This window comes from Dasypus novemcinctus, chromosome 16, assembly GCF_030445035.2.
Source record: "Dasypus novemcinctus isolate mDasNov1 chromosome 16, mDasNov1.1.hap2, whole genome shotgun sequence".
In the NCBI taxonomy this organism is placed as follows: Eukaryota; Metazoa; Chordata; class Mammalia; order Cingulata; family Dasypodidae; genus Dasypus; species Dasypus novemcinctus.
In genome coordinates this window covers 34,441,416-34,513,504 of record NC_080688.1, presented here as the reverse complement: position 1 = coordinate 34,513,504, position 72,089 = coordinate 34,441,416, and positions in this window count along the sequence as shown.

Here is a 72,089-nt window from a genome sequence, read left to right as displayed (position 1 = left end):
TTTGATTCAATCAAAGGACAAACCAATAAAAATCTATTTATCAAGTGGCTGAGGGAGGGCTGCTAATTTCCCATCAACTCTGTTATGATATAGGATCTTCCAAGCAAGATAGAATATCTCCTCAAAGAGAGGGAAAGAATCAGTTCATTAGAGTAAAAGTGGGCAATATTGATTAATTAATGAAGTTACACTTAAAAAGACATTTTCTTAAATACCTCATTCTTTTTTAGAGGACTTTTATACTGTATTTAACAGTTAGGAGGAATTTTTGTTACCAAGAGAATGCTCCCTATTGTTTCATGGAAAAGTAAGTAATGAACAGATAAGATGAAAGATCTTTTAGGAAAAGAGCAGTTCACTATACCGTGTCTATACCTAGAGTGTTTTTATTTATCTATCTGGTCTATGGTAAATCATAACCTTGTGAAATAAAGATGGTTAGCTTCAGTCAACATGACAAAGAAAAATATCCATTTTTAATCAGTGAAACTGAATGAAGCTGCTTCATTGAAGTGATCTGGGCAGGTTGCTTTTAATATTCAGGGTATTATCATCCAGCTGCAGTTTTAGTCACAATCCGAATAGGAAGTGGGATCTCAAAAGCTTTCCACCAGATGGGAGATTTTATTTATTCCTGGCAACCAGATGCCACCAACTTCTCTGTCTGACTAGCCTGTTTATTTGCTTTACAATGAGAGATGGTAGTTGCTCTAGAGCATGTTTATTGAGAATTTCGGCTCACTACTGAATGAAGGGATCCTCACTTAATAACAGCTAATGAACACAAAATCAGCATTCTTTGCAATTTGAAACCACTATTCCACTGACTCTTTTTTACCTGCTTTAGCAGCAAACTACCCTGACTATGGTTTTAACATGTTGGTGGTGAATGTGCAGAGATGTTGGATGTGCCACTGGTAGTCATTACCTGCCTGCCTCTGGACCCAGCATAAGGGGGAGCTGGTGCTCCTGCAGCAGCACCAAACCTAGTGAGGAAGGATAGAATAGGGATCTAAGGAAGAGGGGCAGAAAACCCAATGAGCTCCACAAACACCACCTAATAAGAGATGCTGACTTGTACAAGCAAGTTATCAAGGGGCAGCCTGCAGCAATCATCCAGCAGTTGCAATTATCAGAAGGCAGCTTGGGGCAGGAGGGGCACCAGCACCACCAGCCACCCCCTTTCCAACCACTGCAGGCAGTAAACTGTATTGGTATTTAGTTCAAATTAATGAGCCCATGAAATATTTGTCCTTTTGTGTCTGGCTTACTTCGCTAAGTATAATGTCTTCAAGACCCATCCATGTTATCACATATGTCTCAATTTCAATTCTTCTTATTGCAGCTTAGTACTCCATCATACATATATACCACATTTTGTTTATCCATTCACTGCTGGATGGACACTTGGGTTGTTTCCATCTTTTGGCAACTGTGAACAACGCCACTATGAATATTGGTGTGCAGATGTCTGTTCATATCATAGTTTTTACTTCTTCTGGATATATTCCTAGTAGAGGAATTGCTGGATCATATGGCAGTTCTCTATTTAGCTTCCTGAGGAACCGCCAAACTGTCTTTCATAGAGGCTGCACCATTTTATACTCCCACCAACAGTGAAGGAGTGTTCCTGTTTCTCCACATCCTCTCCAGCACTTATTTTTGTCTGTTTTTTAAATAATGCCATTTTAAGTGGCATTAACAATGATTAACAATGATATCTCATTGTTTTAATTTGCATTTCCCTAATAGCTAGTGATATGGAACATTTTTTTCATGTGCTTTTTGGTCATTTGTATTTCCACTTTGGAGAAATATCTATTTAAATCTTTTGCCCATCTTTTAATTGATTGCTTACTCTTTTATTGTTGCGTTGTACGATCTCGTTATATAGAATGGAAATCAGCCCTTATCGGGTAAGTGGTTTCCAAATATTTTCTCCCATTGACTGGCATGCCTTTTCACCTTCTTGATGAAGTCCTTTGAATCACAGAAATGTTTACGTTTGAGGAGGTCCCATTTATCCATGTGTTCTTTTATTGCTCATGCTTTTGATATAAGTTTAAGAATCCACCACCTACCACCAGGTGTTGAAGATATTTCCCTACATTTTCTTTTAGGAGCTTTATTGTGCTTCTTTTTATATTTAGGTCTTTGATCCATTTTGAGTTAATTTTTATATAAGGTGTGAGGTAGGAGTCTTCTTTTTTTCTTTTGGTTATGGATATCCAGTTTCCCCAACACAATTTGTTAAAAACAGTTCTGCCCCAACTGGGAGGACTTGACAGGCTTGTCAAAAATCACTTGGTTGTAAATGTGAGGGTCTGTTTGTGAACCATCAATTCAGTTTCATTGCTTCTATGTATCTATCTTTATGCCAATGCCATGGTGCTTTTACCACTGTAACTAGGTAATATGATTTAAATTCTGGAAGTGGAGTCTTCCAACTTAACTTTTCCTTTTTAAGATATTTGTGGATATTTGGGGCCTCTTACCTTCCAGATAAATTTGATAATTGTGTTTTCCATTTGTTTAAAATATGCTGGTGGAACTTATATTGGAATTGCATTGAATCAGTATATCAATTTAGGTAGACATCCTAATGATATTTAGTCTTCCAATCCATGAGCATGGAATGTTCTTCCAATTATTTAGGTCTTTTTGCAATGCATTATAGTTTTCTGAATACAAGTGCTTTGCATCCTTGGTTGAGTTTATTCCTAAATATTTGATTCTTTTAGTTGCTATTGTAAATGGAATTTTTTTCCTGAATTCCTTCTCAGATTGTGCATTATTAGTGTATAGAAACACCACTGATCTTTGCATATTGATCTTGTATCTTGACACCCTACTGAAATCAGTTATTAGCTCTAGAAGCTTTTTTTGTAGATTTTTTGGGATTTTCTAGATATACAATCATATCATCTGCGAATAGTGAAAGTTTTAATCTTCCTTTCCAATATGGATGAATTTTATATCTTTTTCTTGCCTGATTGCTCTAGCTAGAAACTCTAGCACTATTTTGTTTTTGGGTTTTTTTTGTTTTTTGTTTTTATTTTTATTTTTATTTTTTAAAGATTTATTTTTATTTATTTAATTCCCCTCCCCCGGTTGTCTGTTTTTCTGTGTCTTTTTTGCTGCGTCTTGTTTCTTTGTCCGCTTCTGTTGTCGTCAGTGGTACGGGAAGTGTGGGTGGCGCCATTCCTCGGCAGGCTGCTCCCTCCTTCGCGCTGGGCGGCTCTCACTATGGGTGCGCTCCTTGCGCGTGGGGCTCCCCTAAGCGGGGGACACACCTGTGTGGCACGGCACTCCTTGCACGCATCAGCACTGCGCATGGGCCAGCTCCACACGGGTCAAGGAGACCCGGGGCTTGAACCGTGGGCCTCCCATGTGGTAGACGGACGCCCTAACCACTGGGCCAAAGTCCGTTTCCCTGTTTTTGTTTTTTTAATTAATTAATTTATTGATTTATTGATTTTGTAAAAATATTACATTAAAAAAAATATGAGGTCCATTTCAACCCCACCACCACCACCCCACCACTCCCCCCCAGCAACACTCACTCCCATCATCATGACACATCCATTGCATTTGGTAAGTACATCTCTGGGCATCTCTGCACCTCATGGTCAATGGTCCACATCATGGCCCATACTCTTCCACATTCCATCCAGTGGGCCCTGGGAGGATTTACAATGTCCGGTGATTGCCCCTGAAGCACCATCCAGGGCAATTCTAAGTCCCAAAGGCACCTCAACATCTCATCTCTTCCTGCCATTCCCCATACCCATCAGCCACCATGTCCACTTTTCCCACTCCAATGCCACCTTTTCCCTGTGGACCTTGGATTGGTTGTGTCCGTTGCACCTCTATGTCAAGAGGAGGCTCAGATTCCACATGGATACTGGATGTAATCCTCCTGCTTTCAGTTGTAGGCACTCTAGGCTCCATGGTGTGGTGGTTGTCCTTCTTCAACTCCATCTTAGATGAGTGAGGTGAGTCCAATAAATCAGATTGTAGGAGCTGAAGTCTGTTGAGGCTCAGGGCCTGGCTACTATTTTGAACAACAGTGATGACAGTGGGCATACTCATCTTGTCCCCAATCTCAACAGGAAAGCTTTTAGTCTTTCACCATTGAGTACAATGTTAGCTGTGAGTTTTTCATATATGGCCTTTATCATGTTGAGAAAATTTCTTTCAATTCCTATTTTTTGTAGTATTTTTATCAAGAAAGGATGCTGTATTTTGCCAAATGCCTTTTCTGCATCAATTGATAAGATCATGTGATTTTTCTTCTTTGATTTATTAATGTGATGTATTATGCTGATTGATTTTCTTGTATTGAACCAGACTTGCATGCCTAGTACAAAACCCACTTGATAGTGATGGATAATTCTTTCAATGTGTCCTTGGATTCAATTGGCAAGTATTTTATTGAGGATTTTTGCATCTGTATTCATTAGAGAAATGGGTCTGTAACTTTCTTTTTTATAATTTCTTTATCTGGCTTTGGTATTAGGGTGATATTGGCTTCATAGAATGTATTTGGTAGCATTCCTTCTTGTTGAATTTTTTGGAAGAGCTTGAGTATGATTGGTATTAAATCTTCTTTGAAGGCTTGGTAGAACTCACCTGTGAAGCCGTCTGGTCCTGGGCTTTTCATTTTGGGGAGTTGTTTGATGACTTTCAATTTCTTTACCTGTGATTGGCTTGTTGAGGTCTTCTATTTCTACTAGTGTCATTGTAGGTTGTTTGTACATTCCTAGGAGTTTTTCTATTTCATCTACATTGTCTAGTTTTTTAGCATAAAGTTGTTCATAATATCCTCTTATAATCATCCTTATTTCTGTGGGGTCAGTAGTAAGGCTCCCTTTTTCATTTCATTTGCGTCTTCTCTCTTTTTTTCTTAGTCAGACTAGCTAAGGGTTTGCCGATTTTGTTAATCTTCTTGAAGAACCAACTTTTGGTTTTGTTCATTTTCTCTATTGTTTTTTTTCTCAATTTCATTTATTTTTGCTCTGATCTTTGTTATTTCATGCCTTCTACTTGCTTTAGGATTAGATTGCTGTTCTTTTTCTAGTTCCTCCAGCTGTGTAGTTATGTCATTGCTTTTAGCTCTTTCTTCTTTTTTAATGTATGCATTGAGCAGTATAAATGTTCCTCTCAACACTGCCTTTGCAGCATCCCATAGGTTCTGATATGTTGTATTCTCATTGTCATTTGTCTCAAAATATTTATTTCTCTTGACATTTCTTCTTTGAGCCACTAATTATTTAGAAGTGTGTTGTTTAATATCCATATATTTGTGATTTTCCTCTTTATATGCTCCTTGTTGATTTCCAGCATTACTCCATTTTGATGAGAGAAAGTGCTTTGTATAATTTCAATTTTGTTGACTTTATTGAGATCTGCTTTGTGTCCCAACATATGGTCTATCCTGGAGAAAGATCCATGAGCACTTGAAAAGAATGTATATCCTGCTGTTTTGGGGTGCAATGTTCTGTATATGTCTATTAGGTTTAGTCCATGTATCATATTATTTAAGCTCTCTGTTTCTTTATTAATCTTCTGCTCAGATGTTCTATCCAATGCTGGTATATTGAAGTCTCCAACTGTTATTGTAGAAATGTCTATTACTTCCTTAAGATTTGCCAGGGTTTGCCTCATGTATCTTGGGGCATCCTTGTTAGGTGCATATATATTTATGATTGTTATTTCGTCCTGGTGAATCATCCCTTTTATTAATATGTAATGTCCTTCCTTGTCTCTAATAACAGTTTTGCTTTTAAAGTCTGTATCACCTGATATAAGTATAGCTACTCCACCTTTTTTTTTTTTTTTGGTTACTGCATGTATGGACTATCTTTTTCCAATCTTTCACTTTCAATTTATTGGTATCCTTGTGTCTAAGGTGAGCCTCTTGAGACAACATATATAAGGTGAGTCTCTTGTGACAACATATAGATGGCTTATATTTTCTTATCCATTCTACCAGTCTGTGTCTTTTGATTAGGGAGTTTAATCCATTAACAATCAATGTTATTACTGTAAAGACATTTCATCCATTTTGATCTTTGCATTTTTTTGGTCATTTTATATATCACACTTTTTGTTACTGTTACTGATATAGTTGTCATTTCTGGGCTCTCTTTCAGGCCTCTCTTTCTGTCTTTTACTTTTCAGGCTGTAACACTCACTTTAGTATTTCTTGCAAAACACTGGTCTTTTTGTTATAAACTCTCTCAGTTTCTGTTTATCAGTAAATATTCTAATCTCACCCTCATTTTTAGAAGATAATCTTGCTGGGTATAAATCCTTGCCTGGAAGTTTTTCTCCTGCAGTACCTTAAATATATCATACCACTGCCTTCTTGCCTCCATGGTTTCTGATGAGAAATTGGCACTTAATCTTATTGGGTATCCCTTATATGTTATGCACTGCTTTTCTCTTGCTGCTCTCAGAATTCTCTGTCTCTGGCATTTGACATTCTGATTAGTATATGTCTCAGAGTTGGTCTATTTGGATTTATTCAGATGAGAGTACATTGTGCTTCTTGGACATGAATATCCATGTCCTTCAATATGGTTAGGAAATGTTCCACCATTATTTCTTCAAATATTCTTTCTGCCCCTTTTCCCTTCTCTTCCCCTTCTGGAACACCCACGGCATGTATGTTTGCATGTCTCTTGCTCTCATTTAGTTCCCTGAGACCCTCTTCAATTTTTTTCCATTCTTTTCTTCATCTGTTCTTTGTTTGTTCACTTTCAAAGGCCGTGTCTTCCAGTTCACTCATGTTTTCTTCTACTTCCTCAAATCTGCTGTTATATGCCTCCAGTGTATTTTTAATGTCATTTATTGTACCTTTCATTCCCATAAGTTCTGCTATTTTTCTATGTATGCTTTCAAATTTTTCTTTGTGCTCATCCAATATCTTCTTACTATCCTTTATCTCTTTAACCATCTCATTGAATTTATTAAGGAGATTTGTTTGAATGTCTAAGATTAGTTGTCTCAATTCCTTTATGTCATCTGCAGGGTTATCTTTTTCCCTTAATCAGGCCATCCCTTTTGTTTCTTGATATGGATTGTAATTTTTTGTTGGTGCTTACACATCTGGCTTGCTAGGTATATTTATTCTGGGTGCAGTTTCTCCCTTAAGTTTAGGGATTTCTTATCTTTTCTCCCTGATGTTTGTGTAGTAGCAGCCAAGGATATAGTTGGTCCTGTAAGCTATGGAGGCTGAAGCTGCTCACATTGCCCCAGGAATTGATGAAGTTTATCCAACTTTCTCCTCTGTCAGGGGTAGGGACAGAGCTTCAGCTATATATAATAATCCCAGTTGTGCACAAAACTGTCTGTAGTCACCCAGAGACATTGATGAAGTTTTACACCCCTTCCTCCCCTACCTTAGGCAGGAATGGAGCTATAGTTTTGGTCAACAAGCTATGCTGTGTGGGTCCAAAATGACCACAGTTGCTCAAGTAAACTTATGTATCACCAGACCCTCTCCCTACTGGGAGGGTTAATGGATGCTCTGGAGTGCCCAACAATCTAATCTCTGTGGGCCAAATATGCCTGCAGTTGCCCTGAGAGGCTTAGGGAGTCCTGTCCCTTCTGCCCTGTAGAGAGTGGGAACAGAACCAATGCCCAACAGTTCTTTCCTGTAGGATGAAAGTACCCAACATTGCCTGGAGATGCTGAGGAAGTAACAGCTTCCTCCTATCCTGTTGGGTGTTGCCTGGAGAGCCTGGTGCAGGTCCAACCAGCTACCTCTCTTCTGGAGGTGGGGCTGGAGCCTAGGCTAGGGCTGCACAAGTCTGACTATTGAGCACTTGTGTTTTTTTAAAGGGAGTACAAGATTCCATTGAGTGGATATAGATATTTTCTTTCATCCCTTGGGTATTTCTACTCCAACTTTGTACTTTCACTGTGGCACTGTGATGAATGAATGTCATCAGGCATTTGTGAATATATTTGTAGTAGTAGATTTTAAAGGGGAATGGATATGTGTTTATGTTTTTTCTTAATGTTTTAATTCTAAAGTTCTAAAAGTCGTCAGCAATTTACAATCCCACTAATATTGTATGCAAATTCTCATATCACCATGTTTTCGATTATACTTGATGTTATATTTTGTCTATTTGATAGTAGGAACTTATACTTAAAATGACTTTAGTGTGCATTCTCTTGATTAGTAACATTGAAGTTTTTTTATGTTTCTTTAAAAGGATGATACAAGTGTAGATGAACAAGGTATTCAATGAAACTCTTCTACCCTAACTGTCCAAATAATAGGCCACATGGCACTCCCCTCTGGCCTAATGCCACATTATATACTGCTTACTTAGGATTCTTCCAGGATAGTCAATCTCTTTATTGAGTATTATTAGGGGTCTATTTATTATATAGAATTATTTTGCTCACCATTTTAACTTTGTTAAACAGATTTGGGATATCTGAGTTCATTTTTCCATCATAACTGTTGTCACTGTTGTTCTTATTTTCCCATTTATTTTCATACTGGCTTGAATGTCTTGCTGATAATTTAAAGTTAATTAAGCTGGTCTACAACACTATGAAAAATCTATGATGCCTAAGGTCTTACAAATTAGTCTGTTTATATAAAAAATAACATTAGGGTGAAACAAATTTATCAATCTACTTTGGTACTTCAGGTGATCAATGATCACTTTTAACACCTTTGGAACCAAGCTGCTCAAAAGAATGATTAAAAGACATCTAATTTGCACTTGCTTAATGTTGGTCGAAATGCAACAGAACTTTGTGTCCTATTTCATCAGTATCTACCTAATGTGGTCATCTGAAAGCTCAGTTGCATCAATTATGTGAACTTGTGTGAACTCTTTGATTACGATCATGTCATCACGATTCAATTATGTTTCACCGGTAAAGCAAGAAATGGCAATTATAATTTGAATTATTTTAGAGCTCAAGTTCTCAACTACTTGAGCAAGTTTCAACTTATGCTATGTTGTATACAGAAGTTTATATTACAAGCTGGTAAATGAGCTTTCCATTATGCCAGGAAAAGCAAATGATGAATTATATCTTGAACTCTTGTCTACTCTGAGGATTCAAACTGAAGCAGCTTAGAAGATCATGGAATACTTCTTGAAGGGGTTGATATTTGAGTTGCATATGAATGACAAAAACAAACCAGCCATGTTAGAATTTGGGGTAAAGAATTACAGGCAGAGTGGACATCAAGGCCAAAGTCCCTAAGGCCAAAGTGAGTATAGTTTTCAAGAAAGGGACAAAATTCCAGATATGGCCAGAGAATAAGGACCATACCTACAACTAACATAAGATGAGGATGGCAAAATTAGCCAGACAAGAGTATGTATGGGCCCCTCATGCCATGGCAAGGAGTCTCAAACTATAAGCAGTTTTCAGTGGAGAAGCAGCAGGACTCCATCAGCCTTTTGAAAGGATGACTGTGGCTATCCTATAGAGAATGGACCGCTGGAATCAGAGCAGAAGCAGGAAGTCAAGAAGCTGTGGGCAGCATGCAGGAAAGAGCTGATGATAGCTGGACTCAGGTGACAACAGTGGGGATGGGAGGACATGGGGAGAGTACAGATATGTACTGAAGGTAAAGTTGATAGGACTTGATTGGGTATAGTGGGTAAGAAAAGTATAGATTTAAAGATGACTCCTTACACAACTGATCTTAAATGTTGCCATTTAAGAAATATCATTTATGAGAGCATTAACAGAGAGCATGTTAACAGCATTAACATGTTTTAAACATGCTAATTTTGAGATGTCTATCAGTTGGCACTATGAAATAAGTAGTCAATAGTTAAGACCAGTGCTTCTTGGAGAGATCTGGGCTAGAAATATAAAGGTACTTAAAGTCATAAAATATACAGTACTTAAAGTCATAGTAAGAAATGATATTGAAATTAAGGCGAGAAATGAAGGAGAAATTGTAGAGATGGAGGTATAGGATGCATTCTTGAAAAATTCCAACACTTAGAATTCTAGTAATAGGAGAGGAGCTAGTGAAAGAACAGATCAAAAGACTGAAAAGAGTTAGCCAGGTTAAGTAAAAAAACAAGAAAAGAGAGTTTCACAGAATTCAGGAGAAAAGAGTGACATATGAGAGGACAAGAGTGTTGAAACAAGATGAATACTGAAAACCACTTCTTTGAATTAGCAATAGAGAGGTATTTGTGCTCTTCAGAAGAGCAATTTTAATTGATTGATAAGGACTAATTTCTAATTGGATTGAGTGGGAGAATAACTGGGAGGTGAGGAAGTAAAAAAAGATTATGTAGAAAATACTCCAAAAATTTCCATCAGGAAAGGATGTAGAGAATTAGTGTATTAACGAGAGAAGGATACAGGGTAAAGGAAGTTGTTTTGAAATGTGGGAAGTTCTGGAGTGTGTTTATACTCTTGGCAATGATCCAATAGAAAGAGGGTGGTCATACAGAAGAGGAGATAATGAAAGAAGAAAAATCCTTGAAAAGCTAAAATAAGGTGGGATACAGAGAGCAAATGAAAGAATGGGCATTTGCTAGGGCATTTTCTCCTTTGAAATAGGGGAAAAGAAAAGATGAGTGCAGAGATATGTAGGTTTGTAGATTTGGCCATGAAAATATATGGCATATACCTTTATGATAACCTCAATATTTCAGTAGAGTATGATGAAAAGTTATTAAATAAAAGTGGAAAGGAAAAGAAGGACATGAAATATGAGAGGTATGAAATGTATTTTTGCTGAGAGTAGGTGTAGCAGATTGAGTTATGTGCCCTGGCAGGAAGGGAGGGAAAAATACATATTCTTAATCATAATCCCATTCCCACTGTAAAGAGGAAATTTTAAAGATGTAATTTTTAGTTATAATGTGGCCAATTGAATCAGAATAGGTCATAATCCTATTACTGAAGGCCTGATAAGGAGAAAACTAAAGAAATGAGCCAGAAGCCAGAAGTCACAAGTCAAAGGAACCCAGAAGAGAAAGAGAAGACAACACCGTAAAACAGGAAAGCCAAGGAATCCAAGGATTGCTGGCCAGCTAGGATGCTACCAACCCTGAGAGGAAGGCAGCTTGATAAAACCATGAGCCAATATATTCCTGAAATCACATGCCGGTAAATTCCTGCTACTTAAGCCAAAACCAGTTTGTGGTATTTACCACAGCAGCTGGGAAACCAAGGCAGTAGGTAAGTACTCTTGCCTGCAGCCACACTGTAGGGTTTCAGGCAGTATTGAGACTCCATTCACAGTTCAAGATCATGATTCATAGGTTTCATGACTTTTCTCACAAAGCTTCACTCCGTGGATGCATCCACAAAGAAGGTAACAGTTTAGATTTGGTTTGTGAATTTTTCTTGGTGAGTGTAACGGAAGCATGAAAGGTTTGCAACTTGATGCAAAGGACAGATCTTTATACTGAAGCAGGATTAAGAGGAAGTGAGGTCTAGAATAATTGGTGGGATTAAAGAATTGGCGAACTTAAAGATATTGAAGTATTTCTTCTATGAGACTTTTAAAGAAGACAAGCATTGGCAGTGCCTAATAGAGGAAGACAGACCAGTATGCCAAGCCCTCAATGTCACAAGTAACTATAAATCTTGTTCTGCAAGGTGTGAAGCCTGGTGGTTGCCATGGAAAGTATATGGCCCAAAATGCAAACTATAATGTAAACCATTGAGGATGGATTGTAGCTATGTTTCAAATTTGTACAAAAATTGTAACATATAAAGTGTTATTAATAGGGAAAAAGAAAAGGGGGAGGATTTGGGGTATATGGAAATCTCCTATATTCTGTACATGACTTTTCTATAACCTAAAACTTCTTTGAAGACAAAACAATAAAAGTAAGAAAGTGGGGGAATAAATAGAAGAAAATGTCACTGTACATACAAGACAACAGATCTTACAGTGATGAAAGACATAATGTCCAAAATTTTTAAAAAATATTTTTCATTATTTTTATTCTAAATTTTAAAAAATTTTTATTTATTCTTATTTTGAAACTATCATTATTTCATTTTCTTATTAATTGAATTTGGATATTTTGTTGACTTCATTTTTGAAGAAGGTTTGGATCACAGAAGGGTTACAACTGTGGCAGGGGAGGGTCATTGGTGTGAGGTGTCAGTGATGGTGGATAAATGGGAGGAGGTTCACCTGGTCATACATATAAGGCATATAAATGTGTTCAAGTGTTCATGGGGCATTGTCACAGTGAGTGGAGATTCACGCAATAACCAAAAGAATATCAGATTCCCATCTTGGGGAGCTCTGTCACATTCTCTAATGGAACAGCAAGAAGAATCCCCTAAGTACAGGGGCAATGATTAATAAAAGAGAATGGTCCATTGATGGGCCCTTGATATTGATGACTGTACTTATAAACCTTTACTTTTGAAATTGAAACTTGGCCTAGTATTATAGGGTGCCTAAGAGTTACCTCCTGAGAACCTCCTTGTTGTTCAAATGTGTCCTCTCTCTAAGCCAAACCCTGCATATAAATGTATTACCTTCCTTCGAGCTTGGGACATAACTCTGGAGATGAGCTTCCCTGGCACTGAGGGATTACAACCAAGCACCAACTAGCAATGCAACTGGAGAAAGACCTTGAACAAAAGAGAGAAAAGGTAAAGACAAATGAGTTTATATGGCTAAGAGACTTCAAAGTGAGTCAGGAGGTCATTCCAGAGGTTACAATTATGCACGACTCAGCAGGATCTCATTGACTGCCAAAGTAAATAGTGCCTCAAATAGTGGGGACCCTGAGGGCTCTGGATGTATGCAGACACAATAGTCAGGGCAGACAGCTCAGGAGTTTGGCTCCTTGACAGTGGGCCCTACTTTGGAATTTATGAATTTATGCTCCCCAGTATGACAAAGTTGGATTTAGTTGTGGTTTCCCTACACATGGCTCTCCTGACCCTTCTATTTGAACTTATAGTACTAGAGTTGCTCAATGTATGTCCAAGAGTCTTAAGTCTTTGGGCTGTCTATGTACAAGACCCTGAATTTCAATGGAGTTGCAACACTTACTCTCCAGTTCATTGGACTCACCCACGACAACTAACAAGGAGAAGATGATGGACAATGACCATCCCAAGGAACTGAGAGAGTCTATAACTGTAAGGAAGAGAATCCCATCCATTTGCGCTATGGGTCCAAATTCCCCTCTCAATTAGAGGTGGAGTGGGCATCACCATCCCAGAATCATTGGGATTGGAGAAGGAACTATGGACTAGAGTAGACTTACTGGTGTTCTACCATAGATTTATTGAGATTCCAGCAATGGAAGAAATTATATCATTGATGTGAAGGCAGTGGTCACTGGAGGTTCTGAGAATACAGGCCATTATATATCTTGCCATAACCTACAAAAATATGTGGGAGAAAGTGTAAAGTACAATGTAAACTATAATATATCCTTAGTGGCAAAGCTCCAAAATGTATTCATCAATTGTAATGAATGTAACACACTAATAAAGGATGTCATCAACATTGGAAAATGTGGGCGGTATAGGGTGCGGGGCATGTAGGAATCCCCTATATTTTTCATATAACATTTATATAATCTAAGTATCTTTAAATATATATTTTTAAAAAAGACAAGCAGTATAGTAGAGTATTTGTGTTTTGAGGTTAAACAGTTTGTGGTGATAACCAGACCCTGGGATAACTGTGAGAGAATGGCTGAGGTACAGTGGAAGAAATGGACACAGGAGACATCCGTTAATTCCACAAATAATTGTTGAGTGCTTCCATTTGCCAGGAACTATGGATTTACAGTGTACAAAACAGACAAGAAAGCCCTATCCTGATGGATTCTACATTCTACTGGATAAGAAATATAACAATCTAAAATGTATAGAATAAAGTGTCAGGTATGATGACTGGCAGGGAAGGGGGATGGAGAGGTGGCCAGTGGTCTGATGGGGTAGGAAGTCTCATCAGTCTTGATAAAGAGTTTGACTTTTTTCCTTAGTGTGGTAGGAGGCCACCTATTGTTTAAAATTAATTAATTAATTATTTTATTTAAAAACCTGAAAAACATGAGAAGTTCCCATATACCCCACTCCCCAAACCCCACCCCATCATTTTTGTAAATTGTATTTTTTGAAGATATGTACACTACAAGAAAAATGTTACATTAAAATTATAAGATGTCTCTGTATACCGCCCACTCCCCTACCCCACTGCTCCCACTCCAACAACCTCCTCCATCATTGTGGCACACTCATCACACTTGGTGAACACATTTTGGAGCACTGCTGCACCACATAGATAGTAGTTCACCCTGTAGTTCACTCTCTCCCCCAGTACATTCAGTGGGTTATGACAGGATATATAAAGTCCAGCATCTGACCCTGCTACATCATTTAGAACAACCCAAAGTCCCCAAAATGCCCCCACATCACATTTCTTCTTCCCTCTCTCTGCCCTCAGCAACTACTGTGGTCACTTTCTCCATCTCAATGCTACAATTTCTTCTATTACTAACCACAATAGTTTTATAGCAGAATATCAGTAAGTCCACTCTAATCCATATTTTGTTCCTCCATTCTGTGGACCCTGGTATGGTGATGTCCACTCCACCTCTAGATCAAGAGGGGGCTTAGATTCCACATGGATGATGGATGCAATTCCTTTGATTGCAGATTTTGGCACTCTTGATTCCCTGGTGTGGTGGTTGACCATCTTCACCTCCCTGTTAGCTGACCTGGGTAAGTCCAATGAACCAGAGAACAGGAATCACAACTCTGCTGAGACTCAGGGTCCAGCTGTCACATGGGAAGTCCAGAGATTCAAGTCTCCTGAGTATGCACCATCCCTAGCACCAACCACCGGTTCAATAAAAGTGACAAAAGAGGCATGTGTAGAAAGGTCACATCTGAGTCCAGTTCCATCACACTAAGGAGCATAAATTCCAATGTAGGGCTCTCTGATATGGCACAGAACTCAAAGTCCATCTGCCATGACCATATACCCTGTGGATCTCCATAGCCTTCAGGTGAACCAGCACCTAGAGTTGTATCTACTTTGTCTCTCTCTGGGGTCCTGCTGAGTTGTGCATAAGCATGACCCCTCTGATGACCTCCCGACTCTTTTTGGAAGACTCTTAGCCATATAAACTCATTTGTTTTTGCCATTTCCCCCTTTCATTCAAGGTCAAAAAGCAATTTTTAACACTTGATCCAACATGTAGGCTGAGATATTCTGCTGGCCTGAGTTGACCCTTTTATTCAAGATCTCTTTCTAGTTGCATCACCAGTTAGTGATTGGTAGTAATCCCTAAGTGCCAGGGAGGCTCATCCCCAGGAGCCATGTCCCACCCTGGGCGGGGGGCGGGGGGGGGGGCGGGCAGAGGTAATGCATTTACATGCTAAGTTTGATTTAGAGACTGGCCACATGTAGGAACATGGAGGTTTTCAGGAGGTAATTCTTAGGCACCCTGCAGCTCTAGGCCTAGTTCATATTTCAGGCTCACAGGCTCATAGCATAGTCATTAGTATGAAGAACTTATTATTGGACCATCCTTCCTTGTTGGTCTTTGCTGTTGCACTTGGGGGATTATTGTTGTTCCATTGAGGAATGTGACAGAGCTCTACTGGGTAAGAACTCCGCACTTCTCGGTTGACATTTGTAACTGTAACTACTGTAAAAATATCCAACATACATCAGAACATTTTTATGTCCCCTATATACATGCCTTAGAGAACTGCCCCCTACTCAGGTGCCCCCCCATCAATAACACCCTACACCAGTGTTCCTCTCCTGCCATAGTTGTACCTCTCTGTGGTTCAAAACTTCTTCAACAATGAAGCCTAATATATTGCCAAATTCAGTTAATAGGAAATTGAAATATAGTGGTGGGGTTAAAGTTTAGAAATAGAATACATAATAATTTAGATATACTAAAATAAAGTAAAAATAAATTGGTGTATTAATAAAATAAAAATATTATAAAGCTTTGTTTCAAACATTTTGCTTTTCATCACTGTAATTGTTGTTGCCCTGTATGTACAGTGGCAAGGCACTTTCTTTCATTTCTTCCTCAGTGTCTACGTCTTTTTTTTTCTTCTAATTTTTAAATTTTGTCTTCAAAAAAGTTTTAGATCACAGTAATTCACATACACAATATAGGGGACTCCCATATATCCAACATCAAACCCTTTTCCCCTTTCCCCAGCAATGATCTTTTTACATGTTCATGCTACATTTGCTGCAGCTGATGTACAGATTTTGAAATATAGCTATCAAACATTTTTCCATTTTGGTTTACATTATGGTTTATATTTTAGACTGTACAAATTTCTGAGTTTTTCACTTCCTTATGTTTTACATTATGGGTTACATTTTAGCTTATAAACTTTTATACACTTCTGGTGTAAATTAATATGTCCTATATCCATCATTGCATGATCTTGTGGAGCACTTCCATTGCCCCCAGTTGCCCTGCTTCCATCTATTCTATACTTCTCTCCCCCTGCCCTCAGGGCCCACATTGACAATCTATCTTCACTACTTGAGGGACCAGATTTACAGATACTGTAATGATCCTGTGGGCTTGATATACTAGACTGTCCTAACTAATTGGGAGAGGTCTTCCCAGGATGTGGGTACACCTTCACACTCATTGTATGGTTCTCCACCCGATAATATAACACACTATGACAAAATGAGCACTCACAGACTCCCTAGAAACTTGCCCCTGTACCAGATGTGCCTCCCCCCTTAAGCACCTTAAACACGTAATCCTTCCTGATTCTATTTTCTAAAGAGTTTTCTCAACATGATAGCTTCAAACATATACCTGACATTCTCCCCTATTCAACTGTCCCCTCCAGCCCTCCCCCCAATTCCTTGGGCCATCTGACCCATCCTCCTAACCCTAGCCCCCCTCAAGCCCACAAAGCCCCACCCAAATGTGTCGCTATGCTCCCATCTTATCCCTTCCCTGTACAAATACTTACCTCCAACTTATCATAGACTTCACCCATGTAAGCATCAGTTCACAACCTTCCTCTTCCCCCAAATTCCTTTAAGTCTATCTTCCAGTCTCAAGCTTTCTGAGACAGCTTGGTTTGCTTGCTTCATATTGGAGAGGTCATGTAGTATTTGTCCTTCAATGCCTGACTTGCTTCACTCAACATAAGGTCCTTAAGATTCATCTATGTTATCACATGTGCTTGGACTGTATTCCTTCTTATAGCTGAGTAGTAGTCCAATGTATGTATATTCCATATTTTATTTATGCATTCATCTGTTGATGGGCATTTGAGTTGATTCCAACTTTTGGCAATAGTGAATAGTGCTGCTATGAACATTGGTGAGCATATATCAGTTTGTGTCCTTATCTTCAGTTCTTCTGGATATACCCAGCAGTGGAATTGCTGGGTCATATGGCAAATCTATAGCTAACTTTTTGAGAAACTGCTAAACTGTCCTCCAGGATGGCTAGACCCTTCTGCATTCCCACTAACAGTATATGTGTGTTCTCATTCCTTCACATCCTCTCCAGCACTTGTAGTCTTCTGTTTTTTTGATAGCTGGGGAGGTCACCTATTTTGAGAAATTAGTGGGGTGGAAGAAGGAGGGTGGCATTATCAGATTTACACTTTTAAAATGATGACTCAGGCCATTGTCTGGAGAAAAAACCTTTTGTGGACAAAAGAAGAGACCTTTTAAGAAGGCTCTGCAGAGATCCAGGTGAGAAGTAAAGGTCCTTAGACTAGGGCAATTGCGGTGGAGGTGAGGAAAAGGAGTTGAATTCAAGATACAGTTTGAAGGTAGGATGTATAATTTCTCAGGTTCTTGGATGGCAGTATTTGAGAGGTACTTATTGGTGATTTGTTCAGTTCATTCAACCCTAGGAGAACCCTCCGCACACCAGCCTGGCAAGTTCAAAATTCAGGCATTGCAACTCTCTTCACCTTCATGATCTTACTTAATCATGAGATCAGCTCTATGAAGTAGGCTTCATTAACCATTTTCCTGATCACTACACACCACAGGCCTTGTAGCTTGTTTGAGAAGAGCTAAAACAAGAAGAATTAAATTTACCAATGGAATACTGTATTTATTTACTATTATTTATCTTTGATTATTGATTTATTTGCAGCCTAGAGTTGAATTCTGTATATTCTGAGAAATTCACAGGAGAGTGTACACCTTTTTGATTCCGTCAGAGCCATGTATATAGCCTTAATTTAATAAATTTGGCTCTCTATAAAACCTCACAAAATGTTTTCTACCCACATAAAGATGCTGCTTGTGTTTCACAGTTAAATAGTTTTTGTGCACACAGTTCCTGAACTTGTGCCTGGACTGTAAAAGACTTACTAAAATAAGAGGAGTTGTAGTTGAGCTAAGTGATCTTGATTGGAATTTCGTTTTACTTTCGGGATATTCTTCGGCATGTAACGGATTAAGTCATTAAATTTTGGCACAAAGTAGCACCTGTCATTGGCTTTCATCCTTGCTTTCCCAAGAATTAACCTTTCTTCTCATTAGAACAATTAAGAGCATCCTGAGAGATTAATCAAAATGGTGTTGAGCAAGATCAGGGGATTAAGGAACTGAGAAATGAAAGTATTGAAAGGCCGTTATTGCAAATATTAAAGTTATTTAAAATCCTGTCAGGAAAAGTGTGAGGAAATAAAGGTGGAAATTAACAAGGAAGTCTGCAAAAGCCAGTGATAAAGAGAAAGTGTTCAATCCATGGCACAGATCTCAGAGTAGTCAGCCTTTTTATGAGAGTAAAGGGGGATGAAGGTAATGCCATGGAAGTGCCTGTACCCCATCGCCCAGGTATGAGGCTTGAGAGCAGATTGCCTCAGGGGGTTTGCAGCATTCAATTGAGGCCTTGAGATAGGGGAACATTCAGATAAAACACAGAGGAGATTGACAAGCATTCTGATCAAGGAAAAGGAAAAAGAGTTTCAGAGGACAAAATGCAAAGTTTTTAGTATCCTGGTTTACCATGGGCAGGTAAACTGAAGCTCAGAAATGTCCCTTTGTCCACACTCATGGGGCCTTCAAGTGGTATCAGAATTTGGATCTTTACCCAAGTTTATGAGTCCAAAGCCAAAGTCCTCTACAGGGGTATAAAACTAGCTCTCTGTAATATTAGAGAAATGCTGTTATTTAATTTGCTTTAACCAGGAAAGCACAGCAACAGGCCCTTAACAATGCTTTTGATGGAATATAGAGATGAATTCTCTACCCCTTGTAAGTGTCTTCAGTATTCTGTAGATATATTAACTGGTTCTTTAAGAAATATATCCAAACGCTGCTTAGGGCTCTCAGTACTTTGATAATCTTTAGTGCCTACATTAGAAGAGGTTTGGAAAAAAACAGGGAAAAATCTCCTTGGCTGGTGAATGATGCTTATTCTCAATATTGTTAAGGGCAAACTATGCACCCAGCTATGAAAAGAGTCTCTGTAAAGCTATAAAAAATACAGCCTTATATCAATGCTGTCTTTCTTATACCAGGCTCCATTTTTTTCACTTTTGCACATATTCAACCTTAAAATTATTGAATATTATCACCAGAGTATAAAATAGAAATTTTGCTTTAATTTTTAAAAAGTTTTTCTGATCAAATTGTGGTTGAGAGAGTGGGTGGGGTTGCCTTAGCAACTGTTATCCACAACTATAAGTAGAAATCTCACTGAACTTTGGGGCAAAGGTTTTTCAATGGTTCAGAATATAAATTATTTTTGAAAACATGACGTTGGCCTCTTTCTCCAACTATTTGAAGAGAATAAATAATTTATGTAGTAGTTCCATTTTTAAAATAAAAAAATTCTATTAAAGAAATAGTGACTAGCTAAGGAGAGAAAGCTAGCTAAAACCTAAGTACCTGCAGAGAGGTAAAATGATAAAACCTCATTTATTCCAAAGGTTCCAGAACATTTTGAGATTTGAATGCATATGGTGTCATGTGAGGTGGGGTGAATCTTGGATCCAAACTCTGGGTTGGAACTAATTGTCTATGGTGAAGATGGAAACTGGATGTCCCCCACTGAGCAAGCAGCCAAGCCAAGTGTCTTTTCTTTCCTAACCCAGAAAGGGACAAAGGTTTCCTCCTTAGAGAAACTGAAACCAAGGTTCTTAGAGGGTGGAAGTGAGGTTTATTGAAAATATAAATCATAAGGTTCCAGACCCATCTCTTATTTCTACTCTAAGAACATTTAGACAATCAAGAAAATAACTTTCCACTCATCAAAGCAAGAAAATGGAAGGTAATTTGCTGGAGACATTGATAGCTCTAGAAAAAGAAATTTCTCATATTTGTGATCCTCTGGCATTCGAGATCTCCTGAGGAAAAGGACAATGCTGCAAGAAGATTTGAACTGCAAAGAAATTTTAATTCCTCACTACAGAGGTGGATTTGAAGGCAAGAGCCACAAGAAATTTTGAAACACCTCTAAAATCAAAGCTGAGGCCCAAATCAAACAGGGAGGGGGGGATGACCTGGAGTAAGAAAATAACACAAGACAACAAAAAGGAATTGTTTTAAAGAGTATTAACATGCTTAGTTTGATAAGAAAGAAGAGTGAATTTATGAAATGAGAATAGGAGGTGGTTAAAAATTTCAAAGCTCTCATGGAAATTAAAATGATGTAATAGCTAAATTTTAAAAAGCAACAGTAGAATAGGCACTAGAAGACATTAGAAGGAATGTCAATATAATCCTCCTGAAATTGGAACAAAAACACAAAGAAATGGATAATAGGGTAAAGTAAAGATAAAAAGAAATTAAACCCTTCTCCAGAAGGTCCAGTGTCCTCATAATAGGAGTTCAGTTAAGAGAGAAAAAGAAGAAATGGAGGGGATTTAATTTTTAATGAAGTAATAAAACAAAATATTCCATGATTGAAGGAAGGGTGTTTCCAAGTTTAAAATGTCCACTCTGTGCTCAGATAAGGAATGAAAAAGTATTTACCAAGTCCCATCATCTTGAGGTTGTAGAAAAAAAAATACAGAATTGTTTAAAAAATCTTCCAGGAAGAACGATAGCTCACAACTAAAGAAATGGGAATAAGAATGGCAAATAGCAATATATCATACTGTAGTCAAAATTGGAGTCACACTGCAAGGGTCTAAGATTGGGGTAAGTATGTGGAACTGAGCCAAATTTTTAACCTCTCTGTGCTCATTTTTATCATCTTTCCATGCAAGTAATATCACCTACTTCATAAGGTTGTTGAGAAAATTAAATGAGATAATGCACAAGGTTAGCATCCAACTAATATTAGCAATCTTATATTGATGATATGACTCCCATACTTTTTAACACATCCACTGGATTCTAGAGAGAATTATGTGTGGGAAACTGTAAGTATGGAATATCATCATTTTGTAAGGACTACCTATAAGAACTATCCCCATCCAAGTTCTCTCTTCCTCTGGTGGGCACTGTTAAGTTAATCTTAGCCTTGGAGCAATAGCTAACCAGCCAAAAATAGAGTACAGTGAGTAGCTGCCGTCAGAAGCTAACCACAAAATCTAGACACTCACAAACTAGGACTTTGAAGTTTCAAGCCAATTCTGTAGAGTAGTAGAATGCACTTAGCAGAAATTTAACCAATTATAAAAGCAAACTCCCCACCTCTGGACAGGATTTAGATACCATTTTCTGTACGGTAGTGTGTGACCAAGCATGTTAAAGCATGTAGTACAAGAGAGCATGCACAAGATGCAATCCCTCTCCACCTGTCAATCTTGTAACCCAACCCTTTGAACTTCTTATCCATACAAGTCAATATAAAGCTGCCACTTCTGATGTTCGGGGAGGGAGATTTGAGATTTGCTCTCCTGACCTCTGTTGGCTTAAGATGGTTCTTTCCCTTACATGATCAAACCTTGGTGAGGACCTCAATTCTCTGTGCTGGCAAAAGAACCCAGGGAACTCATGTGGGGCCTGTTCAATTTAAGTTATTATAAAATGAATAAGGACTTACCAAGCATGGGATAATAATGAAGCAAAGATGGAAATATTAAGTTAGATATTTGAATAAATTAAAACCAGAGTATAATTGTAAAAGCAATAACCAAAAGATAAATTAGCAACCTAAAAATGTAATTGAAAGAGTCATGAAACAAAGGATAAGGTCATAACTAATAAAGAATATTTTTCGTCAATAAAAAAGCTGCATGTTAATAGAAAGTTGTTCAAAAGACCAATAAATATGTGAAAAAAATTTAGTCATAAAAGTAATAAAAGATACCAAACTTAAAAAATAATAATTGTTTGACATTTTTTGACTAGGGAATTGGCAAAATTAAAAACAACAACACTAACTTCCCAATTATATCCTCATTATACCTTGTTTTATTTTTGTTTAACCTGTACCTTCCCAACTAGACTTCAAGCTCTGTTAGGGCAGAGACCCCATCTCTCTTGCTCATGTGACTTTCCCAGTGTAGATATGTCTGGAGCCAAGCTGGCCAGCTAGCCCTGGCCTTAGGCCAGGAGTGTGAAGGACTGTGCCTCAGGGCTGCTGGGCCCACCCCCCAGGAGAGGCAGGGCAGCAAGCCTGGGAACCCACCAATCCAGAGCTGAGCTGTGTGCAACAAGGGGGATGAAGACTGAGACAGGAGCTGTGGTGGACTGAACTCCCAGGACTAGGCAGGAGGTGGCATGGCTCTCAGCCAGATGCTTCTCAGAAGGTCAAGGGCTGTTGGGGGGGTCCTGGGCCGCTCCAATGGCAAACAGTGGTGACACATAGGTACACATCAGATTCAGTATTTGCAGACCGTCTGGCTGTGCAGAGGCTACTGTGGGATCCAAAGCAGGCACACAGGTATTGCCCTAGCATGCTGATTCTTAAGGCCTTTTGAAAATCTTTAAGTCTGTATTACCAAGACCCTTAAGGTTTCACATCCTTTTTCTTTATTGGAAACTATCTTAAAAACATCATTAAACAAATATTTGTATGTGTTCATTTCATATTTTTAATAATAATAAAACATGGAAATCAGTTAATGCCTAACAACAGGGGAAGGGTTAAAGAAATTATGTTAGGATGGAATATTAGGTAGCCCTTACAATCAACAATTTCAAAAGCTATTGAATGATATTAAAAAAGTGACAGTGACATAGTCAATAAAAGTGTAAAATCTGAAATTATACAGTGAGACAAATGTTAAAAGATGCACACATTTAGTAAAGACACTGCACTAAATTGCTTGTAGTAATTGTCCTGAGGTGTTGGGATTATGGTAGATAGTCTAAAATGATAAAGCATGACTTCTATAATTAGAGCCATACAGTAAATATTCTTGAATCTACAGGAGGCAGATAAAGATAGTAAATATCCATGTTTTCTTCCAAATATGATTCTCCCCTATGGAGATCATTGGCCTTAGATTTATGAAATTGTTTATGCCACACACAAGACAAAATTTTTCCTAAAATTGACAGTAACTTGCCTCCTCAGGAACGCAGTGACTGGGCACCTCCACGTGGACTTCTCTGGGAGAGAAAAGAAAGACTGGCTGGTTGCAAATCCAGACAAGCCAGCTTCTGGGGCTGCTTGCAGACAGAGCAAAGCCTTCCTGTTGTATAAGGCAGAATGGCATCTCTGCAGCAGAGAGCAAGCTCAGCCCACTGCTCCCAAGCAAGAGGGTGTCATAGACAACTAGGTAGTCTAGACCAGAAATTAATATATCCAACCATTAAAAAATCCTGAGATCAATACTCCATTTAATTCATTATTGAGTTGTCAAGTGCCCAACAGTCAATAAATATTTTAAAATGTAGTGTTCCAACACCGGGTTCTATTACTATGGGGCTCTTGGAGCTCTTCATATGCTAAAAGGTTCTGTACATCCCAGACAGAAATATGGTTAGTAGTTTTTCTCAAAATTAATTGGTCCTTTTTTGTGCTGCATTTATATTCCACTAAAGATATTTAGGTGAGTGATGAACTTGGATTCTCATAGTACATTCTACAAATGATATTCTCTTTGTAACTCTAAACGGAGCACTCTATCAGGAAGAGAAAAGAGCTCGTCCTAAAATTTCTCTACCAGCTCTTTCTGAAGTGGCTGGCAGACAGTTCCACCCGAAGGAAGCTGCCTGATCATGAGGGTTGTCCTTGATAAAAACTTGGAGAGTGGGGGAAGATTGAGATGGGTGAGTTCAGTCTGCAAAAGGGAACAATGACCAGCTCTGGACAATTCATGAAATTCTAACAAAGAAAGCAAGGAAGAAATCCTAAGAAACAAGGCTAGATGGAAGTGTATTGGTAGGTACAGAAATCTGTGGAATTATCCTTGGCAAGGTCTTGGAAGATTTAATAAATAACTAACTTTTGTTTTCCTTGGAAACTACTCGGTGCAATGAGATTATCAACTCACCAGCTCCATATCATATATGACTAGCTCTTTTGCTGGGAAAAACAGTAAGTTCTTATTAAATGTTTGATTAAATTAAATGTATTTTCACCTATACTCATCTCTCACATGGAAAGGATACCAAGAATACACTCTGGTCTTATATAATAGTGAACTTTTATATTCTATTTAATATTGGACTTCGGTTTTCTGTCTTATAAATTTAATTTTCACCAATTCTGATTTTTATTTGGAGAGTTTTAAGTTTTAACAAATTTATATATTTCCCCATGAAAAATTAAAACTGTTTTGGCATCTAGTTTGAAATATTATGCCCCTATGGCGATAAGCATTCTCTTTGTTTTCAAGCTCTATGTGTGATATTAGGGCAGGAAAAGAAAGAGCTTGCTTCATAGAAGTGCTCCCTTCCCTGTTTCTTTAACATACAGTTGTCTTAGAAACATTGTTTCATTCAGAATGCAGTTTTAATATATGACCTTGTGTGAACAATAAAGAGTCAGGACTTTATTCAGAGATAAGTTATATTCAGTGGGAATTCATGTGGCCTTACCAAGGAGCTAGTTATTGCAGATTCACTTTATACCTGAAGAAGCACCTTTGACTATATCTTGGGATATCACATCACCAGAAGGGTGCACATGAGCCAGATAGCATGCTGATGTTCTACCTGCACGATCTACCCAAACTCCATCATGTCCAATTCAAAATTGCCACTCAAAACCACCAGTAGTGGGAGGGAAGGATGGGACTTTGAAGCATATTAATAGTAGATGAAATGAATTATGGTTTACGGTCAAACATTTGAGGTAATTTTATAATAGTGGCTATGTGCAAGGAAAGTGATGCTCACACCCAGAAAAGTACCATATCAACGTATCCAATGGAATTTAGCAGGTGCTCTCTTAGCTCTGTTGACTCACTGCCACCTAGTGGTTAATCACAAGTTCAAGGCCGCAATTGAATCCCATTCTGACTACATCCCCAGCTTCATCAAGAACTATTTTATTCTATAAGGCAGATCATAAAGAACATTTTTATTCAGTTTTTAATTTGAAGGATATTGTTTGATCAGTTAAATTTCTGCAGCCTCTCTACTGGGCCACTCAGCCTCAGGCCATGTTGTTTACAAGAATCTGCTTCTGGGTATACCTGTCTCCATCACTTTGGCAGGCATGTTTTATCATACGTTGAGCCTCATAGTGCCAATGTATACTTATAGAAGGTTCCTAGACCCCTCTTTACAGCAAAGAGTCTCCTCTTGGTTTAGAAAAACCAACTCTGCAGATGACTACAAACTCCAGCTCTCCCACTGACTAATTACATGACTTTGAACCAGTTATTTAGCTCTCTGAACTTTATTTTCCCAAATCTTAAAAAAAAAAGAGCTAGGAAATAGCCATCTCAATACTATCATATTTGTATAAATAAATTTATCCATTAAATTAGTATACATACAATTAGTATTCGATAAACAGCAGCTATTTTATTCAAATCTTCTAAAAAGGACAAGATACCTTAGCTGAGACACAAATCTTACCTCATTAAATATTTTGTAATTTCCAAAATAAAGAAATCCAAGTCTTGACTGTGTCCCACTGTGCCCTGTAAAGTTGCCTACAAATTAGATATCCATGATATATATAGAGAGAGAGTGACTAGAGGAAGTGTCAAAGTTTCAGGACCAGGTCACCCCTTCCTCACTCACTCTTTTTGTTTTCATGGCATTTTCCCAAACACTAGACTTTTTAGTAGACCATATGAAGAGATTAGATTCCACCCACAGTTATGACATTGTTTACTTAGTCACTTGTAATCACTCTGTTGCTATTTCAGAACTGCCTTCACTGAACTGTCTCATAAATTCAGAAGGCAAATAATCACACATCTGAGCAAAGTGAGATCTTCCCTTGACCCTCTCATCGAAGTATTCCATTTGGCATAAATCACCTTAAAAGTAGATTCTCAGTGGTAGTAAAAACTAAATTTTATACAGTGATTGTACTTTGAGCAAATGTCTTCAACAGATTGGTTTTCTATTGAGTGCCTATGTCTTTAGGAATTCACCTAATTTTACCTCTTCCTTAAAGTGACTACCACAAAATTTAGCCTTGGATTTCTTACCACCAGCATATCGACAAAGACGGCCGTTCACAGGGCAAGCTTAGCCAGTCAGAAATGGGCTCCTGTCTTAGCTGAGGAAACTCACCCCATGTACTTGCGGGTTAACAAGATTTAAACAAACTATTGATAATCACCTACTCCTGACGGTTTAGGTGAGAAAAATTGGCTGTTTCCTTCAGGCAAGCAGGACAGGCTCTCTTCTCATGCTTCTTACCACCAATGGCTGATAAAAGGTTTATGATGAAAAATATAATGATATGCTGAAGTGTGACCCAAGACTCCAAAAAGAACAGAGAGAGAGTGTATCCCTGTTTGCTTGTAGGCTAACATACCAGATAAATTTTCAACTGAAAACAGAAAAATCAGGCAGAAAAATGTCTAGGGCATCAAGAGCAGAGAATAGCAGGAGTTGATGGTGAGTATAGCAAAGGAGACAGAAAATATCTCAGTTGCCCAGACACCGAGCAGCAGCATAGCAGTGGAAGAAAGGCATATTCCAGATTTTAATAGAGTTATTAAAATTATATATGGGAGGTATTTGTAGGATCATGGAGGGGAGGCTGCAAGGATGTGTCCTACTTTACTGAATGGTTTGGGGGGTGTGGAAAGGCTCATAGTACATGGTTCCCCACAAAAGAGGAGAGGAATAGCAGTTTCATCACTGTGGAAGTTTACAGCAGAATACCTACAGGTGCACAATAGAAGACTAGCATAGATGGAGAATATAGGACTAAAGAGAGATTGCAATTGCCTAGTATGGCTCTCAGTGTCTTATTAATTTCATTAAAAACTTCATCTGATTCTATACATCACCGACTTTTCTTACATCCCTAGAGGGTAGAAGAAGCACCTTAAGGAAGTGTTATTCCAGATTTTGTTTTGCTCAAAAAAAGAATTACAAATTTACCTAGAGAAAAGTGATAAAGTCTTTTGTGATATTGATATCAGGATCAGAGACTCTAGAAATTGTCTCAGATTAAATGAAACCATTTAAAATGCTCAAAGAATTTATGAGCTTTATCTATTTTGAAATGAAGAGCTTTAGTTGTTTTTTTTTCATTTTGAATGCTGTTTTTATTCCACTGTGTAAGTGCCAATTTATTGTTTAACCTCGTGTTCGATATCTGAGTTTGCTCCAAATTTTGTTCTTAAAATAATGTTGCTATAAAATGTTAAACATGGGTAAAGTGCAAGAGATACTCCAAACTCTAGCAGTGGAATTGCCAGACCTTTATCTATGTATGTATTTGAATTTCTAGTTATTGTCAAATTGTTCTCCAAAGTTAAAAGAATTTATAGTCCAATCAGCAAAGTACTGTCTGAGAATTTTTATTAACTTATAGACTCACCAACACATAGAATTGCCTGATATTGTAATTTTTGTTAATCTAATGGTTTAATTTTTCTTCTGTTTATTCCTAATGGGGATAGAATATCTTTACAAATGCTGATTACTTACTTACGTTCCCTTATCTGTGAATTGCTTCTTAATATCTTCTGAGTATTTTCTCTTGGTAGTTTTTATGTCTTATTGCTTTGTAGAAGTTCTTATATATTCCAGTTATTAATCCATTGAATTATTATTATGATTATTTGTAAAGATTTATTTATTTATTTAATTCTCTCCCCTCCCCCTCCTCCGCCCACTCAGGTGGTCTGTTCTCTGTGTCTATTTGCTGCATCTTCTTTTTGTCCGCTTCTGTTGTCAGAGGCATGGGAATCTGTGTTTCTTTTTGTTGCATCATCTTGTGTCAGCTCTCCTTAGTGGGCGGCATTATTCTTAAGTAGGTTGCACTTTCTTTCTCGCTGGGTGATGCTCCTTACGGGGAGCACTCCTTGCGCGTGGGGCTCCCCTACACGGGGGACACCCCTGCATGGCAGGGCACTCCTTGAGCGCATCAGCGCTGTGCATGGGCCAGCTCCACATGGGTCAAGGAGGCCCGGGGTTTGAACTGCGGACCTCCCATGTGGTACACGGACACCCTAACCACTGGGCCAAGTCCGTTTCCCATAATCCATTGAATTATAAATACCTCCTTCTAGCATGTGGTCTTTTTTTTTTAATGGAGTCTCTCTTTTTTTCCTTTATTTTTAAAGAAGTTTTAGATTACATAAAAGTTACATCAAAACTATAGGGGATTCCTACATATCCTCCCCTTCTCACACTTTCCCCTACTAACAACCTCTTTCATTAGTGTGCTAACATTTGTTACAGTTGATGAACAAATATTGAAGCATTGCTACTAATCGTCTATAGTTTATGTTATGGTATATACTTTGCACCACACAATTTTATAGGTTTTGACAAAATGTATAATGCCCTGTATCTGTCATTGCAATATCATACAGAACAATTCCAATGTCCCCCAAATGCCTCATGTTAAACCTATTTTTCCCTCTCTCTCCCCTCAGAGTCTCTGGCATGGAGTCTTTTTATAAGCAAAATTCTTAATTTAAAGTTTATCAACAAACAACATATATGTGAACTATCTAATGGCTCAGCAATATATGTAGAAATCATTAAGTATGTAGTGAAGTAATATGAGGCCAAAATAAGAGCTAGAAATAAAAAAATAATTTCAAAAGTTGTTATTTTTTGCTCTTATTTCTTTGTTCTGGAACTATTTCATTTGGCTATTATAAACATAATGCTGTGTAACAAATCAAACTTAGGCTTACAACAACAAACATTGATCCTTGCACTGGTAAATCTGCAACTTCAGATGTGATCATCTTGGCTGGGGTTGACTGGGTAACTGTACAATGGGCTGTGGACTGGTTGGTTTGACTCCAGGATAAGGTTTAGGTATGGGTTTGTCTCACATGCCTTCCATCATTCCGGGATCAACTGTTATTTGGAACATGATGTCATGGATTTGGCAGAAGCCAAGAGGCAAACCAAGTTGTTCATGCACATAATGCCTGTCCCTATTGCCTCCTACCCATATTCCTTTGGCTAAAACAGGTCACATGAGTAAGTCCAATGCAGGGTAAGAAATTTACTCTGACTCAAGGTGGAAGGAGAGGTAAGTGAATATTTACTGAACAGTTTTCCAGCTTATCAGAGGTAGTTTATATAATGGAGAATATATACTTTTTATATATAAAAATTTTCAGGAGGGACATACTTTTTTTAAAAAAAATTGTGATAACCTATACATAGCATTAGATTTGCCATTCTAACCATTTATGTGTGTGCAATTCAATGGTAAAATACCTTACTTTTCGCCAGACTTTTGGATGTGTGTGTGTTATGATAATCTCATATTTGCTTTAGAAAAAATTTTCAATGTTTGCTTTAGAATCATAAAATTACTTTATGATTTGTTATAAAGAGTTAATAAAGGACAGTGAGGGGATATAAGTGTATCTAAGTCAATCAAAGTTCTCTATTCAAGTCATAATCTGTTGGATATTTAAATTAAATAATTACTGTTCATATTGGCAACAAAATTATAAAATAAACAATGAGTAGAACAGTAATATTTTATTAAGATCCATAAGACAAGATCTTAGTAAATAGAAAAACCTGTAATATTTCTGATGGTAAATAGCAATATCATTAAAAATTCTTTCCCAAATTAATATAATAATTAATAGAATTTCAAAACACTGGAAAATTAGAGGATTTCTTTTTTAAGCTAGTTTGAGTATGAATATTTAATATACAGAGCATGCCAAAATTTTTTGAAAAAATAGTCAAGAAGTTTGGCATTATAGGATCTTGAAAATAACTATAAAGCTAGTTTGTTAAAAAGTAAGGTATTGACAAAAGCATCCACTACAAAGTTCAATGGAAGAGAACTGAGGGTTCAAAAAAAAGCCTACTTTTTAATACATGGGAATTTAATATGTGATAAATATGACATTTCAATTTCATGATGGAAATAATTTATTTCTTTAAAAAACTTATTTAGCAGATTTGGCTATCCATCTGGAAGAATATAGACTTAAAGCCTTATCTTCCATCCTACATTGAAATAAATTCCAGGTGGCATAAATATCTTATTTAAATAATGAAATTATTAAAATTTAGAAGGAAAATTAGAAAAGTGCTTGTGGTAGTTTGGAACTGCATGTATCCAAGAAAATCATATTCTTAAAGTTAATATATTCCTGTGAATATGGACCCATTGTAAGTAGGAGATTTGATGTGTGTGACCCACCTCATTCAGGATGGATCTTACATCTGTTTTTGGAGTCTGTTAAAAAAGAATGAAATTCAGACAATAAGTGAGAAAGCCACAGAAGCAAGAAGCTGAAATCAATGGAACCTGGAAGAGAAGGGAGAGACCAGCAGTAGAAGACTAATCACTCACAGCCAATCTTCAGGAAGAAAGCATCATCTTGATGATGCCTTGATTGGAACACTGTTCTCAGTCTCAAAACTGTAAGCCTGTAAGCTAACACATACTCATTATTAAAGCCAACACATATCGTGGTTTCTCTTTTCAACAGCCTAAGAAACTAAAACAATACTCGTATAATCTTTAGTTACAAGAAATCCTTTTACTCATTATAGGAAATGCAGGGACCATAAATTAAGAGACGAAAAGAAATGAAAGAAAATAATATTGAAATTATATATGGCAAAACATGCTTCCCAGGACACCACACTCTTGGTTCTTCTAACTATCCCCTTAACCTCTCAAACGTGCTCTGCTTTGTTAATTCTTACTATTCTCTGCAATGTTTTAGTATTGGCAAGACCAGGGCTCAGTACTTAGTCTGCCTCTTTGTCTCCTCCAGTCCCATAGTTTTATATAGCATTTATTTTGCTGACAATTCCAATTTTTTATCTTTGGCATAAACCTTTCTCCTGAACTCCAGTATCATGAATCCATCTATCTTCTCAACATCTCTATTTAGTAGTCAAATTGGTATTATGTGCAAACCTGCAGTCATGATAGTTGCCACCCCACAAGCAGCTTCTTTCTGTCATGTCTATCTCAGTTCACAGCAATTCCGTTCTTCTAGTTATTTGGTCCAAAACATGAGCATCTTCCTTAACTGTGATCTTTATCTCACATCTTTATCCAGTCCATCAGGAAATTCTGTTTGTGTTAACTAATATATCCAGTATCTGACTGCTTCTCACTCCTTCTGCTGCCACCTTTGTAATCCAAGCCATATTTTCATGCCGCTTGATGGCAAGCTTCCTAATTGCCGCCCCCCCGCCCAGCAGTCAGAGTGACCCTTTAAATCTAAGTCTGATTTTGTCATTCATGTTTTCAAAACCCTCCAATGCTTCACATTTTCTCTCACCTATGGAGTCCTCACAGTCCCAGAGTACTTTTGGACTATGATTAATAGAGGAGGCAAAGGCACTGACAGCTCCTGAAAGGGGCAAGAAGAAAGACTCTAGCACGTATGATCTGCAAACCCCTGATAACCTTGCATTCTAAGACACAAATTAGACAGAACAGCATTAAATGGAGGGTGAGATATTTACATTCAGTAGACTGTTACCAGGCGACCAAGACTGGCAGCTACTTGTTCTCAAAAATTAATTTCACATATACAACACTTGAGGGATATTTTAATTATGCTTTATAAGAAAAAACTTACAGTGATAAATTTCCCCAGGTAGCTCAAACAGACAAATAATATAGCGAGAGAAAAAAACGTCATCTATTTCCACATAATATGTATCAGAATGATCATACAGCCTCACAGTAATTGCATATTATTCATTGCATCCCTGGTTTTTTTTTTCTTTCATTTTATTCTATAGATGACGATGGCAAGCTTTAATATTGACTGGGAAAATCCCTATTCCATTCCAAATATCTCCTTTTTCCTCTCTCACTTTCTCTTCCTCAACATTATTTTTAGGCATTGCTGTTAGCTTGGTGTTCATACATTTTTTTCTGGACATATTATGGAGAAAATGAAAATATGATCCCTGTCCATGACATGCTCAAAGTTCCACAAGAGGCACATAGCTTAGGGCTGCACCTTCCCTGTGACTGGGGTCAGAGAGCTATTTTTACCCTGTGCCATGAAAACAGAAGAGGAATTCAAACTAAGCTGGGAGAGAGGATGTGGGAGAAAGGAAGTTACAAAAGACTTTCTGGGAAGCCTGAGCTAGATCTTGAAAGACAAGTAAATAAGCCAAAATGAAGGAGAAGTTCATTCAAAGAAGAAGGTACATAGCTAAGGGAAAAGATGACAGATTACCAAATGAATCAACAAAAATTTTAGTGGGAGCCACTATGTGCCAGGTACTGAAGAATCACTGCGGATATGGTGGTGAAAAAAGCAAACATGTCCTCCTCAAACCAGAATCCAGGTAACACTAAGCACCTGAACACAATGTGACTAATAGTGTAAAAGGAGAATATGATAGAAGGCATAATATTATATAAATGGGGTGAAATATGACAAAAACTTCCTTGAAAAAAATGATTTTAAGCTGATATCCATGATTAATAGAATTTAATTGGGGAGACTGTTGACAAAGGAAGAACACAGAAGTCTGAGGAACTATTTGGCCATGAAGTCAATATAGAATGTGTAAGCCTTGAAGGGGGAGAAAATGGCTATAGCACAATTGAGAAGCCTAAATAAGCACATGATGGCTGGAAGGTAGAGTGAGAAAGGGAAGCAATAAACTAAGGCTAGAGAAATAGGCAAGAGTCTGATTTTGCAAGGTTTTGTACATAGTAGTAAATGTCTATTTTTTCTCTTTCCCCTGCCCCTCCAGGAGCAGTCAGATGACAAAAACTGAGTCTAAATTAGAGATAAAAACAAATAAACAAATGGCTGTTATATATCCTGGATTACAGGGAGAGAGAGATACCTAGAACACAAAAGGGAAAATAGGCATGCTAACCTCAGTTGGAATAGGGTATTGGGTCATTATGGTTTCATATAAAAACTTGAAGGGGATTTTAGTCTTGAAAGATGTGTAGGTATCTTACAGGTTAAAGGAATTCATTTTTCTTACCATTTTAATTTGGTTACTCTCTCATTGTGCCTGGAGAAAAAGTACTCATTCCTCTAACCTCATCAGCTGTATGTGTCTTTGTGAGTTACTTTGCTGCTCATTTGATATTCCTTTTCCCAAAACAATGACACAAAATAATGAGACCATGTTCAGCAGGAGCTGTCAAATTAGCAACATCGCTAAGCAATAATCAAAGAAAATGGATCATGATGTTCATGCTCTAGCAATAACTATTCCTCTGTGGAGCTATTAACAAAACTGAGTAATTGCATCAGTCTGCAATTTTAATGAAAGCAGAAATAAACAAATAGAAAATTGTATGGGAAGTGTTTTGCTGCTTTTTGGAAGATACATATTTACCCTTCTTTAACAGACAGACTAGACCCATTATCATTGTGAGTGTGTGAAGTCAAGTCACAAAACCCATTCGCATAGAAATTTTGGAGTATGATATACACCAATGATCACACAGGGCCGGTCACCTAAAATTGTCAAAGATCAGCACCAGATATTGATTTTTTATTTTATGTTTAAATAAAAAAAATTAAAAAAAAAAAGAACTGCTTAGTTAACCAAAAGAAAAACATATGAATTTCCCAGATATAAATTGGGCACAATCCCCAGCATTTGCTATATGATTTTAAGAGACCTGCCTAACCTTGCTTAGTTTCAATTTTCTCACATGTAAAAAAAAAGGCGGGGTTAAATAAATTAAGTATATATTATTATTGGTTTCATTATCCTATATTTTTAAAGCAGCTACACCCACATGGGTATGCATGTTTATTCTACTTCCGCTATTTTTATTTTATTCTACTTCTGCTACATTTAATTTATTTTAATGTGAGGTCTCACACACCAGTCACACACTCTCTACCAAAAAATTATCAAACTACATATGCCCATTAAATGGAAATGGAAATACCAATTGACCAGTCTAGCAGAGTGTTTTCCAAGCATTAATCTGTCAGTTATTATTTATTTAACACTAGCAAGTGATGGACATTGTTCCAGATTCTAGAGATATTTTAAAGATTGAGATGCACTGATTCTACTCTCATGACAGAAAACACAAAAACAAAAATCAGGAATTGACTCTGAAAAAAGGCAAGAAAGGAGAAATGAGAAAGAGAAGAAATAGGACACAGTGAGAAGAACAAAAGGGGGCAATATAAGCAAGTACTTACATTCACAATAAATGTAAATGGACTAAAATGACAAGTTAAAAGACAGAGATTTTCAGAAAGGATAAAAAGACAGTCCAGCAACATAACATTTAAAACTGGAAGGCCATAGAGGGACAAGACGGTGGAATGAGACAATTTAGGGCTCTGTTCCCCTACAGAAACTGTGAACAACCAGCAAGAACTGGCAGAAACATTTTGTCACAGTTCCAGAAATACCTCCTGGGAGCCTCCATGTTGCTCAAATGTGGCCACTCTCTAAGCCAAACTCAGCATGTAAATGCATTATCTTCCCCCCAATGTGGGACATGACTTCTGGAGATGAGCCTCTCTAGTGCCAAGGAATTACTACCACACACTGGCTGGTGATATAACTAGAAAAAGACCTTGAATAAAAGGAGGAAATGGTAAAGACAAATGAGTTTATATGACTAATAAACTTCAAAAAGAGTCACAAGGTCATCAGAGGGGTCACGCTTATCCACATCTTAGCAGGATCTCAGAATAGTAGTAGATACAACCTGAGGTAGTGGTGCTCCTGAGGGCTACAGAGAAAACCAGGTCATATGGTCATGACAGATGGCTCTGGAGTCCAGTACCTTGCCAAGGGGACCTATTTTGAATTTGTGCTCCTGAGTGTGATGGAGCTGGTCTCAGATGTGACCTCTCTATGCATTCCTCATCTGTCACTTTTACTGAACCTGTGGTTGGTTCTTGGGTTGCTGTATGCTTAGGAGACTTGAATCTCTGGACCATCTATGTGCCAGCTGGGCCCCGAGCCTCAGTAGAGTTGCAACATCTACTCTCCAGTTCGTTAGACTTACCCAGGTCAGTTACCAGGGAGGTGAGGATGGTCAGCCATACCACCAGGGAACTGAGAGAGTCTAGAACTGCAACTAGGAGAATCCCATCCATCATCCATGTGGGCTATAAGCTCCCTCTCAATTGAGAGGTGGAGTGGACTTTGCCATCCCAGGGTCCTCAGGATGGAGGAATAAAATATGGATTAGAGTGGACTTACTGGTATTCTACTACAGAATTATTGTGACTCTAGCAATGAAAGAAACTGTATCACTGAGTTGCTGAGGGCAGGTAGAGGGAAGAAGAGGTGTGATATGGGGGCATTTTTGGGACTTGGAGTTGTCCTGAATGATACTGCAAGGACAGATGCAGGACATTATATATTCTACCATAACCCACTGAATGGACTGGGAGAGAGTGTAAACTATAATGTAAATTATAATCCATGCTGTGTAGCAGTGTTCCAAAACATATTAATCAGATACAATGAATGTGCCACATTGTTAAAAGAGGTTGTTGATGTGGGAGGATTGTGGAGGGGAGGGGAGTGGGCGATTTGGGAAACTCTTACATTTTTTAATGTAACATTTTGTGTGATGTATGTGTCTTTAAAAAAAGATAAAAATTTTTTTTAAATGAGAAAAAGAGTGAAGTAACAAGGCAAGCCAAAAACAAAAACAAAAAAAAGTCCACTTAAAAGCAGAAGGATCTCCTGGTGCCCTGGCTGGTCCCTCCTCCATCCACTCATAGGCTCAGTGTAGAACTGGTCTTTGCTCCCAGAGTGGGTGCCTGGTCCTGGTTCCTGGTTCCAGAGTAAGCAGATTAACCTTCATGCACATGATGCCAGAATAAATGTCTGGCCTAATCTGTCTGGTGGTGGCCTGAGAGACTTGCTATACCATAAATTACTTTGCATGTAAAAGGCAACTCACAGAGATCTCCTAGAGAACAATGAGGAAGAGTAATTAAGTGTCTGCCTGGGACAAGGGATTTCTGGCTGCAGGACATAAAGTGTAGTTCCCAGGATCATTAAGAGTATGTTTCCAAGGGAAAAGGTAGTATCCATGTTAATGAGGGAATTCGTAGGGTCAAACATGTAGGTCTAAGACAGGATGTGTGCACAGAGAGGATGAAGGAGACCCCTAGGCTTTGGCCTGGACCTATTCTCTAAACTCTTTGTATAGATTAGCTCTTAAGAGTAGCACTCATATAAGTAATTATGCAAAGACTGAGAAAGACGCTTCCTCCATTGTCATTGTCTTCGACGTCTTCTTGTTCACTCCTGACATTCAAGGGAGAGCTCTGTTATTACACTAGGTGGATTCAGTCTTAAGGATTAAATTCCTCAGAGTCTAAATTCCAGCAAAAACACATTAGAATATCAAAATATCCAAGTTTCAACATAAGATTACAATGCGTACAAAGAAACAAGAAGTGATGGCCCATGCAAAGTTGATGATAAAATCATTAAAAACCATCAATGAGGAAGAATAGACTAGACACATTCCAGACAAAGACTTTAAAAACGTATACTAAATACACTCAAAAGGCTAAAAGAAAATGTGAACAAAGAACAAAGGAAATCAGGAAAATGGTACAGTAAGAATATCAATAGAGAGATGAAAATTATGAAAAGGAATCCAAGAAAGCTGATGAACAGTAACAGAATTTGGGGGTTCAAAGATAAGGGGGGAATTAAGACATACCCACATAAACAAAAGCTGAGGATCTTCATCACCACTAAAAATACTTGCAGGTAGAAAGGAAAGGCTATTAAGCAATTGACTGAAACCCCAAGAAGAAATAAAGATCTCTGGTAATGATAATGACATAGGTAAATATAAATGCCAGCACTATTGTATTTTTGTTTTGCAACTCCATTTTTTATTTCTTATAGGATTTAAAAGCAAATGCATTAAATGTAATGATAAATCAATATGTAATCTGTGACAAGAACTATATAAATCTGGGGGGATGGAGGAGTATACAAACACAGTGTTTGCTATTAAGTTGGTATCAAAGCAATGAGATTTTCATAAACTCAGGATGTTAGATTTAAGCCCCATGATAACCACAAAGAAAATAACAGAGAATATGCAAACTCATAGAGACAGAAAGTAGAGTACAGAATACCAGGGGTACAGAGGGCATGGGGAATTAATGCATAATGGGAGTTGGATTTCTGTTTGGGGTGAAGGGAAAGATCTAGTGTGGTGTGAGTGTATTGCAACATTATGAATGTGATTAATCCCTCTGGATGGTATGCTTGGGAAGGCTTGCAATAGGAGGTTTTATGTTGTATATATGTTTTCACAAGTTTTTTTTTTTCAAGAGAAAAAAAGAGTGCCTAAGAAGATATTGACAATTAAGTGCAATACATGATACAGCATGGGATCTACTCATGGAGATGAAAAGGCTCAAAGGACATTATTGGGATATAAGAAAAAAGTTGGAATATAGAATATAAGTTTTATCTTTTTTCTTTTTTTTTCTTTTTTTTTATGTTACATTAAAAAAATATGAGGTCCTCATATACCTCCCACCCCCCTCACCCCACTCCTCTCATAACAACAACCTCCTCCATCATCATGGGACATTCATTGTGTTTGGTGAATACACCTCTGAGCACTGCTGCACCACATGGTCAATAGTCCACATTATAGTTTACACTCTCCCCCAGTCCACTCAGTGTAGAATATAAGCTTTAGGTCAGTATTAAGTTTCTTGAACCTGATAACTTCACTTAAGTTGATTATATAAGTAAATATGTTTGTTCATAGGAAATGCACATGGAAGCATTATGTGTTGAAGGAATATGATGTGTACAACCTGCTCCATAATCTCAAATATTCAGAAAATTATAGATAGATGATAGATAGAGACAGACAGACAGATAGACAGACAGACAGCAAAATGATGTGCCACTTTTGCCACAACTTCTAGAGGAGCTGAAAAGGGGGTAGTCTTTAAAAGGTTGGTGAAACAAAGAAATTCTCTGGGAATCATTGTGTGGAAATTTAACGAGGAAGCAAAAATTCTAAGTGTTTTCAAACAGGAACACATAAAACAAGATTATTGAGGAGATGTTGTAAGCAGGGATCACAGGAACCTATTTCTCCTCGGGGCAATGTTCAGGATTCACTAATTCAGCATTTGGAGCAATTTTATAAAATATAACCATAATGAATAATAAAAATTAACAGTGCTCCAAAATGTATTTTGGAAAAAATCAGCAGTGCTCCAAAATGTATTCACCAAATACAATGAATGTGCCACAATGATGAAAGAGGTTGTTGATGTGGGAGGAGTGGGGGTGGGGATGAGGTGTGTGGTATATGGGAACCTCATATATATTTTAATGTAACATTTTTTGTGATCTATGTAATACAATTTTAAAAATAAATAAATTTTTAAAAAGCCAAAAATAAATAAATCAACAGAAAGTAGATTAGTGGTTGCTTAGGGCTGGGAGAGAGATGTGGGAGTGGGAGTGATGTTTAAAGGGTGCAGGATTTGTTTTTAGGGATAATTAAAATATTCAACTTAGTGTTGATTGCCCATATCTGTAAATCCACTAAGAACCGTTGAACTGTGCTCTTTAACTGAGTGAACTGTATGGTATTTGAACTATATCTTAATAAAACTGCCTTTGAAATTACCTATATATACTTTAATCAATATATAAAGTAAAATTATATTGCTTTATGTGGTCCTTATGAGCTATTTCAATACACTTCTTCCAATTTTACACTTCTTCCAATTTTATATTAGGCTCTGGTACTAAAAATGTTTTTAACAGTGAAGATACAAAAACTTATGTAGTATCCTGCATCCAAGTATTAGAGAATAGAGATTCTTTATAGGCTTACATGGAACACTTATAAAACTGGATTATATCTTATGTGATAAAGTAAATCTCATATTTTCAAAGAATCATACATACTACATTATTCTAACCCCATGCAATTAACTTAGAAAACAGTAACTAAACTATGAAAATATTTATCAGATTTAAAAACATACTTCTAATTGACTTGTCAGTTAAACACAAATCCATAATGCAAATTAAAAGCATACTTAGATTTGAAAGATAATTCAAATGAAATTTCAATCTGAAATTCTGGAATGTAGTGAAAGTAGTATATCAAGAAACATTTATATCTTTAATCGAGAAATTAGGAAAGAGGTAAAGAAAAATGAGTTGTGTCCAATTTAACCAGTTAGGTTGAGAACAAAAATAAAACACAAAGAAAGTAGAAGAATATTATAAAGAAAGCAAAAATTTAAAAAGTAAAAAAGATCCAATAAAGAGAAAAAGAAAAGCTATAAATTTGTTACCTTGGTTCTTTGAATAAATTTGTAAAGTTGATCAACTTCTGACAAAAATGATCAAGAAAGGAAAGAAGGTACAAATAAACAATAAAAGATGTGAACAAGAAACATTACACATACATCAGACTTAAAATAATGAGGATGCATTAAACAGAATTGAATCAATATTTAAAATGCTAATATAATGATACAATTTCTAGAGAAACAGAATTTACTAAAACAGTTTCAAGAATAAACAGTCTCCGTAGCCCTGTAATAATTAAAGAACTTGAAACAGTTTCTTGAAAATATCTCTAAAAATAATACGCTAATTCTAGGAGGTTTGTAAGTGAGTGCCATCAATTCTTTCTCAAGGACAAGATCATTACAAACTTATTCAGACTTTTCCACATATAGAAAAAGAGAAAATCTGTACCCAATTTATTATATTAAACCAATCTAACTTCAGAACAATGAAAAATTCCTTAAACATACTGAAATAATAAATTCAACTGTGTGAAAATGGATAATAATCATACTGTTTTAACCCAGGCATGTAGGGTGGATGAACGTGTGAAATCTTCATAGTATTCTCCATTTTATGATTAGAAGAAAAGCACAATTATCCCAGTGAACTGAATAGATGGAGTCAAGCGAATATTTATATGTTGATGGAATGATTCAGGGCAGAAAGAAAAATAGATGATATGTGGAAGAGAGTGGCAAATTTCTGGAACAATGCCCTTACACAGGTAAGGCAGGATGAAATCTCATTGAAAAGTGGAAGAGTTGGGTTTGTGCAGCTGTCAATACTAAGAGAAAGGAATAAGATGGACACAGATGTGATAGTTCTTTTCTGATTGCTTCAGTTTTCTCCAGAAGGAAGTGTGTGTGTTAATAAAATAATACCATTTTCAGACAGTCTCGATATGAGTATCAGAAAACACCATCAAAAAGGAATGATGCCTGAATATAAAATAATGTTAGTTAGGGTTTAGCCTCTCTGCTTTGACACTGCAGACTGAAGCCATTGGTGACAATGGCACCTCTCCTGTAGTGAAATGTGGAAATACTTTGACAGGCCCAGAAATGGAGTGTGAAGAAGCACAGTGTTTGATGAGAAAAACAAAATGACCTCTTATCACATGCACTGCACTAAGCATTGCTGCCCTTTCTGTCCTTTAGATCTTAAAATTAACAAATAACAATAAAAAGGAAATACAATAATATAGTTTCAAGGAGGTTTTGCCTTGTTTCTGCCACTTATCTTTATTCTTATTGTGGGGGCTTGGAGTTACATACCCCTCCCCCACCACCATATGTTCTTAAACTTAATCTATTCCTACAGGAGTGAGCCCATTGTAAATAGGACATTTTGGTGAGATTATCTCAGTGAAGGCGTGATGCAGCTGCATCAGGGTGGGTCTTAATCCTATTACTGGAAATGTTTTAGAGAAGGCCACAGAGATAAGCCAAAGGGAGCAGCCAGAAGCCAGAAGTCAATGGAACCAGAGAGGAAACAAGATGTCACCATGTGCATCACAGTGTGGCAGAAATGCCAGGAACTCCAAGGATTGCTGGCTAGCCAGAGATAACCAACTCTGGAGAAAGCAATCTTCTAGCCTCTGAACCAACACATGCCCATTGTTAAGCCAACCCATCACATAGTATTTCATTTAGGAGCTGGGAAACTAAACTGGCTATCATACACTATTCCCTATTTTTTATCATTCTTTTGGTTTTGAAGAATCCTCTTCCATGCTCCTCTGGACTTCTCTTTCCTTTTTAAACATCTCAGTTTTGAACAGTTGTCCTTGTTTATCCATTGTCTATTTTAATTTTTCTAATAACCCAGGTGAAAAATTCCCTTACCACCTTTATTTAAAATAAATTTTCAATCCAGATTTTATTGCAAGACTCTGTTGCTGCTATCAATATTAATGCTGCCACTTAAATTCAAAATTGTCAACATCCATGTCAAAGTAAATATCAATAGAAAGGTGTTATTTATTTGCATCCAAATCAGTTGAGGAATGGTGACAAGTTGGCATATGAGAAAAAAGCATTTGAATGCCATAAGGATATGTAAATCTCATTGGTGTCAGTTTAAAACCAACTCAAATTTTAGCAGAAATCATTATTTAAAGTCCCTGAATTTATATTTGGCAATTGCAAGCAAAGTCTTAGATACACAGAAGAAACCCTAGGTGGAAATTAATTAAAAGTTCACAATCAGAAAAAAAAATTCATTCACAGTTTTTTCTATTGATTTTCAACAATGCTAGGAAATCCACTCAACCTTTCTAACATTCTAATTCTCCATCTGTGACACTGTAGTGGGGTGACCAGGTAATTTATAGCGCAGAAGCAAATGTCACACACACAAACATAGTGTAATGATATCCAAATCACTAGTTTTGAAAAAAACATCTATATTGATTACCAACAGTCAGAAATGAGAAAATAATGGTATTGGAGGATTAGCCAATACAATTAAGTATAAGCAAGTAGGGGCACAAGAATTGGGAAAGAAGAAGTACACTTATTTCTATTTGCAAATAATATAATTCCTAGCAGGGAAACACAAGAAAATTCATGAATAAATTACAAACACACACCACAATTAAACATTGATATAGCTATGCTCTGAAATCGTCTCATTTTATCTCAACTCCTCTGAAGTTAACAAAAACTTGCCATCTTCCAAGAAACTGTTGAATAAGTGGTGTATTAGTCAGCCAAGGGTGTGCTGATGCAAAATACCAAAAATTGGCTGGTTTTTATAAAGGGTATTTATTTTTTGTGGTAAGAGTTTATAAATACCAGGCCATAAAGAGTAAGTTACTTCCCTCACCAAAGTCTATTTTCACATGTTGGAGTAAGATGGCTGCTGACGGCTGCAAGGGTTCAGGCTTCCTGGATTCCTCCCTTCAAGGGTCTTGCTTCTCTCTGGGTACAAGCTTCCTTTCTTCCCAGGGCTTGCTTCTTCCTGGGTTTAGAGTTCCTCTCTTCCTGGGGCTGGCCTGTCTTTCCTCTCTGAACTTACTTCCCAGGGCTCCAGCTTAAGGCTTCAGCATCAAACTCCAGCATGAAAACTCCAACATCCAAAACCCTCATCTCTGTCCTTTGCCATGCCTTTTATCTGTGAGTCCCCATCCACCAAAGGAGTAGTCATAACTTAATCATGCCCAGGTGCAAACCAGATTACAAACATAATCCAATATCTATTTTTGGAATTCACAACCATATCTAACTGCTATAAGTGGTAAATTTGATTTATTAAAATAAATAGTTATACTTTGTTGAAAGGTACACATTGCATTTATGTTTACAGTTTGGTATGACATGCAACCTTTGGACATAAAAATATTATCCATCCATGGTTATAAGTTTGAAATTGAAAAACCTTGATGCTTTTGAAAGAATCTATGATTCTAAAGTTTTAGAACACATATAGAGTTCTCTGGATTTATATAAAAGTATACAAAAGTTTCTATAAAAGTAACCAGAGGGAAAATATTTGCTTCATATTGATACTTAGACCAATAAATTATTAAGATGTATCATATAGTACTTCATATAGTTTATTTGAGAGAGCCTTGTTATCTTGTCAAATTCTTGTCTTTAATTTACACTACCAGTAAGGACCTTAAATTTCTTCTCAGATGTATGTATAAGGGAAAAAAACATAGCTAATTTTCACCTTAAGTTTTTCCTGCCATTTATAAAAATTCAAAACAAGAGTACAGCTAGCATAAAAGAAAATTTTGTGAGATTTAGAGTCAAATACATTAGTTTAAGTTACTTCTAGTAAAGGATCTTTAAAATCTTCAATGCATCCAATTAATAGAATACACAAAAATTAAAGTGATCCTAAAATAGTAGAGAAATAACCAGGAAAAATCAGATGAAAATAACAGCTCCTAAATGGCTATCACATGCATAATATCTTCTAGTTGTCTTTAGTTACTTGATTTAGCTGAAGGTAGAAGAAAAATTATGTCTATATAATTATACTTACACTATTGATATTCTTACTTCCTAACTAAATATGATTTTGAGTTATTATAACTTCTGAATGAATCAAAATGAAATAATAAACTGAAACACAAAATCATAGGTTCTTTCTGAATCTAATTCTGGACTGATCTGAGTGGATAATTTCACAATAATTCAATGACTCATGTTCATCTTTTCAATCCTTATTTTACTATATTGTTATTTTTAATAATTTCATTTCTGTGTATTTTCACAGTATGCCATAGCATAAATTGAAAGTTTCAAGTTTTGCTGTAATATTAACAATCAAAATTATAGTTATTTCCTTTCACTTTATTATACATTAATTGAAACATTTTAGTACCTTAGATTTTGATAGTGGCGTTCTTTCATTATTTTTATCTTTGACGAAGATCACTGCTTTCAATTTAATTGCATACTTAAAATACTGTAGTAGCAATACAGAAATGTGTTTTTCCTCCATTTCCTGGTTTTTGATAATTCCCTGAATTACTTGTTTTAAAAACTTTCTGGAAACAGTTATGTAGTTTGTTACAGTAAAAATGTAAAGGTTAATTTCCTCAATTGCAGAGACTTTAATTACAACACATCAGTTATTTAGAATGTTTGACATTTCCTGTAAATTCCTCTAATTAGAAATCCCTTAGAGATTCTGTGAAAAGGATGAAACCACCAAAATGTGTTGGCAGAGAGATGTTTTTCTCTTACTGCATGAGCTCAAAACATCATACACTTTTGGAAAAACTTAGAATTATATTTTTACAGTTAGAATGTCATGTGATGTGACCTGGAATATTTTCCGGGTTTGTTGTGACTGTTTTTATTGCTTGTTTGTGTGGAAGAAGAGAATGTGCTTGCATTGATATGGGGGGAAATGTGATTAAAGAAGGGAAACTCATTAAAATGGTTTTACAGGAGAGAGTCCACAAATTGTTAGGTTAGAAATTCTGAAACTCAGAGTTTACATTGAGGGGCAAAAAATAACCTTAAATTTCAAAATTATGTAATTTAATCATATTCTAAGTTTTTTTTCCAGAATGAAAAATTGCATGCTTCAGCCTGTATATGACCACATAATGTCAAAAACAGAACAAACCACAACAAAATCTACATTAACAACAGCGTTCCTTTTAGTCTATAGGATGTGAAACATGTTTTCCTCATGCACAATAACCCCATTTTCACAAAACTCTGCTAAATCCTTAAACACTCATACCAGCTATGCCATGTGCTTTCATATATATAAAAAGAAATCATCTCAACATACCTGGCGCCCAAGAAAAACTTGCAGATTTAATCATGGATAAGACACAAATACGGGAATACTAAATTCAAAGAGATTCTCTACTTTCTCCTTTTGACCCTGTTTTGGAATCATTTCCTAAGTGAATAAGATGAAAGTCATGAAAGTGTGGCTTACTATGAATAAGGCACTTTCCTAACAAATAACTAGTTTTTAACCACAGATTCAGTGTCTTGCAAAGCTAAAAGAGAGAAATGATATTGTGAACTACTTACAACAGTATTGAGACTGAGAATGGAGGCAGGCTCTGGAGGAACTGTGGCAGCTCTTCAACTGGGCATGTGCATGCCTGTAGCTGCTGAACAAGACGACCAGGTTAAGTTTCTAAGATGTTTGTTGGTTAAAGGTAATAACATACTAATAATGGTAACTAAAACTTACTGAGATTTGCTGTGTGCCACGCAGTATGTTGACCCCTTAATCATCACTAGAATCTTGAACCTGTGGCATATATACTTGTGTCATTCTTATTACATGTGAAGAAGAGAAACATAAGGAATCTGGAAATGATGTAATGGCATATATGGCAGCCTCGTATCTGAGATTTATCTTCTCCTAACACTTTCACCTTAGGGAGGGCAACAGGAAGAGATAAGTTAGATTGTCAGTTCTGAAGCCAGTGTCCAGAAATTCTAGACACGCAGAAGTACATAGACAGAAGGTCATACTCATCAAATGCCTGCTATTCAGCAAAGGAAGTAGGACTATCAATATGACTTATCACTGCTAAGGTTGACCTTGATCACCTGCCTGAAGTAATGTCTGTCAAGTTTCTCTAGTAAAGTAACTCTTTCCATTAGCCCCACCTCTGCCCATTTCTTTACTCTACTCTTTTGAAGGAAATCATCATATACAACCCATACATAAGGAATAGGGTGTCATGCTCTTGTCCTTGAGGGCAAAGTCTTGATATACATTATTTAGAAGTATTCTGCACAGAATAATTCTCCCCTGTGTATGTTCGTATTAATCATTGAGTCATTCATTTATGCAGTATGGAATGATGGATATTTATTTTATACTTTAGGTTATATTCCTACATTACTTTACTTATTTTTTTGGTTTTTCCAGCTTTGGTTAGCAGGACCTCTTTCAGTGGGCTTGTTTCTCCTTGTCATAGCCTGTCATTGTGGTTTTCTGTTGTTCTTCTGTATTTTTTTTTTTAGGACTTCATTACGTTCTAATACCATAAGATAGTCCAAGCTCATCTTGTATTTTCCCTGTCCCAGTCCTAGATTCAGCCATTTCTTCAAAGAGTCCTTGTTTCTTTTATTGCAGAATGGAATTAGGAACCATAATCTGTGTGCAAAGTGAGCTGGCTGCTACTGATTGTCATTCCTCTAGGCCTTCTCAGCTGACGTAGTGAGAAAATATATGTATGTGCATCAACCCTTGTATATATACTTATGTATAAATATTTCTGTTCGTGACCATCTATATCTATATTAAGCTAAAAATCAGTTAATCCTGATTCTCCAACTTTAATCCATTGCCACAAGGCTTATTCTAGCCCCTTTTCCTTGCTTATCTGTGACCTCCCTCTCTAGTGAGAAACCTGGCTCCTACCAACCAACATCCATTTACTTAACTGTTCAATTCCAGCATGCCTGCTTGGTGGTTTCATAACTGTTAACTCACATACCCATTGAAATAACTTTTCTCAACCTTTTCAGACCAGTCATATTTAAAGTAACATTGATAAATGTGGAGGATTGGAGAGGCACAGGGCTGTTCCAGAAAAATAGCTGGAGGACAGGCAGAAACTGTCCAGAAACCTGTTCTAGGGCTCAGGACCCCAGGGGAAGGCTGAGAAGCAACCAGAATAGAAAGAGGTGAAGAAAAGGAAACTTGGCAGGGAAAATCTGTAAGCAAAGTTGCAATTGCAGGTGCTGGTCCTAAACCCCCACCCTCAGAGCCAAGAGCACTGGGTCCATCAGACTCTGGCTGACAGCTATAGACTGAAGGGTCACAGGGGTCCACTTGCCTAGGAAGGGGAGAGGGAGAGACTCGGTCTATGGCTAATCCAACTTTTGACCAGCAGATTTGGTCCGGCCAGCAGATTTGGTCTGCTGTGTCCCACAAGTCTTGCCCTTCCAGGCCAAGACTTTGAGAAGATTACCTGTCTCCTAAAACACCCTTCCTACTGACTTGGGCTGGTGGCTGAAGAGGCAGAGGGAGGTGGAGTGGAAATTTATTTCCGTCTTGAGAAAAGGGAGGGTGTGCCAGGAAAAGGAGGAGAGCCGCTCCTCAGCAAGTCCAGTTTTTAAGGCTTGGCTCTGAATAACCTGCCCTGAGGGGGAATTCTTTAACTCATTGCTTCTACAACACCCACCTTGGCACCCACCTGCAACATTCCCTTGGAAGGTTTGAGTGAAGAGGTCTTCTGAAAAGACCTATCTGCTGGCAGACCAAGAAAATGCATGTATGGAGGGAAAAATCAAATAAAAGAGACTTCTTGATGCCTTTACTGCCCTTTCTCCCCAAGACCTTTAGAAACTGGTTTGCACCCCATTACTGGGTCCTTGGCCTGGTTTGAGCAGCTAAACAGAGGCAATCCTAAAGACCTAGAAGTAGTTGAACCAAGAATCAAAGAATAGAAATAACATACTGCCACACAACACTAATTCTGCAGGCAAGAGAGAGAAAGTGACCATCATAATCAGATGCTTAGCCATCAGCAAAAATTTACAAGTGAAAGAAAAAATGAATATATGGCTCAGGCAAAGGAACAGATCAAACTCCAGATAAGACACAGAATTTGAAATAATTAATCAGTGATGTTCATACAAATCTCCAAAATAAAACCAAGGAGTTGAAGGACAAAATGGCTAAAGAGTAAAACGATATTAAGAAAACATTGGATAAGCACAAAGAAGATTTGAAAGCTTTAATAGAAATATTGCAGAGCTTATATGAATAGAAACACAATAAGTGAGATTAAAAATATAATAGAAAAAATACAATAGAGGACAACCAGCAAGATGGCAGCAGAGTAAGAAGCTCCAAAAGTCAGCTCATGCTACAAGGCAGCTGGTAATAACCCAGAGCTATCTAAAATATCTGTTTGGGGACCCCTGGAGACTAGAACAGCATCCTGCAACATTCTTGAAAGAATGGAAGGAGGAGACTGCTCATCTGCAGAGAAGATTCTTAAGTAGAATAATCCATGCTCTGTGGCACAAGCTGCCTTGGGAACTATTCTGCTGCTGGAATTGGAAGCTTCATTTCCCAAAAACAGGGGAGGAAGAGACGTTGGCCACCAACTTGAGCTACTGATTAGACAATTTGGCAGGATAAAGTATAACCCTAAGAAGAGTTAAAGTTTGAACCTGTCCAAGTAGGAAAGAGGCCAGTAGTCACAATTTTGTCTCTGCCACCAGCATGAAGGGAGGCCAGGCTGACTGAAAAGCATAGTGATGATAGGCTCCAGTTTCTGTCACCAAGATCAGCCTGCAGTAAAAGCCCAGGATCCAGCCCCAAATCTAACAAGAAGGAAGCTGGTGAGCCCTGCACCAGCCTTTCCAGGTAACTGCAGGTACATTTGACTGCACAGACTGGAGAGTCAGAAGTCTACTGGAGCAACTGTGGTCATTTTGGACCCACACAACACAGATTGCTGCCCACACCTGCAGCTCCATCTCCACCCCAGGTAGGGGAGAAAGGGGCATGAAGTTTCATCAGTCTCTATGGGCAACTACAGTCTAGGCTTGCACAACTTGAATTATTACAAATGGCTGTGATGCTGTCCTTACCCCTGGCAAAGGAGAAAGTTGGAAAAAGCTCCATTAATCCCTGGGGCAATGAGGTCAGTTTAAGCCTCCACAGGTTGCAGCACCAACTACATCTTGGCTCCTACTACACAACCAGCAGGGGAGACAGGGAAGAAAGCCCTAAATTAAAGAGAGAAACTGAACCCAGAACAAATACATCTAGTAAGCCAGATGCCAAGATACCAACAAAAATTTACAATCCACACAAAGAAACAAGAAGATATGACTCAATTAAAGGAACAAAATAAGCATCTAGATGTCATAAAGAGTTGAGACAGCTAATCATAAATGTTCAAAAAATCTCCTTAATATATTCAATGAGATGGCTAAAGAGATTAAGTATATCAAGAAGCAACTGGGGAAAAAAGGACTTGGCCCAGTTGTTAGGGCATCTGTCTACCACATGTGAGGTCCACGGTTCAAACTCTGGGCCTCCTTGACCCATGTGGAGCTGGCCCACGTGCAGTGCTGATACATGTAAGAGTGCCGTGCCATGCAGGGTTGTCCCCCACATAGGGGAGCCCCACGGGCAAGGAGTGCACCCCATAAGGAGAGCTGCCCAGTGTGAAAGAAAGTGCAGCCTGCCCGAGAATGGTGCCACACACATGGAGAGCTGACACAAGATGACGCAACAAAAAGAGACACAGATTCCCGTGCCGCTGACAACAACAGAAGCAGACAAAGAAACAAGATGCTGCAAATAGACACAGATAACAGACAACTGGGGTGGGTGGGGGGAGGGGAGAGAAATAAATAAATAAAATCTTTTAAAAAAAAAGAAGCAATTGGATGAGCACAAAGAAGAATTTGAGAATCACACTACCTGACTTCAAAACATACTATAAAGCTACGGTGGTGAAAACAGCATGGTATTGGCATAAGGAAAGACACATAGACCAATGGAATCGAATTGAAAGCTCTGATATAGAACCTCACATATATAGCCACATAATATTTGATAAAGCCACCAAACCCTCTCAATTGGGAGACAGTGGCCTATTCAACAAATGGTGTCTGGAGAACTGGATAGCCATATGTAGAAAAATGAAAGAGGATTACCATCTCACACCTTATACAAAGATCAACTCAAGATGGATCAAAGACCTAAATATAAGAGCCAAGACCATAAAAACCTTAGAAAGCAGTGTAGGGAAACATCTACAGGACCTTGTAATAGGAAATGGATTTATGAATATCTCACCAAAAGCACGAGCAGCAAAAGAACTAATAGATAAATGGGACTTCCTCAAAATTAAAGCCTTCTGCACCTCAAAGGAGTTTGTCAAGAAAGTAAAAAGGGAGCCCACACAGTGGGAGAAAATATTTGGCAATCATATATCTGATAAGAAACTTATAACTTGCATATATAAAGAACTCCTATATCTTGAAAATAAAAAGATAAACAACCCATTTAAAAAATGGGAAAAAGACTTAAACAGACACTTCTCCGAAGAAGAAATACAAATGGCAAGAAAGCACATGAAAAAATGTTCCAAATCTCTAGCTATCAGGGAAATGCAAATCAAAACTACAATGAGATACCATCTTACACCCATAAGATTGGCAGCTATGAAAAAAACAGAAGAATACAAGTGCTGGAGAGGATGTGAAGGAAGGGGAACACTCATCCACTGCTGGTGGGAATGCAGAAGGATCCAACCATTCTGGAGGACAGTATGGCGGTTTCTCAAAAAACTAGCCATAGATTTGCCATATGACCCAGCAATACCACTGCTGGGTATATACCCAGCAGAACTGAAAACAAGGACACAAACCGATATATGTACACCAATGTTCATAGCAGCATTGTTCACTATTGCCAAAAGTTGGAATCAACCCAAATGCCCATCAACAGATGAGTGGATCAATAAAATGTGGTATATACACACAATGGAATACTACTCGGCTGTAAGAACAAACACACTACAAACACATGTGATAACATGGATGAATCTTGAGAACCTTATGTTGAGTGAAGCAACCCAGACATTGAAGGACAAATACTACATGACCTCAATGATATGAAATAAACAAGCTGCCCTAGATAGCAAGAGACTGAATGATAGGCTTACAGGAAATCGGAGGGTGGAGAAAGGATATGAGCCGATGTCTGCAGGGGTGGAACTTAAGACGAGATGGTGGTAAGTATGAACACAAAGAAGAGATAAAATGGGGGCAAGGGGTTGCCTTTGGTTGGGGCTTTACGGGTTTGAGGGTGGCTGGGGAGTGACGGTTGGGTAATGTTGCCCACAAGTGGGGGGAGGGAGGGGTAGCATACGAACACAGGAGAGGGTTAGGAGGTGGTGGAGAGTAAAATGCCGAGAAAATAATATCAAAATATAATAAAGAGGGTTACCTGTTTAGAATGCTCGGAGGGGAGGGTCTGATGCAGGACGGGCTCCTGGGGAATGTCTAAATGCTCATTCTGCCAGAGTGGGTGACACCATGGGGTAGAAACCCAAGTAGTGAGAGTGGGGGTGGACCCACATCCTGGGTAGGACTAATGCCACCAAATAGAGGGAACTCTATCCCTCGAGAGAAAGGGTGGCTCCCAGGGCATTGGGGCAGATGAGCAAGTTAGGCCCTAAACACTATTCCATCTATCTCTGGAAGTGGCTCCTCAGGAAACGGAGGTTGACTGTCACTGTGGGCACCAAGGTGGAAGGGAAAATGGACGTTAAATGTGTGGAACCAAAGTAAATGGGGGGCAAGGGAGGAGTTTCTTGAGAGTACACAAGGATGGATATAAAACATGTAATATTACACCATAACATATAGGAGACGACAGACTGATAATGTAAACCATAATGTAAAACATAGGAGAACTAAAAATGTAAAGAACTGTGTATCCTAAAGTATGCACCATAATGTAAGCACAGATATTACCATGTTAGAAAGCTAATATCTCAGACTCTGTACATCATCTTAAGTAAATATGATGTGAATAGGGTGTAAGAGTATCGCTGTGGAAGGAAAAAGGTGTTGTGGTGGATGTATGGGAGTGCTGTATATTATATATATGCATTGCTGTGGTCTAGGACTCCTACGAAGAAACGCTGAATAATTAGGGGGGGGGGGGAAAGGATAGGATGTGGAATTTTTTCAAGTCAACATTCCTTATCTAAGTTCTTTATCTAACTTTATCCAAGTTCTTTATCTATCCTTTAAACCCATCGCTATATGCCATTCCCTAGTAAGGAACCATGACATTATATTGGGCTTCAAATTTCGGGGAGTTCTGGATCACAGAGTGTTTCAACAATGGCAATGGAGGGATACTGGTATGGGATACCAATGACAGGTGATATATGGCTGTCAGGGAGCTGTACAGAACATATGTCCAGGGTGCATGGTAATGATTGGATATACTCATAGTGGCAACAATTAAAAACCCAGCAGGGGGGGTACTGGGTTCCTGGCCAGTGGTGCTCTGTCGTGGTCCCTAGGGGAGCAGCGATAGTCTCCCAGGTACAGCGGCGGGGACCAGGAGGGAGTGAGGGTTCAACAGTGAGCCCCTGATGCTAATGACTATGCTCGTGAGCTGATAAACCTAAAATAAGAACAAGGCCTAGAGCAACATTGTGCCTGGGAATTTCCTCCTGTCAGCCTTCATGTTACTCAAATGTGGCCAGTCTCGAAGCCAAACTCAGCATGTAAATGCAATGCCTTCCCTCCAGCGTGGGACATGACACCCGGGGATGAGCCTCCCTGGCAACGAGGGACCACTATCAAATACCAACTGATGATGCAACTGGAAAAGGACCTTATATGGAAGGTTCAATGCGGATCAGCAGAATATCCATGTCTACATAAAATAACATGACTTTAAAATGCTGTTTGACCTAAAGTAAGGGGGAAATGGAAAGGAGAAATGAGTTTATATGGCTACGAGTTTCTAAAAAAGAGTCTGGAGGCTGGCAGAAGGATTGCCCTCATGCACAACTGAGCAGAGTCAGAGAGACAGATAAAGCAGATACTGCAGATAAAGCAGATATTGGTTCCTATGAAGGCTAAAGAGACCCATGAGAGTTATGGTCATGGCCGATGGGGTTTACTACCAGGGCAGATGGCCCCTCTCTGGAAATGGTGTTTATGTGTGATGAATCTGGACTCAGATGGGATCTCCCTTCATAAGACTTTCATACTAATCTGCTGGAGGTGCAGTTAACGTTGGGGTTTAAGATAGAGTTAGGGGATTTGAATCTCTGGACTGATAATGTGATAGCCAGGTCCTGAGCCTCAACAGACTCCAGCACCTACAATCTGATTTATTGGACTTACCACACTCAGCTAAGATGGAGTTGAAGAAGGACAATCACCACACCATGGAGCCTAGAGTGATTACAACTGAAAATGGGAGGATGGCAGCCAGCATCCATGTGGAATCTGAGCCTCCTCTTGACATAGAGGTGCAATGGACACAACCAATCCAATGTCCACATAGAAGAGGTGGCATTGGATTGGGAAAAGTGGACATGGTGGACGATGGGTATGGGGAAGGGCAGGAAGAGATGAGAGGTGGGGGCGTATTTGGGACGTGGAGCTGCCCTGGATGGCGCCTCGGGGGTGATCACCGGACATCGTGGATCCTCACAGGGCCCACTGGATGGAATGGAGGAGAGTATGGGCCATGATGTGGACCATTGTCTATGAGGTGCAGAGGTGCCCAAAGATGTACTTACCAAATCCAATGGATGTGTCATGATGATGGGAACGAGTGTTGTTGGGGGGGGAGAGGGGGGGTGGGGGGGTGGGGTTGAATGGGACCTCACATATATATTTTTAATGTAATATTATTACAAAGTCAATAAAAAAAAAAAAAGAAGAATTTGAAAGCATACATGGAAAAACAGCAGCTCTTATGGGAATGAAAGCTTCAATTAATGAAATTAAAAATGCCCTGGAATCATATAATAGCAGATTTGAGGATATAGGAAAAAGGATGGGTGAGCTTGAAGAAAAGGGCTCTGAAAGCAAACATACAAAAGAACAGATGAAGAAAAGAATGGAAAAAAATTGAACAAGTTCTCAAGGAACTAAATAACAGTGAAAGACATACAACATACATGTCATGGGTGTCCCAGATGGAGAAGAGAAGGAAAAATGAGCAGAAGGAATATTTGAAGAAATAATGGTAGAAAATTTCTCAACCATACTGAAGGACATAGATATCCATGTCCAAGAAGCACAACATACTTTCATCCAAATAAATCTGAATAGACCAACTCCAAGACATATACTAATCCAAATGTCAAATATCAAAGGCAAAGAGAGAATTCCAAGAGCAGCAAGAGCAAAGTAATGCATTACATATAAGGGATACCAAATAAGATTAAGTGCTGATCTCTCATCAGAAACCATAGAGGCAAGAAGACTGTGGTATGACATTTTTAAGATACTGCAAGAGAAAACTTCCAGCCATGAATTTAATATCCAACAAAATTGTCTTTCAAAAATGAGGAAAAGTTTAGAATATTCACAGATAAACAGAAACTAAGAGAGTTTGTAACCAAGAGACAGGCTTTGCAGGAAATACTAACATGGGGGCTATAATCCGAAAAGAAAAGACAGGAAAGAGAGGCTTGGAAGATAATCTGGAAATGAAGTTTATATCAGTATAGGTAACTAAAAGTGTCAAAAGAGTGGTGAAAATATGACAGATAAAACCCAAACATTATGGAATAAAAGTAACCAATGATGTAAAGCACTTGTATTCCGAAAATACAACTCATTCCTAAAGGAAATTTTTGAAAAAGACCTAAATAATTGGAAGAACATTCCATGCCCACAGGTCGGAAGACTAAATATCATTAAGATGTCAATTCTGTTCAAATTGATATATAGATTCAATGCAATCCTAATAAAAATTCCACCAGCATTTTTTACATAAATGGAAAACATGATTATCAAATTTATTTGGAAGGGTAAGGGGTCCTGAATAGCCCGAAACATCTTAAAAAGGAAAAGCAAAGTTGGAGGATTCTCATTTCTGGACTTTAAAGCATATTACCTAGCTACAGTGGTAAACAACAAAACAACACAAAACAATGTCATGGTACTAGTGTAAAGACACACACATAGACCAATGGAACTGAATTGGTGATTCAGAAACAAACCCTCATATCTATGGTCAAATGATTTTTGACAAGTCTGTCAAACCCTCCCAGTTTGGTCAGAACAGTCCATTCAACAAACGGTGGTGAAAGAACTGGATATCCAGAGCCAAAAGAAAGGAAAAGCACCATTAACTCACACTGCATACAAAAACTAAGTCAAAATGGATAAAAATCCTAAATAAAACAGGAACCATAAAGCTTCTAGAAGAAAATGTAGGAAAATATCTTCAAGACCTGGTAGGTGGTGGATTCTTAAAGGAGATAAGATGAGGACTGAGAAGGACTACTGATGTTTTACATATGTAGAAGTTTTAATTAATAATATTGTAAAAGTTTGGAAATATACAGAGTTGATAGTAACACATTATAGTGAGTAACAGCTGGTTTATAAATGGAAATGTGGCTGAAATAGTCTAGGGATGTTAATGCCAATTGAAAGAAAGCTAGAGAATAATGTAGGGACTGAATAGCACAGTAAACCCCAAGGTGGATAAGAATTGTGTTTGATGGTATATATGCAACAGTGTCCTTTGTTATCTAGAGCACATATACATCACTATCACACAGCAGTGTGAATGTGGAGAAGCATGGGAAAAATACAATAGGAGTGGCCTATTGACTGTGGTTAACAGCAATAATGTAATATGCATGCATCTATGCCAAAGATGTAAGTGTTGATAATGCAGGAGTACAGAAAAAGTGTGCACTATGGACCTGATAATTGTCTGATGATATTATCTTATAATCTGTAACAGAAGTTCTACCATTGTGTGGTGTGTTGATAGAAGGCTGTTGTATGGGAATTCTGCACATGTGCATGATTGTTTTGTAAGTTACAACTTCTATCATAAAAATATGTTTTAAAAATAATGATAGGGTGGGATGGAGGAAAAATACACTAAATGCAAGATAAGTACTCTAGTTAGTGTATTAGTCAGGGTTCTCCAGGGAAACAGAATCAACAAGAGATATCTGTCAATAGCATGTAATTCTATGAGAATCTCTCATGCAGCTGTGGGGATACAAAAGTCCAGGTTCTGCAGTCAGGCTGCAACCAGGGACTGCAAAGAAAGTTAATGAAAGTTCTTGATGATTCCTGGGAGATGTTGGCTGTCCAAAGAAGAGCTGGAAATTCTCTTCCAATGCTGGAATCACTTCTCCTTTTAAGGCATTCAACTGATTGGGTTAAGTGTCACTCATTGCTGGTGGCAATCTCCCTGATTGATGTAATTATGATCAACTATGACTTATCACTGCAGCAAAGTCAATGGTGTCTAAAGTCTAGAAATGCCTTTGTATTACAGTTAGCCCAGTGCTTGCTTGACCAAACAACTGGGCACAGTAACCTGATTGAATTGATACAGTAGTGTAACCATTATAGTTAGTAATAAGAGTTTGACAATATTCTTTCATAATTTTAACAAATATCTCCCAATAATGCAAGGTGTTGGCAGTCAGTTGATGTATGGGACTACTATGTGATGTTATGCATGTTTGCTTTGTAAGTTCACAACTTTTACTATACACTTATTGTTTATGTATGTTCATGTATAAATGATATAGTAATAATATTAATAGGCTAGATTGGGGGAAATACATGAAATGTAAGATACTTTGGTTAATAGTAATATTTGAAGATACTCTTTAATCATTTGTTAAAAATGTTTCACAACAATGCAAGGTTTTGGTGGTAAAATGAGGCATGAGAGCCCTTATGGTATTATGTATTTTTGTTTTGTAAGTTCACAGCTATTACCATACATTTATTGTTTATTTATATTTATGTATGAGTGGTATACTACAATAAACTTTTTAAAAGTTAAATTAAATACAGGCACACAGCAGTATATTTGAAATCATGGAAGAAAGATTTAGTGACATGGACTAATGAACAACTGAAATTGAAAAGAGGAAAGAAGAGAGAAAGAAAAGAATGGTAAAAAAAAAATTGAGCAGGGTCTCATGGAGTTGAATATTAACATGAAGTGCTCCAACATACTGTTATAGGTGTCTCAGGAGGAGATGAAAAGGGAAAAGTAGAAGAAAGAGTATTTAAGGAAATACATGTGTTCAGGAAGCAGAGTATACTCAAATAGAATAAATCCAAATAGACCTAACCCAAGACAGATAATACGCAGAATGACAAATGCCAATGATAAAATGAAAATTCTGAAAGCAGCAAGGAAAAGTACATCACATACAAGAGACATCCAATAAGACTTAGTGCTGATTCATCTTCAGAAACCATGGAGGTAAGAAAGCAGTTGTATGCTATAATTAAGGTACTGAAAGAGAAAAACTGCCAGTCAAGAATTCCTTATCTGGCAAAACTATCCTTCAAATATGATGGTGAATTTAAAATATTCACAGATAACAAAACTAAGAGAGTTTATAAATAAGAACCCAGCTCTTTAGGAAATACTAAAGGGAGTACTGCAGCCAGAAAAGAAAAGAGAAGAGTGGCATGGAGGTGAGTGTTGAAGTGAAGACTATCAGAAAGGGTAACCAAAGAAGTAAAAAGATGGAGAAAAATAACATATAACATATGAAAATCAAAGGATAAAATGACTTACATAAGTAATGCCTTAACAGTAATAACATTGAATATTAATGGGTTAAATTCCCCATTCAAAAGACATAGACTGACAGAATGGATAAGGAAATATGAGCCATTCATATGCTGTCTACAGGAGACTCACATTAGACCTAAGGATGTAAATAGAATGAAATGAAAAGATAGAAAAAGCTATTTCACACAAATAGTAAAACAAAAGAGAGCAGGAGTAGCTATACTGGTGTTAGACAAAACAAACTCTAAATGCACAAAAGTGATAAGAGATGCAGAAGGTATTTATATGTTTAAAAAAGGGAACAATCCATCAGGAAGGAGTAGCAGTCATAAATATCCATGCACCTAACCAGGGTGCCCAAAAATGCATGAGACATATATGGGCAAAATTGAAAGGAGAAATAGATGACTCTACAATAATAGTTGGAGACTTCAACATGCAACTCTCATCAATAGAAAGAACAACTAGACAGAAGATGAACAAGGAAACAGAGGACTTGAAGAATATGATAAATGAGCTGGGCCTGACAGACATATACATAACATTGCACCCCAAATCAGCAATTTACACATTCTTCTCAAATGCTCATGGTTCTTTCTACTTGATACACCACATATTGGGCCACAACACAACTCTTAATAAATTTAGGAAGATTGAAGTTATACAAAGTGCCTTCTCTAATAATAATGGAATTTAAGCTAGAAATCAACAATAGGTGGGAAATGGGAAATTTTGCAAACATATGGAGGCTGAACAACACATTTCTAAACAATGAGTCAAAGAAGAAATTGCAAGAGAAATTAGTAAATATCTCAAGGCAAATGAAAATGAGAACACAATTTATCAAAATGTATGTGATACAGCCAAGGCAATTTTGAGAGGTATTTTATAACCCTAAATGCAGATGTAGCTCAAGTGGTTGAGTGCCTGCTTGCCATGTATGAGGTCACAGGTTCAATCTCATGTTCAATACCTGGCACCAGTACTTAAAAAAAAAAAACAAGAAAAGAAGAAGAAGAGGAAGAGGAAGAGGAAGAGGAAGAGGAAGAAGAAGAAGAAGAAGAAGAAGAAGAGCTAAAATAAAAGATAGAATTGAACAATTGGAGAAACTATAAAAAGAAAACCAATCCCAAATAAATCAAGCAGAAATAAATGAAGTTGAGAATAAAAATAAAATAAAATCAACAAAAACAAAGACTGGTTCTTTGAGAAATTCAATAAAATCAACAAAGCCTTAGCAAGACAAACAAAGTATGAAAGAGAGTAGATACAAATAAATGTAATTAGGAACAAAAGGTGGGACCTTATGACTGACCCCACAGAAATAAAAAAGATCATAAGAGAAACTGCATACCAACAAATTAGACAACCTAGATGAAATGGACAAATTCCTAGAAATGCACAATAACCTACATTTTCTCTACAAGAAATACAGGAACTCAACAAACCAATCATGAACAAAGAGATTGAATCAGTTATCAAAAATCTTCCAACAAGAAAAGTCCATGATCTAATGGCTTTACAGGTGAATTTTATCAAACATTTCAAAAAGAATTAATATAATCCTGTTTATTATTTTTATTTATTTCAAAGAAATCAACCCTGTTTAAACTCTTACAAAAATTGAAAAAGGGGTAAAATTAATCAACATAACCCTAATTACCAAAGCCAAACAAAGATACTACAAGAAAAGAAAATCACAGAAAAATCTCTTGAATGAACATAGATGCAGAAAGTCTCAAGAAAATACTTACAAATCTAATTAAACAACATATGAAAAGAATTATACATCACAATCTAGTGAGTTTGATTTCTGGTATGCAAGGGTGGTTCAACATAAGAAAATCAATTAACATAGTACACATTAACAATTGAAGGGGAGAGAAACTCATGATCATCTCAACTGATGCAGATAAAGCATTTGACAAAATCCAGCATTCCTAAACAGAAAAGCCAGAACCATAAAACTCCCAGAAAATAATGTAAGGAAATATCTACAAGATGTTGTAATAGATGGGGTCTCTTAAACCTTACATCCAAAGCATGAGCAAGAATAGAAAAAATAGATAAATGGGACCTTTTCAAAATTAAACACTTCTGGGAGGAAGCCAAGATGGTGGCACGGTAAGGAGGTCCTGGAGTCAACTCGTGATACAGAGCAGTTGGTGGTCACCCAGAGTTACCTAAAGAACCTGTTTGGAGTACCCAAACAGACCTGAGGAGTATTCTACAACAACCTTGAGAGTGTGGAAAGAGAAGAATGCCCAGCTGCAGATAGGATTCTTGAATACAGCCCTCCACATGGTGGAGGTCAGTGTCCATGGTGCAAGCCACCTTGGGAGCATTCTGTGGTTGAAGTTGGAAGCTCCATTTCCTCCCCTCCCCCCCCCAAAAAAAAACAGGGGAGGAAGACACGGTATGGCACTGACTTCAGTTACTGATTAATGGGTTCTGTGGGCTGAAGTATAATCCTAAGAAAGACTAAACTTTGACCCCATCCAGGTCAGAGGGAAGCTGGTGGCCACCATTTTGACTCTGCACCTGGCATGAAGGGAAATGGGGCTGCCTGAAAATCCTCAGTGCTTGTAAGGACCAGTTTCTTTTCACCCAGGTTGGATTGCAGGTCTAGTCTAAAGCCCAGTCCCACCTCTTGTAGGGAGGGAGCTGGGGGGACATGCACCACCTCTCTGGAAAGCAGCAAACCATGCTGCAGAGGACAATGCCCATTCTAATCTAGTGGCACAAGCTCCCTCAGGATCTATTCTGTGGCTGGAGTTAGAAGCTCCATGTCACATAAATAGTGGAAGACACAGTTGTCCACTGATCTCAGCTACTGATTGGTGGTCTTGGCTGTCTAAAGTACAAACCTAGGGAGAGCTGGGTTCTAAGCTGTCCAAGTAGCTGCTATTTTGACTCCACCCCTGGCATGAGGGGAAGCCTGGCTGACTGAAAATTCAGTAAAATTAGGGACTGGTTTCTTTCCACCAAGATCTAACTGCAGCACTAACTTAGGCCTAGTCACAACCCAAACAGAGAAGTAGCTGTTGGGACCTGCACCAGTCTCTCCAGGCAACTGCAAGTGCTCTCTGCTGGCACAGGATCAATAGTCAGAAACCTGTGACTGCTTCCCTGCACCCCAAGAGAATAGGAGAGGAACTGGGTATCCTTGGCCTCTCTGGGCAATGGCAGGAGTTTTCAGCCCACACAAACTGGTTTGTTGAGTGTCTTTGAGCCCATCTCCACCTCTGTCCCCCCCATAGAATAGGAGAGGGCTGGTGTTCCCTCAGCCTCTCAGGGCAACTTCAGGCGGTTTTGGCCAGCACAAACCTGACTGTTGGGTACCTGTGGCTCCACCTCCATCCCCAACAGGACAAGAGATGGACTGTGTTTGCCCAGCATCTTGGTAACTGCAGGTGCTTTTGGCCTGGACTGCTGGGTACTTGTGGACCCACCCTCACCACCCAATAGGAAAGAAAGGGGCTGGTGTTTCTACAGCCTTTCTGGGCAATAGCAGAACTTTGGCTTGCATGGACTGGACTATGGGATGCCTATGAATCCACCCCCACCCCCAAGAGGATAGGAGGGGTCTGGTTTCTCCACAGTCTCTGTGGGTACTTTCAGTGAAAAGAGACTAAATTGTTGGGTGCCTGTGGATTCAACTCCATGCCTTAATAGGATAGGAGGGGGCTGATGTTTCCTCAGGCTTTCCAGGCAATGGCAGGTATTCTTGGCCTAAAGGGACTGAACTGTTGAGAGCCTGTAGAACCACCCCCACCATCCAATAGGATAGGAAGAGGCTGGTGCTTTCTCAGCCTCTCTGTGCAACAGTAGGTACTTTTGACTTACAGGGACTGAACTGTGGTGCTTTGGTGGTCTGTTCCTACCCCCTAAATAGCAGAAAGGACAGCACTCCCTCAGCCTCTTAGGGCAACAGCAAGCATATTTGACCCACAGAGATTAGATTGTTGGGCACTCCAGAGGGTCCATTCCCAACTCTGGCAGGGAGAGGATCTAGTGCTACATCAGTTTACCTGAGCAACTGTGGTCATTTTGGACACACACAACATAGATTGCTGCCCACAACTATAGCTCCATCCCTGCCCAAGGTAGGAGAAGAAGGGGTGTGAATCTTCATCAGTGTCTCTGGGCAACTACAGACAGTTTTGCTGTGCCCAACTGGGACTATTATGCATGGCTGCAGCACTGTCCCTACGCCTGACAGAAGAGAAATTTGGGAGAAGCTTCATCAATTCCTGGGGCAACATGGGCAGCTTCAGCCTCCATAGCTTACAGTGCCAACTATACAACCAATGAAGGAGAAGACAAGAAATCCCTAAACTAAAGGGAGAAACTGCACCCAGAATAAATACATCTAGCAAGCCAGATGTGGAAACACCAACAAAAAATTACAATTCATTCTAAGAAACAGGAAGATCCAGTTAAAGAAACAAGATAAACCTGCAGATGACATAAAGGAGTTGAGATAACTAATTATAGATGTTCAAACAAATCTCCTTAATAAAATTCAGTGAAATGGCTAAAGAGATTAAGGATATTAAAAAGACATTGGATGAGCAAAAAGAAGAATTTGAAAGCATATATAGAAAAATAGCAGACCTTATGGAAATGAAAGGAGCAATAAATGAAATTAAAAATACACTGGAGGCACATAACAGCAGATTTGAGGAAGCAGAAGAAAGTATTAGTGAGCTCAAAGACCTGGCCTCTGAAAGTGAACTTACAAAAGAACAGATGAAGAAAAGAGTGAGAAAAAAATTGAACAGGGTCTCAGGGAACTTAATGACAGCAAGAAATGTGTAAAAATATGTGTCATGGGTGTCCAAGAAGAAGAGAAGTGAAAAGGGGCAGAAAGATTATTTGAAAAAATAAGGGTAGAAAATTTCCTGGCCCTATTGCAGGACATAGATAACCATGCCCAAATATACTAACTCCAAGAAACATACTAATCAGAATGTCAAATGCCAAAAACAGAGAGAATTCTGAGAACAACTAGAGAAAAGCAATGTATAATATATAAGGAATAAGAACCAATAGATTAGGTGCTGTATTCTCATCAGAAACCATGGAGGCAAGAAGGCAGTGGTGTGATATATTTAAGATACTGCAGGAGAAAAACTGCCAACCAAGGATTTTATACCCAGAAAGATTATCTTTTAAAAATGATGGCGACATTAGAATACTCACAGATAAACAGAAACTCAGAGAGTTTATAAAAAAAGACCAGTGCTTTGTAAGAAATACTAAAGAGTGTGTTACAGCCTGAAAAGAAAAGACAGGAGACAGAGGCCTGGAAGAGAGTCTAGAAATAATGACTGTATCAGTAACAGTAATTAAAAGTGTCAAGAATAAAATGAAAATTAAATGCAAAGATCAAAACACCTTTACAGTAATAGTATTGAATGTTAATGGATTAAACTCCCTAATCAAAAAACACAGACTGGCAGAATGGATAAGAAAACATAAGGCATCTAAATGTTGTCTGCAAGAGACTCACCAGTGACCAAAGGATTCCAATAGATTGAAAGTGAAAGACTGGAAAAAGGTAGTCCATGCATGCAGTAACAAAAAAAACAAAACAAAAAAAAAAGCTGGGGTAGCAATGCTTATATTAGATAATATAGACTTTAAAAACAAAACTGTTATTAGAGACAAGAAGGACATTACATATTAATAAAAGGGATGATTCATCAGGATAAAATAACAATCATACATATATATGCACCTAACAAGGGTACCCCAAGATACATGAGGCAAACACTGGTAAAACTGAAGGAAAAATAGACACCTCTCCAATAATAGTTGGAGTCTTCAATACACCACTCTCAGCATTGGATAGAACATCTGGGCAGAGGATCAATAAAGAAACAGAGAGCTTGAATAATATTATAAATGGACTAAACCTAATAGACATATACAGAACATTGCACTCCAAAACAGCAGGATATACATTCTTTTCAAGTGCTCATGGATCTTTCTCCAGGATAGATCATATGTTGGGTCACAAAGCAGATGTCAATAAATTCAACAAAATCAAAATTATACGCAGCACTTTCTCTGATTATAATGGAATAAAGTTGGAAATCAAAAAGCAGCAAAAAAGGGAAAATTCACATATATATGGAGATTGAACAGCACACTCATAAATAATCAGTGGGTCAAAGAAGAAATTTCAAAAGAAATCAATAGATATCTTGAGATGAATGATAATGAGAATAGAACATATCAAAACCTATGGGATGCCGCAAAGACAGTTTTGAGAGAACAATTTAAAGCCCTCAATGCTTATATTTTAAAAAGTAGAAAGAGCTAAAATCAATGACCTAACTACACAGCTGGAGGAACTAGAAAAAGAATAGCAAACTAATCCCAAAGCAAGTAGAAGGAATGAAATAACAAATATCACAGCAGAAATAAATCAAATTGAGAAAAAAGAAAACAATAGAGAGAATTAACAAAATCAACAGTTGGTTCTTCGAGAAGATTAACAAAATTGAAAAACCCTTAGCTAGATTAAGAAGAAAAGATAGAAGGTGCAAATAAATGAAATAAAGAATGAAAAGGGGAACACTACTACTTACTACAGAAATAAGAGAAATCATAAGAGGATAATATGAACAACTTTATGTCAAAAAACTAGATAATATAGATGAAATGGAAAGATTCCTAGGAATGGACAAACAACCTACACTGACCCTAGAAGAAATAGAAGACCTCAGCAAACCAATCACAGGTAAAGAAATTGAAACAGTCATCAAACACTCCCCAGAATGAAAAGTGCTGAACCATATGGTTTCACGGGTGAGTTCTACCAAGCATTCAAAGAAGACTTAATACCAATTGTACTCAATCTCTTCCAAAAAAATTTACGAAGAGGGAATGCTACCACAGTCATTCTATGAAGCCAATATCATCCTAACACTAAAGCAGATAAAGATATTACAAAAAAAGAAAATTACAGACATTCCTCTAATGAATACAGATGCAAAATCCTCAATAAATTGCTTGCTAATCAAATCCAACACCATATTTAAAGAATTATCCATCATGATCAAGTGGGTTTTATACCAGGCATGCAAGGCTGGTTCAACACATGAAAATCAATCAGCATAATACACCACATCAATAAACCAAAGAAGAAATATTACATGATCTTATCAATTAGTGCAGAAAAGGCATTTGACAAAGTACAGCATCCTTTCTTGATAAAAATACTACAAAATATAGGAATTGAAGGAAACTTTCTCAACATGATAAAGACCATATATGAAAAACTCACAGCTAACATTGTACTCAATGGTGAAAGAATGAAAGCTTTCCTGTTGAGATCAGGGACAAAACAAGGATGCCCACTGTCACCACTGCTGTTCAGTATAGTGCTAGAGGTTCTAGCTAGAGCGATCAGGCAAGAAAAAGAAATAAAAGGCATCCAAATTGGAAAGGAGGAATTAAAACTTTCATTATTCACAGAGAAGTGATATCTAGAAAACCCCAAAAAATCTACAAAAAAAAAGCTGCTAGAGCTAATAAACGATTTCAGTAGAGTGTCAGGCTACAAGATCAATACACAAAAATCAGTGGTGTTTCTATGCACTAATAATGCACAATCTGAGAAAGAAGTCTTTCCATTTCCAAAAAAATTCCATTTACAATAGTAACTAAAAGAATCAAATATTTAGTAATAAACTTAACCAAGGATGCAAAGCACTTGTATTCAGAAAACTACAATGCATTGCTAAAAGAAATCAAAAAAGACCTAAATAATTAGAAGAATATCCCATGCTCATGGATTAGAAGACTAAGTATCATTAAGATGTCAATTCTACCCAAATTAATATACAGATTCAATGAAACCCTAATAAAAATTTCATTAGCATTTTTAAGGAAATGGAAAACACAATTATCAAATTTATCTGGATGGGTAAGAGGACCCAAATAGCCAGAAACATTTTAAAAAGGAAAAGTGAAGTTGGAGGTCTCTCACTTCCAGAATTTAAATCATATTACCTAGCTACAGTGGTAAAAACAACATCGTATTAGCATAAATATAGACACATAGACCAATGGAACCGAATTCATGGTTCTGAAACAGACCCTTACTTCTGTGGCCAAGTAATTTTTGACAAGGCTGTCAAACCCACACAATTGGGACAGAACAGTTTATTCAACAAATGGTGTTGGGAGAACTAGATATCCATAGCCAAAGAAAGAAAGAAAACTCCTATCTCACACCTTATACAAAAATTAACTCAAAATGGATCAAAGACCTAAATATAAAAGGAAGTACAATAAAGCTCCTAGAAGAAAATGTAGGAAAACATCTTCAAGACCTGGTGGTAGGTGGTGGATTCTTAAACCTTGCACCAAAAGCATGAGCAAGAAAGAAAACATGGATAAACGGGACATATTTGAACTTAAACACTTCTGTGATTCAAAGGACTTCATCAAGAAGGTGAAAAGGTAGCCCACTCGATGGCAGAAAATATTTGGAAACCACTTATCTGACAAGGTTTTGATTTCCATTATACATAAAGAGATCATACAACTCAACAATAAAAGAGTAAGCAATCCAATTTTAAAATCGTCAAAAGATTTAACCAGACATTTCTCTGAAGAGGAAACACAAATGGCCAAAAAGCACATGAAAAAATGTTCTATATCACTAGCTATTAGGGAAATGCAAATTAAAACAACAATGAGATATCATCTAACCCCACATAGAATAGCCATTACTAAAAAAAAACAGACAACAATAAGTGCTGGAGAGGATGTGAAGAAATAGGAACACTCCTTCACTGTTGGGGGAGTGTGAAATGGTGCAGCCTCTGTGTAAAACAGTTTGGCGGTTCCTCAGGAAGCTATATATAGAATTGCCATATGATCCAGCAATTCCTCTACTAGGAATATAACCACAAGAACTAAAAACTATGACACGAATAGACATCTGCACACCAATGTGGTTCACAATTGCCAAAAGATGGAAACAATCCAGTGTCCATCCACCAATGAATAGATAAACAAAATGTGGTATATACATACAATGGAACACTATGCTATAGTAAGAAGAGATGAAATTGGGACACGTGATAACATTGATGAATCTTGAAGACATTATACTAAGTGAAGTAAGCCAGACACAAAAGGACAAATACTGCATGGTTTCATTAATGTGAACTAAATATAAAGAATAAACACATGGAATTAAAACCTAGAGTATAGGTTATTAGGAGCTAATGGGAGGATTAAAAGAACTACTGATGCTTAATGTATGTAGAATTTTTAATTAACTTGACTGTAAAAGTATGGAAATGGATAGAGTTGATGGTAACACATTATAGTGAGTAGCAACTGGTTTATAAATGGGATTCTGGCTGAAAAAGGTAGTCTGGGGAAGTAAATGTCAATAGAAAGAAAGCTAAAGAATAATCTAGGGACTGAATAACACAGTGAACCCAGAGGTGGATGAGGATTGTGGTTGAGGGTACAAATGCCAGAGAGTCCTTCTGTGAGCTAGAGCAGATGTACATCACTCTTACAGGGTGATGGGAATACGGAAAAGCATGGGAAAACTTATAATTGGTGTGACCTATAGAGTTTGATTCAGAACAATACTATAATACTCTTGCATCAATGCCAAAGATGTACTGTGTTGATAATGGAGGTATATGGAAAAAGTGTGCCGGTTATATTCTATGGATGATGGTTGGTGGTAATGGTCTAATGACATCTCATAATCTGTAACAAATGTTCCACCATGGTGTGGTATGTTGGCGAAGGGGTGTTGTATGGGAAATCTACACATCTGCATGATTGTTTTGCAAGTTCACAACCTCTGTAACAAAAATATATATTTTAAAAAATAATAATGTGGGTTGGGGGAAAAGCACAACAAATGTAAGATAAGGAGTATAGTAGGTAGTAATATTTTGATGAAACTCTTGCATAGTTTGTAACAAATGTTTCACAAGAATGAAAAGTGTTGGTGGAGGGGTGATGTATGAGACCCCTGTATGATGTTATGTATGTTTATTTTGTAAGTTTGCAACCTTTACTACACACTTATTGTTTATGCATGTTCATGTATGAATGACAAACTTGAATAAAAAATATATTGAAAAAAATTAAACAACTTCTGCACCTCAAAGGATTTTGTCAAGAGGGTGAAAAGGCAGTCTACTCAGTGGGAGAAAATCTTTGGGAATAATACGTCTGGCAAGGCTCTAATACCCATGATATATAAAGAGATCCTACAACTCAATAATAAAAGACTAATGACCCAATTTTTAAAAAATGAGTAGAAGACCTGAATAGACATTTTTCTAAAGAAGAAATGATGAAAAAAGCACATGAAAAATGTTCAATATCACTGGCTATGAGGGAAATACAGATAAAGCAGATACAACCCCCAGATATTGGTTCCTTTGAGGGCTAAAGAGACCCATGGGAGTTATGGTCATGGCCGATGGGGTTAACTACCAGGGCAGATGGCCCCTCTTTGGAAATGGTGTTTATGTGTGATGAATCTGGACTCAGATGGGATCTCCCTTCATAAGACTTTCATGCTAATGTGCTGGAGGTGCAGTTAATGTTGGGATTTAAGATATATTTAGGGGATTTGAATCTCTGGACTGACAATGTGATAGCCAGATCCTGAGCCTCAACAGACTCCAGCACCTACAATCTGATTTATTGGACTTACCACACTCAGCTAAGATGGAGGTGAAGAAGGACAACCACCACACCATGGAGCCTAGAGTGATTACAACTGAAAATGGGAGGATTGCATCCAGCATCCAGGTGGAATCTGAGCCTCCTCTTGACATAAAGGTGCAATGGACACAACCAATCCAGTGTCCACGTAGAAGAGGTGGCATTGGATTGGGAAAAGTGGACATAATGGACAAAGGGTATGGGGAAAGGCAGGAAGAGATGAGAGGTGGAGGCGTCTTCGGGACATGGAGCTGCCCTGGATGGTGCTTCAGAGGTAATCACCGGACATTGTAAATCCTCACAGGGCCTACATGATGGAATAGAGGAGAGTATGGGCCATGATGTGAACCAATGTATATGAGGTGCAGAGGTGCCCAAAGATGTACTTACCAAATCCAATGGATGTGTCATGATGATGGGAACGAGTGTTGTTGGGGGGGGGGAGAGGGGGGGTGGGGGGGTGGGGTTGAATGGGACCTCACATATATATTTTTAATGTAATATTATTACAAAGTCAATAAAAAATAAAAAAATTAAAAAAAAAAAAACTACAATGAGAATTCATTTCACACTTAATAGGCTAGCCTCTGGGAAGCAGAAATGGCTCAAGAGATTGGGCTCCTGTCAACCATATGGAAGGCCCCCAGTTCAATTCCCAAGCCCTTGGTAGAGGCAAACTGGTCTGTGCCCACAGAGAGCTGATGGCCCATACCCGCAGAGAGCTGGTGAGGCAAGATGATGCAACAAAGGGAGAGAGAGAGGAAAGACAGTGAGAGACACAGCAGACCAGGGAGCTGAGGTGGCTTAAGCAATTTAGGGCCTCTCTTCCACGTCAGAGGTCTCAGGATCAGTCCTGGTGCCTCCAAAAGAGAAGACGAGAAGAGAAGACAAGCAGACACAGAAAAACGTGTAGAGAATGGACAAAGAAAGCAGACAGCAAGTGCAGATGGTGTGTGTGTGTGTGTGGACAAATAAAATAAATCTTTTAAAAAATGATTACATTTAACAAAACAGGAAACTACAAGTGGTGGAGAGGATGTGGAGAGATAGGAATGCTTATTCACTGTTGGTAGGAATGTAAACTGGTTAAGCCACTATGGAAGTCTGTTTGATGGTTCCTCTGGAAGTTAGATACAGATCTACCGTGTGACCTGGCAGTACCACTACTAGGTACATACCCAGAAGAATTGGGAGAGAGATAGAAACAGATATCTGCACACGAATGTTCATAGGGACATTATTTACAATTGCCAAAAGATGGAAGCAACCCAGGAGTCCATCGACTGATGAATGGATATATTCATCATTGCTGTATATACATATGATTTAATATTAGTCAACTACATGAAGAAATGAAGTCATGAAGCACATAACAACTTGCTGTATGTGGAGGAAATTATATTGAGTGAAGTAAACCTGCTACAAAAGGGCAAATATTATATGATTTCACTATTATGAACTAAATATAATGGGAAAATCAATGGAGTTAACAACTAAAATAAAAATCACCAGATAATAGGAGGCTAGAGAATGAAAAACTGAGGTTTAATCTGTGCAGATTTGGCAGAAGTTTCTTTGTAAATTGTTTTGGAAATGAATAGAAATGGTCCAAGTACATCATAGCGTGTGTAATTAGAGTATGATAGCAGCTGAAAGGGAAAGTCTAAGGTTGTGTATATCACTAGAAAGAAAGCTAAAAATGAAACATTGGACTATATAACATAGCAAACCCTCTTGTGAAAAATGTGTATGGTTATTAGTGCATATATAAAAGTGTTTTTCTCTGAAACACAACACAGATGTTTATATCAGAGTGACATTTCAGCAGTGTATATTAATATATTAATAATCTTCTGTCAATGGTAAAAAATGAGTAAAAGGAACTTTCATTACTACAGATTTTAAGAGCTCTGTGTCAGTTTCCTAGGCTGTGGAAGAAAGCAGGTGATGTGAAATGTATTGGCTTTAATAATGGGAAATTATTAGCTTACAAGCTTACAGGTTGATGCTGAGGAAAATGTTGTAATCAAAGCATTAGCAAGGTGATGCTTTCTTCCTGAAGACTGGCTGTGAGTGATCCTTGATGCCTCTGCTACTGGTCTCTCCCTTCTCTTCCAGCTTCTGTTGATTTCAGATTCTTGCTTCCATCGCTTTCTCCCTGTCTGAATGTTAATCTCTATAAAGGATTCCAGTAATAAAATTTAGAACCATTCTGATTGAGATGGGACATACGTTAACTCAAGTAACCTCATCAAAAGATCCTGTGTACAATGGATTCACACTATGTATATGAATGGATTAGATTTAAGAACATGTTTTTTTCTGGAGTATATACAGATTCAAACTACTACACAGTGTAACTCAAATTCACTCATCCAACTTTTATTTCTGTGTCAATGATTAATTTTCCTAATGTTCTTCATTTCTCTCATTAATGATGTTTTGCTTACAGCTCACTTGGACAGAATATAATCCTTGATAAAAGATCCATGTGAAATTGATGAGGAGTCAAAATGAAGAAGACTCTTGAGGTCAGCTATTCAAATTGAGACTTCATTGATTGTTTGCGTTCCAGGAAATACTTGGCTTCTGTACACAAATCTTACTGTGAAAGTCTTATGTAAGTCACATTTTAGAATTTCCTGATAACAATACAGATTGTTTTAGAATAAAAAAGGTAGCTCTTTGACTTGAATGCAAGCAGGGATGCATAAAGGAGTTTGATACAGAAGGCATCTGGTGGTGATTTCTTACTGCATCTCGATCGCCCATGACCTTCAGTAAGGAAAGAAAACTCCTTGCCAGAAACCTTTACATTCTTGGGTACATAATGCTCTAATTCTTCTAAATCCGGTAACAGATGCACAGGTGTGCTTTGAGGTTAGTGAATAGTAAGGGACTGAATCATCAGCATTATATTACATGACTCATAGTTGGAGAAAATTGCTATTCATTGAGCTCCTCAAAAGGTTAAGTGCCTAGTTTTATCTGATTCCATAATTTTAGTGCTTTTATTAGGACTTTTCCATACTTTTTAAGTGCCTATGAGTTTGTACTTCCAATTCATCTGGAATGTAAATAAAGAAGCTCACAATTTCCACTCTTCTTTGGTGTATCTGTGGTTCCTTGGCTTCTACTGAAACTGTATCAATGATTTATGAATTTAATCCCTCTCTGTTCCCTTAATAAAATAACACTACCTGTTATTTTACCTGTTAAATAAACATGAGATTATTCTGAGATTAACTTGGAGATTACACTAATCAAGGATGATTTTGTGTTCATTGACTTAATTTATTTATGTATTATTTGTACTCTTAAGATTTTATTTAATGGTTATATTATGGTTAAGAATGAATAGTAAGGTTTTTAAAAGTGCTATTGTGTTATCATAAACTTTTTTTCACAAAATACAGAGAAAAGCCAAGTAACTACTCTTAAACAGGCCACAAATTTAGAAATAGTAAATAGCAAAATCTTCCTGAATTTCTTTCATCATTGTAGACCCAAAAGTTCTTCCCAGAAACGTCATTTGCCTTTTTTCTCCTAGCTTAATCTTGGTGAAAAATATAACAAGAGTTTTACTAACTGTGAATAAGCGTTGTCCTCCACAGGTCTTTTATATGACAGACCATATCAGTTAAAAAATTTTAATCTCATGTATACTCTTAACAATTAAAGATTATTCTTTTGGTTCCAAGAAAGATAGTCTGAATGTACTCCGCAATCGCATGACTATCAAAATAAAATGCTTTTGAATGGAATTTGTTTGTGTGTCTGTATGTACACTGGAGATCCAAGTATTGGAACTTTTTAGAAAAGCCAATATTTATCCGTATCTTTGAAA